Below are 70,249 nucleotides of genomic sequence, written 5' to 3'. Positions count from 1 at the left end.
ATATGCCTTCCTCAGAAACCTGGCAACATTTCCCTCTTTTCCCCCCCACTGTGTTCTCACATGTACTGCTCAGATTTTAGCCACATCACTTCCTAACCAAGAGAAACACACCACAGCCTCAACGTGATTTCCTTTCATTCTAGGGAAAATGAGAATGGGCATTGCAGATCAAGTGCATTTGAATCAGGTCAGAACAGCTTTCTGTTGCTCACAGCCACACGGCCTCAATTATCTTCACACTGCAATTATAACGAGCTAGGCCTGTACTCTTCGCTAGCAATTCATAGCTTTAGGACACCTTGAGCAAAAGTGAAAGGTCACTTCAACACACGCCATCAGCCTTCCACCTTGCTACCGTCAGCCTCTCACACAAACGCGGTTAAGCTGCTGCGCTGTGGTCAGATAGTGCCACTGCTCTCTTCGGTCCCAGCACACCGCAGACAGCTACACACAGACCACGAAATGCCTTCTATAGCCCAAAACGCTGCGAAGCGAGATCGAAGCATCCACCTGTGCAAAAGGGCCCCGCACTGCTCAGCGGTGGCGACAGCTGTGCCCCTGCACGCTCCCGCCAAACCGAATCCCTCACGGAGTCCCCTGTTTTATCCTACTTTTAAAGCCCGCGAAGCGAGCCGCCGCCCCGCTCACGGCTCGCCCGCCAGAGCCACGGCCTCCAGGCTCACAGGGCTGCAGGCGCACTGCGAGGCGGCTCCGCTCCCGGCAGCCAAGCTGCACACACCCCACCACCCCCTTCCCGGAGATCGCCCCGCGGCCCCTCCCCGTGCGGCACGGCCGGGAGAGCTGATAAAGGCCTGAGCGCACGGGCGAGTTATCGGTCCGCCCCCCACGAAAGAAAAAATAAACAAGGCAAAAAAGAGGCAGCCCCCACAGAGCGCTTCCAGGGAATAAGGGAGGTGGTGCGGTGGGATACAGAAAGCAAGAGCTCGCCCTACGGGCTTCGTTCAAGAGACCATCCGCGCAGAGGGGGAGGGGACAACAAAACACACAAAAGAAATTGGTGAGGGGGGAAAAGAAAAAAAGAAAAGGCAGCGAGCAAATGCGCAAATCCCTATGCGAATGCCACCCCGACACCGCTCCGCGACGAGCGCGCTCCCACGGCTCTTCCCTCCCCCCCCCCCGCCCCCAACCCCGCACTCACGCGAAGCCGAAGACACGCAACAACGACAGAGCCCACGAACTGCGGCAGCTTTACCGCGCCGCCCCCTTTATAGCCGCCCCGCTCTCGCGAGGAGACGGGCGCGGGAGCTCGGGACCGGGACCGCCACCGCCCCCCGCCGCCGCCTGCCAGGGCAGCGTGACTCGGCACATCTGCGGCCGGTGCCAGCCGGCCCCTCGATAGCGGGGTGGCACCGCTTATCGCTGCGAGGACACAGTCCGGGCTGTGCAGAGCAACTGAAGACCGTGAGCAGATGGAGATAACTCCCTGGGTTCGGTCCAGGGAGATGCTGTGGAAATATCCATTGTGACGGGAAGGGGATTCGGTTGGCTTGTTGCAAGAAGAAATTACCTTTTTTTTAAATGCCTTGCTATAACCAAATTGTAATTATTAGACGTCATCAAAGAGGCAGAGGATACACAGGGTTCTGAGGGAAAATAAGAGACGACTGGTGTGTCATTAGCAGAGTGGGAGTTGGCCATTGGCTTCAATAAAATCGGACCTGCTAAGAAAGCAATGCCCATGTGCAGTGTTAAACACTTGGGGTCATCTCTCTCACTCTGCAGTAATAACTTCCTCCTCAACCCGACAGTAATTCCTAGCGCTTTCATTGACTCCCTATGATTCTTCTCTGTCAACGGAAGACCAAGTAACACAAGTCAGCCATAAAAATCAAAACTAAATTAAGCTTAACTGTTAAGTTCAGGAGCAGGATGGAAAGTCAGAAGAAACAGTCGCTCACTTGAGGGAGTTTTGCATCATTCCCAGAGTGAAGCTTCTTTGTGTTTGTATCCAAGGCTGAGCTGAAGCAGTGTAATACTTTTTGAGGACTAAACCCAGGATTTAAATATAAAAGCTTTGTAAGATAATAAATCCCAAGTGCCATATTAATGACAAAACCTGCTTGCTTTAGTCAAATGTGATAAAAATGTTTGCCAACTGATTTTTCTCTGTTTTGCAGTTTACACTTCTGTTTCTTATGTCTGTTAAAACTTGATTATAAGTTGTAATTAAGAGAAAACCACATAGGATTAACAAACTTTACATGTTTATAATCCACTTCACTGTGTAGCGTTGCTGGGTGACTATGCCCATATGGTGATTCACCCAAGAGATGTCTGATTTCAGTCCAAATGAAATCACTCCTTAAATAATCATTGCGAAATGACATGTATATATGCACTCAGGAAATAAATCTGTGCTCAGCTTGACACTGCTTCTGTTTCTGTTACAGCATGCTTAATCTTTTACAGAAACAGTTTGTAACTCGCTTAATATCAGTGTTGTGACAATAATTGAGGTCTGTGAATTGACACGTATATGCCTACCTTGCAGGCCAGGAACCTGTGAACAAATTAACCCCTGAAAGATTAGGCAGTCCTAATTAAAGCCTCTAGAACAATGTAGTCTTTCTGCAGCTCTGGTATGTTTACCAATAGACAAAACAGTAATAACTTTCTCATGATTTCAGACTCCTTTAAAGCTTGTTACGCTCATTTCTCACACTTTCAGATGCATAATACACCCATTTTGCGTAGCTGCTGCGAAGGAGTTCATTCCAAGTTCGTGCCTTAAGCATTGCATTTCCATTCATATGTCCATGGCCTCATTATTTTTGATTAGTTTCTGAGGTAGTCTTTCCAAATATCAGTTTCTGCAGTGTGATGTTCTGCTATAACAGCTACCAGACAGGATCAGCTTGTACCGGATTAGCACAGTGTAGACCTCTTTGCACCTATCCATACAGCTGTAACACAGTAAGTAGTTTATGCATTAACAAAGGGGAGCCAGCCCTGTAGTGCCACAGCACTGAAACTATCCAAAGACTTACAAATTGGTAACCATGCCAGATTTTACATGTATCCTCCTGATCACAGGATCTCCCACATACCTTGGTTGGGAATGCATCCCCATTGTGAGAACCCAAACCCCTGCTGAGTGCAAAACCAAAGAAATCAGAACACTTCCACTTTTGATTTTCCACACATGATGTCAGAAGAGAATCTGGGGATTTTACCTAAGTGTATCCAGGACTTCTATGGAATAAGGTGACCTTAGCTGAAACAGCAGTGTGAACTGGGTTTGGGCAATCCTGGGCACACACCTTGAGCATACACACATCAGTTCTGCAGCAGAGAGGATCTGTGCATGCCCTCTAAAGACAGCACTTTAGGACATTATCACATAATCTTCTGCAGAGCTGAACTCTGCGTGTGCAGAAAGCCTTCCAAATCCTGGACTTACTGTACACATATGGTACCATCAGGGGCACAGTAAAAACCTGGCCATGTGGGGACATTTTAATATAATATACATAAAAGTAAACTGGAAAGTCAACAACTGACATGATCCCAAGACGTGGGGCAATTATGCACAAGCAGCTGGTGAACAATAGTGTTCATTAAAGCAATTACATACTGCTAAATATACAATGCACATAACTGCCTCCCTTGTTTTGCTCAAGACTGCAATTCCAGTTAAAATGTCTTGTATTACCTCTTCTCTGCAGGGATGTATTTTTTTAATTAAGAAACTTTATGTTCAGATAATCACTGCCTTTTGATGGCAAACATCTTAGCCATCCTTTTCTCCCTGTTACATATCAGAGGCTGAGGTTTGTTAAAACTGTTCACACAATTCGAGCATCATCTATTTTCAAATGGATTTGCGATTGACAGGGCCACAAAAACAAATCAAACCCAGCAGTGTTTCCTCCCCCTGTATTCCTTCCTCTTCTCAAATTTCTGTTTCCTGTTACTTTTAACTGTCTTGCCCTTGCACTCTTGCCACTTTCCTGTATTTTGTCTAAATGGGTTGCACGCAGGAAAGGCTGATCATGTGAATACGCCCAAGAGATTAATTAACATTTGTGCCTTTGAGCCTCCGGAGTAAGTCAAATCCAAACAGCAAGAATCTCCAACAGAATTATCTTTCTGGAAATTGACAGCCTCTTCAGAGCCCTGTTGGGTATGTATTTTGCCCTCTTTTTGATGCTATCTTACTGCTTTCAAATTCTGAATATTTATAAATTAGGTACAAAAATGGAAGTCAAAACTGGTTGTTTTAAGGTTACACATACAGTCCCATAAGCCTAGGGGAAGTCCCTCAGCTACAGGCCCAAATCTGCTCCTGTTGAAGGTTGTATCTTTGACTACAGTAGCAGGATTATGACTACCCAGGAGGAAGCACTCTACTGAAATCAGTATGCTTTCATCTTGCTTTCAGTCTTGCACAAACAGGGAAATACATTCTTGTGCACCTGCAATAAGAGGAGTCCGAGTCCTCTGCGAAGTGCTATTTCTCTTTGTGCACCTTTTTCCACCAAAAGTGAAGGAAAATGAACACAACTGGCTTTAGACTTTCCCTGCATTCCTATTATTTAAGGATGCAAATAAAACTGGGGAAAATTCCATCATTCTGCCAGTAACAGCCTCAGGAGGCCAAGACAAACATCAGACAGGGAGGCTCTTATGTAAGCGCACACAATTCACGCAGTCCTTATTTGCTAGCTTTGCCATTTCCCTCTCCGTGGCCCAGGCCATCAGATTTATCACTTGGGTACTCGGCGGCAGATGGGCGAGCCCGGGCTGCCTGAGCTTCCGAGAGAAAAGGAAAGCCGAGCAGGACAGAGCCGATGGCTAGCCGGGTGCAAGCCGTGCCGAGGCGCTTCAGCCCCACATGGCCCGGTGGCAGCCCCACGCTGGGGATGCAGAATCTGCAGGAGCCCCACTAGGTCGTGGGTCCCTCCGCAAACCCTCACCGCTAGGTACACTATTGGTTGTTGTTCGGTAGAACCACCCCGCGCTGCTCCGGCTGGGCCACGGACGCCTTGCCTGGCACAGCCGCAGCGGGAGGCAGCGCGGGAGGGCACAGAGCACCACAGACCCACAGCGCGGCGTCGGAGCGGAGCGCTCAGTTCGGTAGCAGTCCTGGCCGGAAGCGGAAGCACCGGTTAGCGGCAGTAGTAGAAGACAGCGGTGGCGTAGGCGGGAGATCTGTACTCGGCGGGCGCGGGTGAGTACAGCAGGGGATGAACGAGGCTGGCGGGCTCCTTATCGCCCCCCGCCGCGGGCGGACTAGCCCTGGGCCGCCCCGATAAGGGGCAGGTAGGCGCGCTGCCGTCTCCGTGGCAGCCAGGAAGAGGAGGTTTAGCTCCAGCTGTGGGGCTGAAGCGGTTCCGTAGAGGCGTTTCTGTGTTTGCAACGTGTTTGCTCTCTGTATATTCATTTCGTGCATATTTATGTCTGGTTTGCTAGCGGAAGTCTCTATGCTTTATATTACAAGTGAATCGTAATCCGTGGGTGGATGCAGAGCTGGAGTTGACATTTCTTGTAACTAAAACATTCTCCTAGCCAGGCCTTTGAGTTACTCTGAGCTTTAATTCTTTTATGTGAACGTGGCAATAGGTAGGTGTTATTAAGCCAAAACCACATCTTACTTGTCCAGCATTAGTTTGCTTCTGTGTTTGTTTTTTCTTTTGCTTGTTTGAAAAGAGGCTTCGAGCTTTTTAATGAACCCAATAATGGTAGCTAGCAGGCACTCTGCTTCTCTTGCATCTCCTTGTTAAGGGAAGCATCTCAGTGGAAAATATTAGTTATTGTATTTTCTTCCAGTGTTTCTAATTCTGGACTGTTTCCAGTCTTCCAGAGGCTGTAGTTCATCTCTCTCTGCAATGTTAATATAAAACAGCATTGCATGCAGCAAGGTGGTTCTTAGAAACTATGCTTATGCTAGTTGTTGATTAAGCGTGTACCTTGTCTTCTGGGTCGAAGTGCTGCCTTTAAGGTGATTGTGTAACACACTTGTGTAAAGCATATGGGTTTATCATGTTTGTGTCATAGGTTAATGGGAATCAAAAAAGCCTTAAGTCTTCAGTTGCAATAGAATAGAATTAACCAGGCTGGAAACAAACCTTCGAGATCATCAAGTCTAATCCGTCACCCAACACAATCTAATCAACTAAACCTTGGCACCAAGTGCCTCATCCACTCTCTTCTTAAACACCTCCAGGGATGGTGTGAGAAGATACCAGTATTTAGGCAACTAAATTCAGGTAAAAGGCATCTACCTGCGTGTAGCTGACTACAAAATTGCTATGCCAACTCCCACTAGAATATTTTTGTCATTGTTTTTCTTCCTTTTCTGCTTCTTGCCCAGAAAAAGAGACATACACCCAGTTTGGTTCACTGGTGATTGCCTTTAGCAGTACCATCTGCACTGAATACATATCCCAGTGCAAATCCAGAAGCATGGGTTTATGTTTAACTGCACTTTTGCAGCAGGAGGTGCTGGTCTGTTACAACCCTGATAAGAAAGGCAAATGCCTCTTGTTATAGCTAATTGTACAAAGGAGGAGGATAGTGTTGATCATCTTAATTCCCTTCTGACCCCTGAGCTGTGCAGCTTTGAACACACCTCCTCCAATTCATATGCAGCATGTTGTGCAGACCCTGCATAGAAGGGATTACCTTCTTTCAGTTGCTTGAGCTGTTAGGGATTCTCCTAGAGAAAAATAACTCTATTCATCATTCCTGCTGTCAGACAAAGGATGCTTCCATGAGAACTTCCTGCTTTTTTAAGATAACGGCTGAGGACACACAGGTGGTGTAATCGTAGGTACTATGTGGGAGCTGCCTGCAGGCCTCCCTTTCACAACCAGCTGCTGAGCTTATCCTGCAGCTGTGGGTTGTGTCCTACAGCAGAGGCCTCAAGGCCACGCTGTTATAACTGAAGTGCAGCACAAGGCAAGCTTTGGACCTGCTTAGATTAACTGTTACATGGATCACTGAGTACTTGGTGTTCAACGGCCTTCGGGTCAGGATCACTCCAACTGCTCTATTATAGCTCCATCAAACAAGTGCAGTCTTTGGTGTCTGCTGTAAATCTACAAAAATAAGGCTTGAGAAGCTAAGCAAGAAACATAATATAAACATCCTGTGTGAACACATCCATCAGCTGAGTCTCAGTTATCTGAGGAAAATGCTAAGAACGTGGAGAAGGCAGAGCTATTTTGGGATAGCATGCTGTGTGAATGCTTTGCTTTGAAAGCATCCATTCTTCCTACACAGCCATTCAACTGACTTTATTTTTTCCCTTAAGGAAGCAAGTAATGTAAATGATTTTGGACACAGCTGAACTGTGGCATTAACTTGCTCTGCTTCTGATGGAATAAGCTATCCAGTTTTGGAGTCCATCCTAAATGTGATTTCTTGTTAATGGTTTGACCAGAAATGCAGAGTGTGAAGACATGCTGTAAAACCTTTCTCTTTTGGTCAAAAGCTTTGCCACTGTGAGCAGATTGGTATTTGCAGCAATAGGTAATAGAAGAACTTGCTGGACCTTTGTTCTGTTGACTTTCACAGGGAAAATGCTTGAATATCACAGTGCTAACTAAACAGGAGAGAGAATCCCATACTCAAGAGTGACCAGTGACTTTGCATAATCTTTTATTATTCTCCCTTTAGTAACTGAACAACACTACTCTTCTGTGAATTTCTGCCAAGTTAGGTGTGTGACACTCTGCATAACAGAGTGCTAGCTCTTATGTTCTGTTTGCACTTGAAGTGCATCTCATGCAAGAGTTGAGCTCTTAATCTTGAATTTTCATCAGAGTCCACATGCAGGTTTTAGCAGTATGGGAACAAGGAATCTTCTAGCTCTTTTAGAAGATAATGTCCCTTTCTGAAAGAGCAGGAAGACAAAGTTATTGTGGGGGGATTCAAAACATATGAGTATGCCAGGACCTAATGCATTTTAATCTCACTTTGCAGACAGCTGGTTCTATGTCAGAAAAATTAAAAGATGTTATATATGCACCAGTTTTATGTTTACTGAAGTGTTATTTCCCAGAGTCTGCCTTTGAAGGTGCTTCCATTTTGTCCTCTCTGCTAACCCTGACTTCACAACAGAAAATGAGTGTTGATTTTGTAATGAAAAAAGTAGTCTCCTCATTTGGCAGCATTTACCTGTTGCAGGTATATAACAACTCCTAAGCAATTATGCTTGCTACAAAGGAAGCCACAGTGTTTCTGGTTTTCTTCACAACACCAGACAGCCTTGATAATGAGTATTTTATCTCTGAGTAGGTGAAAATTTGGATTGAAGGGTGACAAAGCACATACATGGCATAAAAAGATGGGATTGATATGAGCAGTGATGTTCTTCAGAGCATTGATTTTTGGTTAGTTTTTCTGGGCAATGCCTTCATGGCTCGCTCCAAATCAAACCCCTGCCTGTATGAGGTGTCCAAACCTTAACCTGCACTGGCAGTTTCTGTCAGAATTTATCCCTAACTACAGCAATAACTAAAGCTTCATTCCTGAGGCAGCTGGTAGTGAGCTGGTAAAAGAGAGAGTGCTGAAGTCCTGTGGGATTACTGTACACTAAGGGTAGGGGAACATCTCTTGCTCCCTTCTGCCTCATCAAAGCTTACTGATGATTTAAAAAAAACAACCTTTTTTTAAAATCTCAACTTCCCTTTTAATTTTATGTTATTGCAGGATGCTTCTTTTTGTACTTCTCAGCTCTGAGAAATATTAAACCTGTGCATTGTAAAGGAGAAGAGAAAAAGAAGGAAGAGGAGAAAAAAGGCTCCTTTTTTAGTCTCTCCAGGGTAGCTATTCATTTCCTTTGTACCAATAAAAACTGTGAAGAACCTACTTCATCTTTAGCATCATGAGAACCTCTGTGATTTTATGTATTTGCTTTTCTGTTAAGAGGTAAATTGTTGCAAATCCCTGACTTGCTGTGAAACTCAGTTTGCTCCTCTTCTTCTTTAGGGAAAGATGTCTGCAGCATGCAGCTCTCTTGCTCTCCACACTGGGCAGAAGATGCCTCTCATAGGACTGGGAACGTGGAAAAGTGAACCTGGCCAAGTAAGCAGAGAACAATACAGTGTTGTGCTCTCAACTGGTATTTGCATTATGTGCACCTTTCTTGAAGATCCTAGATCTGAGGCCTGGATCTTTTGCTTGAATGGGATTAGTCTTAAGTCCCCTGAAGTCAGTGTAATATATGTATGTATTTGCATGACTAAGACCTTAAGGCATGAAAACAGCAGCGGAAGATCCCTTAAGCCTTGTCAACCCAGGCCTTAGGCAGTGATGCCTTAGGAGATGAATCCAGAAAGAGGTTAATGAGTGGGGTGAGATGGGGAAAAATGCCTGACCCTTCCACTGGTAAATCCTCAGGCCTTCACTTTGACCAAACATTCCTCTGGCTTGGGCTGATGACTCAGCTGAACATATACTTTTGAGAGGCTAGAACTCTAGTTGTTCTTGACATAAGTGCTGTTCCAACAGTCAACCTATGTTTAGTCAAAACCAAAGAACTTACTTTGGTTGTCCTGCTTTTAGGCTAAGAAGACTAATACATCATTAGACATTCATGCTGCTTCTAAAGGCAATGAATTGGCAAACACCACACTTGGAAACAATTCAGTGTGTTACTACAAACACTCTGTGGGAATGTTGGCATGCTGTGTACTGTCCCTTCTATTGTAATACTTCTCCCTCTTTTCTATGGGGTGTGTGTGTTTTTTTCTGTTTCATTTAGTTAAAAGAGAAATTCTTGGGGGAAGAGATTGCACATGCCTACTCTAGTCATGAGGTCTGTGGTGACAGGTTGGACTCGATGATCTTTGAGGTCTCTTCCAACCTTAGTGATACTGAATACTGAATACTGCTTGCTGTAAAAGGCAACATCCACTGCTTGGTGCAATTCATAGCTGGTATTGTTGTTTCTATGTGTCTTGGATTATGTGTACCATTGCATGTCTGCAATAAATATGTTTCTTGCTGCTACTCTTGCATTAGTTTCATGATGTTTTTTTGAGACTGTCAGATGGCATTGTGCTTGTGGCTGAGAGGGAAAGGTATTCTGCCAGCTAGAAAAAGAGTGGGAACCAAGCTATAAAAAGTAGATCTTTTCCAAGTCATTTTATAGTTGGTCTTCCAGTCTGAGCAACTGGCAGGAGAGTGTTAGGAATAGAAGCTTTGCTGACATGGAAGCTGAGTGGGGGTGAGAGCTCAGTCAAGCTCTTAAATGAGGACAAGGGTCAATGTTCAGCTCTGTCACTCAAAACATCAGCTGGCAGCTGAATTAAATGTATTAACATGCAGGAACTTAATAGATGAATTTCTGTGCCCCCAAAGCAGTTAAATGTGCATTGCCTAAAACTAAAGAAAGAGAATACAAATGCATTGTTTATTGTGTGCACTTAACTGTTCTGAGGAAAGTATGGTGTCATAAAAGAACCAAGAAAGCTCCTGCTTGTGTACAATTTAAACCTAATTCAGATAGATTTTGCCATAGGAAATGCTTCTAGCCCTTTTCCTTGCCAAGCTGATCTTAAACAAGCCTTGACCTTGTAGTCAGATCTTAGCAGTGCAATGCAAGGGCATCTGCAGCCTTAGTTTCCTTGCTGCTAACAGCAGATGGGGGAAATAATTGAATCTAAATCCATGTTGGAAGAGCACAGGATTTTGTAGGATTTAGATCCTGTATATCCTTTCATAGAATTTAGATCCTATAAAATAATAGGATATTTTCTGTCTTACATGATCAAAAGCTGAAAGATGAATTTGTTTTCCATGTTACCATAGGAGCAGGATAGAGGGCTATTGACTGGAAGGGAGCAAAGTACAGAAGCTTATGAAATGAGTTCAAAGAGAAGTCCATTCAGACAGGAGCATCAAGAATAACTGAAGCTGCTTTTTTTAATGTTGGACCTTGATTGTCTGTAATCCTTTAGTGCTTTGTTCTCTTCTTTCGAGTGTGCCATGCTTTCAGCCTGGAGGATTGATCCCCACCTGATGATGAGCAGTTTGATCTCCTGAGGCAGAGAGGCTCAGACTGGCGAAGAGAAACACAGGGCTTAGGGAAGTTTTATTTCTGTGTGAAACTTCAAGAAAGCTGAAGAGGATGTGGACTTCAGAAAAGCAGTTGGACTGGGTGTCTTGTGGCAGGATTGCTTCTATGGAGAAGAATAGTTCTTGGAAAAGCTTATCAGGCAATCTAGAGAATCCTGTTTATGTGCACAGAAATGCACTGGTGAAGGTATATATTGAAGGAAGGTCTTCAACATTTGAAGGATAGGAGACAGTTCTTAAGTTGGCATTACTTATGTGGTGGTCTGAGTTCTCTTTCAGCCTGTTTTAGCATTGTGTGTGCAAACTGTGGAAGAGCAACACTTAGGTTCTGGTCATATTGTATTTCAGTATCATGTGGACTGATGACCTGGGGTTCTTTTTTTGTGTTTCCTGTCAGCAAAACATACTTGGACTGCTAAAATGTGACATCTTTGCAGGAAGCAGGGAGGCTGTCAGAGCCCTTGTCTTCCAAGTATTGTTGACTGGAACTGAGAAAAACCTCTTCAAAATGTCTTGAGGCTGTGCAGAAGAGGGTCCCTAGTCACTTGAACTCTGTGTTACTTGGAAATATAAAGATGGCTGAGTAGTTTTTCAGCTGGAAATCTATAATGAATTGGGACTTGCAGATTCTAGTTTTGAGCCTACCACTGCTTGTCATCAACATCATGTTCCTCTATCTTCAAAACCAAAAGAGCAGGGAAGGCCAAGTCTCTTGTTAGGATGTATACATGGGATTGTGATTTCTTAGGACTTTGCTATACAGTGAAGGAGAGTAAGGCTTCAGCTGAAATACTGTGTCTGTTTTGGGTTAAAGCAATTCAAGGAAAAACTTGAGCCAGATGATGAGGCAGCAGCTACAGTGGTGCAAGGTTTGGAAAAAATGAGTTGTGATGAAGGAAGGAGGAGACTGAGAAGCTTGAGAGAAAGTGTGCTGGGGCATTCCAAATGTGCAAAAAGCTCTTACAAAGGAGAAACCATGGATTTCAGGACTGGGGTGTGACATCTGGGCTGTTTTGGTTAGACATCTAAAGGGCTTGAACATAAAGATACCTAAGCATTGGAATAGACTGCCTGTCACTTCAGAGTTTTGACAAAGGTGCTTAGGAGTGGCTTAGATTTAAGTTTGCCTTTCTGTGGGGTGTGGGGATCGAGTAGGCAATGCCTCAAGATCTATTCACAGTATCACAGTAGAACTAAGGTTGGAAGAGACCCCAAGGATCATCAAGTCCAACCTGTCCCAACAGACCTCACGACTAGACCATGGCACCAAGTGCCATGTCCAGTCTCCCCTCGAACACCTCCAGGGATGGCGACTCCACCACCTCCCTGGGCAGCACATTCCAATGACGAATGACTCGCTCAGTGAAGAACTTTTTCCTCACCTCGAGTCTAAACCTCCCCTGGCACAGCTTGAGACCAACTTTCTGTAGTTACATGATGCTGGGTTTGTGAGTCATGCTTAGGCTGTGTGATTCAACTTGCCTAATGCAAAATCAACTTAGCTGCTCCTTCCATAGCAATATCAACAGGCTAAACTGTGTATAATATATGGAGGGCTTGAAGGATCCTTCAGCTATTGTTACTTCACAACACCAAATACCCAGAGGCTCAGGAAATCTCCATCTGCTTCTGTGTTGCTTTTTTTTTTCTCTCTGCCTCTCCAGAAATGAATCCACCTGTCTGAACATAATCTCAAAAGTGCAAAACTTTCTGTTAAAACAAACTGCTCTTCTTAAATTTACAGTAGTTGAGATTTCTTTCCCCTCTAGAAATGTTTTTTTGCAGTTCTTCTCTTGATTGTTTGCTTTTTTTTTTTGGTGGAACAGGAACTCTCAGTTCCCACTGGAATGTCTCAGTAGGCTGACAGTAGTTTACACAAATACAGATTTTTTTTGCTTCAATCCAGACCTTATTTAAATGACCAGCCCCAGTTTTGCAGTGCTAGAAACGTATCAAAGCATGCTGATACAGGAATACAGCTTCCTGTGTTTTGCTTTGCAGAAAATGTGTTTGAAGTGCCTTATCCCTAGTTTTCTGCAAGTGGTGCCTGCTTTCATTTTATGGCAAATTTTGTGCCTGTTTGGATGAAAACCAAATTTATGCTGCTCTGGTAGAGGAAACAGGAGATCAGTACAGAGAAAGCACCTCTGTTTATCCCAGTATCACCAAGGTTGGAAGAGACCTCAAAGATCCTTTCCTTTCTGCTCCAGCTCCACAGCTCTCACCTTTTTCGAGTCTTGAAATTGGATGTTGAGCCTGAAAAGCATTTAAATGTATCTCAAGTGATTTCAGAATTACCACCACATTGACTTGGTGGTGACCTTCCGAGGAATGTCTTTGTCACAGTGAAACGGGTCGTAAATGCCATCCTGCTAGAGAAAGGAAGAGCTTACTTCACTGCTGTAATAGAAGTGCTTTGTCATTCTAGCTAAGGGAAACTGGTCTGCATTCCAGTTTTCCTCTCAAAATGCCAAAGAATGCAATCAGAATATTCCTGTGTCTGCCTTGCCAAGAAGAAAAAATGAAATCCACCAGTAGAAGAGAGATCTTTTTCACACTTGATTTCGCCTTCTTTCTGAGCATCTAAAAGCTGGACTGTACACATCTTTAGTTGCTGTTAATAATGTTGTCAGCTTTAAAATTTAAAGTGCTGGTGCTTTAAGTTGAAAGAAATCAATCTCTCTCTAGTCTGTGTGAACACATTACTAATCTTTGGACGTGAGAGATTTAATCTCTATAAAGACTTTAGGGCCCTATTGCATCAAGCTTTCTATACAGAGTAATTCCCAAGTGGGTGAAAAGCAAGGTATAGAAATCCCTGTACAGTTAAGATGTACTCTTACTGTAGCACTTCAGAGGGGTAGATGTAAAAGAGAAGATACATTTACCATTCACTGGAAGCCTAATGGGAGATCATGATGACGCTGAAATTTGCAGTCATTTTCAGTTCCTGCAAGGGATGTGTTGCTGCTGGCAACACTCTCATTGTCAGCAATGTGAAAAGCAATATGCAAAGTTGAGAGCATCAGGAGATCCCCTGCAGGCCATGGGTTAATACTCAGCAGTGTAGTGACTTCTGTTGTTGTGCAATCAGTGAAAATGAAGACATGGAGGGAAAATGTGCTGTATATAAATAGTATTATCTTAGAAATTGTTAGCAGTTGAACCAAACCCAGACTGTGGCAATTCTGGAATTAGGAACAAGACTCTTCTACCAGGAGAAAGGAGGTATCTTCCAGCCTTGAGTGACATTGATCCATTAATTTATTAATTCCAGAAAGACTGTCTTCCTGAGAGGTAATTTAATTTAAACCTGCTTCTTAAAGCTGATGTTATATTTAAGACAAGTGTGACAGCTACAATTAAGAAAGCATAGGGATTCTATCTGGTGAATTTTGCATGCTTGGCTTGTGTGCACGGTCCATTCTCGTGTTACTTCTGAAGCATCTGCTAACTCCTAAGAGCTGTGCTACAGGGGACTGTATCCTGCCCTGTTTGGATCTCATGACTGTATGCAGGCTGTTGGAGATGTTTCTCACTAAGTTCTAAGGTATTATTTTTTTCCCCCCCAGTGATGTGTCCCTTTTTACTGCTTGCATTGGACAATCTCTTTCTGATTGCAGGTGAAAGCAGCAGTGAAGTACGCCCTTAGTGCAGGTTATCGCCACATCGATTGTGCAGCAGCTTACTGCAATGAAGGGGAGATTGGTGAAGCTCTCCAGGAATGCCTTGGGCCCGACAAGGTAAATGTCCAAGAATCACCATGCTGACTTACCTGACAGTAGTCTGTAAAGTTAGCATTTGTGATTTTCCTCCTCCTCCATCACAGCTGTTTGTTATTGATCAGGAACAGACACGAAAGAGGGCTTCATCTCCTGGCTCTAAGAAGGGGAAAAGATTGTTGGAACAATTGCAAGCAAGCTACAGACAATGCCTTTTAAAAATTGTCTCTGCTTGCCCCTTTCCCCATGGCAAAGAATCCCAATTTGGGTATCAAAAACTGGAGGTTCCCAGAATCAGTAGTTATAATGTAAGATATTTGCCATGATGTAGGTGAAAAGTTCCTCTAGTTTGCCATTCTGGACCAGCAGGCAGCGGTGGATACCCACAGCAAATTCAGTGGCATGGAGTTTTTTCTGGTTATAGATAAAATATGAATGAGTAAATACATACACTTTTGTTTAAGCAGTGATTGCATTTGAGGGTTTGGTTACTGTGCCTCTAAGGCCTGCACCTGAGAGGCCATGACCTAAATCTAATGTGGTGTGACAGGCATTCCTGTGGATGACATGGAGTGGAATCTTAAGTTCATCAGCCCTTGCTCTGTGGCCTGAGGGGCCAGAAGGATTACCTCTAACAGCCTCAGAGCCCATGGAAAGAAAGTTTCTGCTTCCCTGCTGCTCTACCTTGGCTTTAGAGCATTCTCTTTGTTATATAAGTAGCTTGAGAGAAGCTGTCCTCAGCTTGCCCCAAGGATTCCTTCCTATTAAATGTGGTAACAAATACAGGGAAGCATAGGACTCTCTTGTTCAGTTTGTACTAGCTAGCTAACTTAATACTGGAAATACAGCAGCCACAGGTGAAACAGAAATAACTAGATGGTTGGAGAAGAGAAATGAAGGAATTAATAATTCCATCTTCTACAAAGTATTTCACCATGAGAGTGGGGAAGCCCTGGAATGGGTTGTCCAGGGAGGTGGTTAGGGCACCGGCCCTGGAGGTGTTTAAGACCAGGTTGGATGAGGCTCTGGCTAGCTTGATCTAGTGTGGGGTGTCCCTGCCCATGGCAGGGGGGTTGGAACTAGATGATCCTTGTGGTCCCTTCCAACCCTGACTGATAATACTATAGATCTGAGTGAAATTTGGTCACATATGACACAGTGAGAAGTGCCCTCTGATGGTGTTCTGTCCTTCAGCTTTCCAAGTACCATCTCCCTTTAGCATTTAATGCATCCTAGTGACCAAACTTTCTATTTGTTGCATTTCTGGCTATTTCCCTTCTTTTACAAGATGCAGGGCACTCAGTTCTTGGTGTGTTTCTTCCAGAACTTAGAAACTGAAGTGCAGAGGTTTGGGTAAACTTCTCTTTTCCCACGCTCCTTCCATGAGAAGCATTCTTAGTTTATAACATGATGAGTACAGTAAATTAGCTGCTTGTGCCTGGAATATGTGAATTGTTAAATAGAAGTTACAACATTTACATATGAATAAACTGAGTAAGCTGCTTTTTTTTTTTTGGCCACATCACACTTAGTAGAGACTTAAACCCTCGAATTGGAAAGTTTGGAAATTTGTATAGGTGGAGAGGACAGTTTTGGGTTTTAGAACTTCTAATAAATGTCTAAGTATGTGGTGTGTATTTCTGTCACCAATGTGATATTTCTCTCACTGTTCTCCATCCAATATATTTTTGAAAGGTTTAGTTCATGGGTTCTGTGTTACTACATTTTTTTTTCCCACCCCCTTTCCTTTCCATTTCTTTCTTTCTTACAGGCTATTAAAAGAGAGGACCTGTTTGTAACATCAAAGCTCTGGAATACCAAGCACCACCCAGATGATGTAGAGCCAGCATTAAGGAAAACACTTAGTGATTTGAAACTGGATTACCTGGATCTGTACCTCATGCACTGGCCTCAGGCTTTTGAGTAAGTTCTATCTGGAAAGGGCACAGAATGCAGACACTCCAGTTTTTAATAAGTGGCTGTTGTTATGTCCTGAGGGCCTTCTTTCTAAGTTATTAATTTCTTCCTTTGTGTACTGCCTGTAAGATGTTTTCCAGTGTGGCTAATCATGTAGTCCTATACACTACACCATAGACATTGTATGGCCAGTCTTTTCCACCCATCACCTGTACACTTACCCATAGTTGGTCCTTTCATTCACAGAAACAATCCTTCAAATTTCATTTTCCTTTGAATTTCAGGTTGTGGTGGGAATTCTACAGTAGAACTGTAGCATGTCTTTTAAATAAACAGTTGAGGAGACAAAACTTCTGGCTTTGTGTAGAAGCACTGTAAATAGAAAAGGGATAATTGTCCTTAGAATAGAATAGAATAAACCAGGTTGGAAGAGACCTTTGAGATCATCATGTCCAACCTATCATCCAACACCACCCAATCAACTAAACCATGCAACCAAGCATCCTGTCAAGCCTCGCCCTGAACACCCCCAGCGACAGCGACCCCACCACCTCCTCGGGCAGCCCATTCCAGTGGGCAATCACTCTCTCTGTGTAAAACTTCCTCCTAACCTCCAGCCTAAACCTCCCCTGACTATGTAGCAATGCTGAGGGTGGAAAAAAAATGAATGCAAAGTCTTAATTTAAAATCTTTAAGCAATTACTTAGATTTTTGTTTTTAATAGTGAGAACAACTAGGTGCCAAAGACAGGTAACTGGAAGCAGTCCAGCTGGGAAAAAGTAACAAAACTTCATGGCACAGGTTTCTGTACTGAAGCTTACATTCTTACACTGGCTGGAAATGTGTCAAATTTAAAGCATATTTGAATTTTAAAATACTCCAGTGTCTTCATCTAGGCACTGGGGAAGTGTAGCAGCTCTTCGTGGCTCTGCTGTTGACCTGTGTGGCAGCCTTGAGGAAATCCTGCCAGTTCTGTGTGCCTTAGTTTTATGTACCTGTAAAATGAGAATTAAGTGTTTTGTGACAGGGCTTTTTGCTGGCAGTTATTCACTGGACTGGAGTGGCCAAACACATGCAGTGTCGTGGTGCTATCTGTATGAGGAGTACATGGAAATCACTTCTTATGACACTTTGATTCTGTGATGTGAGGAAATACAAGAGCCTTGTGTGCTTGTATGCCATGGTTTAGTTGATTAGATAGTGTTGGATGATAGGTTGGACTTGATGATCTCAAAGGTCTCTTCCAACCTGGTCTACTCTATTCTAAGACAAGGAAGCTCACCAGCTGAGTGGTAAATGCACTTATCCTACAACCCTCTCAGAAGCAAAGTTCCTTGCTTTGATGCTTCCACATCTACAAGCATGTGGCAGAGAGGGAGTAAATCTCTTGACCAAATGTTTGGAGACCACTCAGCAGTGGAAAGCCTCTCACTTTAAAAGGCATCTGGCTGTTCTACAAATTTGAGAACCTTCCCTCCCCAACCCCTTCCAGTCATATGAACTTTTACAAAGCATACAACACTAACAGTAAAAGGAAGTATAGATATATTCCACAGCATAACAGAATGAGGAAGTGTTTTCAGCTAGAGCTGGTTTGGAGGAGGAGCTGTTAAAAAATTCCCCCTATTGTGAAACAGGTTTGTCTTCCAGTTGATTGAAAACAAAATTAAACATTGCTTTGATAGTAACACAGCACAAAGAATTATGCATATGTAGATAATACTAATATTTAAATGGGCTTGATGATGTGGAAACAGCTGGCAGAACTGACACTCTCAAAAAAGAAACTCTTCACTCTGCAGTTTTCCGTTAGCTCTACGTCAGCTGGTTTAATGTGTGGTTACCTGCAGCACCCATTGGTGAGCTGAGGGAGGCTGAGCAAACAAATGTTATTTACACAGAAATTAAAACAGGCTTCCAGGTGAAAATCACAGTGCCTCTAGGACTTAGAAATTAATCTCTTGCTTCATATATTAGTCTTGACATATCATAGAATCACCCAGGTTGGAAAAGACCTCAGAGATCATCAAGTCCAACCTAATACCTGACACCTCATGACTAACTTAACCATGGCACCAAGTGCCACATCCAATCCTTTTTTTGAACACCTCCAGGGATGGTGACTCCATCACCTCGCTGGGCAGCACATTCCAATGGCAAATTACTCTTTCTGGGAAGAACTTTCTCCTCACCTTGAGCCTGAACTTCCCCTGGCACAGCTTGAGACTGTGTCTTCTTGTTCTGGTGCTGGCTGCCTGGGAGAAGAGACCAAACCCCTCCTGACTGCAGCCTCCTTTCTGATAGTTGTAGAGAGCAATAAGGTCTCCCCTGAGCCTCCTCTTCTCCAGGCTAAGCAACCCCAGCTCCCTCAGCCTCTCCTCATAGGGCTTGTGCTCAAGACCTCTCCCCAGCCTCGTTGCCCTTCTCTGGACACGTTCAAGTATCTCAATGTCCTTCTTAAATTGAGGAGCCCAGAGCCAGACACAGTACTCAAGGTGTGGCCTAACCAGTGCTGAGTACAGGAGCAGAATGACTTCCCTGCTCCTGCTGGCCACGCTATTCCTGATGTAGGCCAGGATGCCGCTGGCCTTCTTGACCGCCTGGGCACACTTCTGGCTCAAGCTGAGCCTCCTGTCAACCAGTACCCCCAGGTCCCTTTCTGACTGGCTGCTCTCCAGCCACTCCAACCCCAGCACGTGTGTGCATTTGAGACTGCTTTTCTGAGTTGGGAGCTCATAAAGCTTTCAGAGTTACTCTTGGTTGTAGATTCATCAATGACATCAAGAAGAACCACCCCCAGCTGCTGCCATTTCTCACACTATTCACTGCTTGGCTAAAGCAACATATGACAGTCTCTGAGATCTGAGCTAGCAGTGTCCTGCAGTGGTTATGGAGCAGTGCACTTCCAGTGGGATTGCTTGTACCCCTCCAAGCATGGACTGCTCAGACAGCAGTCATAGGCCTCTGGCATGGTGGTGTCACCTTGCATAACCAGGTTCTTTGTGCATGTTTTGGGGTGGGTTTTATTTTGGTTTATTTTAAACATGGGTTGGTGGAAGCACACCCAGCCCATAAGCAACACATACATGTTAAGATTTCTGTGAGAATCTGCACTTCTGTTGGATGGCAGCACTGCTACAGAATCCAGAGGGAGTGGGAATGCCAGTATACTTTGAATACAGTCTCTCCTAGACAGCCCTTAGCCCAAAATCCCTTGGGTAGCAGATCCAAACAGATTATGTAGAATCAGTCCTCTCTCAAAAAAACCAAATTGAAAACCCAAAGCTGCCCTCCAGGTTGCTGCTCTCTTGCTGCCTTGCTAGGATCAGCATGTGCAAAGAGCTCCTGCTGCATGTACAGTGGCTTATCAGTTCTGTATGGTTACTACTGTACAGGTAAGTGGCTTCAAGTGCCATGTAACAAGTTTACATGGGAGTGACTATATGTGAAATAACTTCTTACAGGCCAAGTCAGCATAATGGAATTTGACAACCAAATCTGCTCAGTTTGTGCTCTACCCTTCCAACTGTATAAGCTTTTTAGAGTCCTTTGAGGAAAGTTTCTTTTAGTGAAGAACTAACATACTATAAATGATGTGGTATGTGTACTTACACTTTACCTTTGATGCTGTAGACGAGGGGACAACATCTTCCCCAAGAATCCTGATAACACGATGCGTTACGATTACACTGACTACAAGGACACCTGGAAGGCTATGGAGAAGCTGGTAGGGAAAGGTCTGGTGAAAGCCATTGGGCTGTCAAACTTCAACAGTCGTCAGATTGATGATGTACTCAGTGTGGCTACTGTGAAACCAGCTGTGCTGCAGGTGAGGTGAATAAAGGAGAGGAGGACTACCTTTGCTGTTTGTCCTTGGGGGGGAAGAATTTGCAAACCAATACTCCATGTTTAGACAGGGGGTGCAGGTGCTTATATAAAGGGAAGAATGCAGCTAGCTCTGCAGGTGTAGGCACAAACACAGATTAATTTGCTGGGGAGGAGGCCTGTATCCATGTTCCACAGCCATTTGTGCTTGTTTAGCTGATCAGATTTTTTTGTAGAGGTCGTCTCTCAGGAGGATCCATTTAGTCTGTAAGAAAGGAAGACTGTGAGGGAGTCACTTGAATGCCTTCTGTGTAGACCTCCTTTGATCATTGTGTGATCTATTTGGTACCTAGGAAAAATCCAGCACTCTCTACTTAGGTGGTCTGTTCTCCTTTTCCTGTAAGCTTTCACTCTCCTGGTAGTGAGGTATAACTGAACCACCCAAGGACTTCCAGAGTCTGGGAAGACCACCTGTGATACATTTGGTTCTGTTGTGCTTTTGCCATCCTGTTTGTTTAGAGTTTTGTGGTGATACCTGTGATCTAGCCACTCACTGTGGATTGTTTCAATAGGTAGAATGCCACCCTTACCTAGCTCAGAATGAGCTGATAGCTCACTGCCAGAAGAGAGGCTTGGTTGTCACTGCCTACAGTCCCCTTGGCTCTCCAGACCGCACGTGGAAACACCCAGATGAGCCTGTGCTTCTAGAAGAGCCTGGCATCAAAAAGCTGGCAGAGAAATACAGCAAGTCACCTGCACAGATCATCCTCAGGTACAGAACGGTTGTGAGAGAGGGTGGCATCTGGGGACACAGCCCTCAGTCAAAAACACACAAGCTGGAAGAAATTAACTTAAATTGCGTATTCTTCCACATCAGTGAGGAGCTAAACTCCTAGGGAGTGCCAAAAGCAAACCCCCTGTGGTGCTTTTTTTACACAGGTGGTAGAGTTGGTTCTGCCTTGGGACAGGCGGATGAAGTGGGTAAGAGGAGTCCATTCAGGGCATGGATCCATGCCTGGGACAGATCCCAACCTTTTAGAATAGAATAGAATTAACCACATTGGAAAAGACCTTTGAGATCAAGTCCAACCCATCACCCAACACCATCTAATCAACTAAACCATGGCACCAAGCACCCCATCCAGTCTCTTCCTAAACACCTCCAGTGATGGTGACTCCACCACCTCCTTGGGCGGCACATTCCAATGGCCAATCTCTCTTTCTGTGAAGAACTTCTTCCTAACATCCAACATAAATCTCCCCTGGGGCTGCTTAAGACTGTGTCCTCTTGTTCTGGTGCTGGTTGCCTGGGAGAAGAGACCAACCCCCACCTGGCTACAACCTCCCTTCAGGTAGTTGTAGAGAGCAATAAGGTCTCCTCTGAGCCTTCTCCTCTCCAGGCTAAGCAACCCCAGCTCCCTCAGCCTCTCCTCACAGGGCTTGTGCTGTGTTGCCCTTCTCTGGACACGTTCCAGCAAGTCAACATCCTTCCTAAACTGAGGGGCCCAGAACTGGACACAGGACTCAAGGTGTGGCCTGACCAGTGATAGCAGTAGGACAATTAAGGCAGCAGTACACCACATTTAAGTGCTGGCTACTGAATTTGCAGATGGTCAGTTGCTTGAATCCTGCATTCAAATGGGCTCCCAGGAAGAGGGGCTGAGGAAGGGACTTTTCCATCTTCACACTGAAGGACCATTTGCTGGGTTTTTTTACATAGCAAAAGCTATCTGCTGGATACTGGGAAATAAGATGATTGATCAGAATATGATCAGCACTTTGTAAAGTAAAATAGGAGATGTGTTGTTTTTTTTACTTGGCTCTTTATCTGTCAATACCACTAGTATAGTCTGGGCCAGCAGCAGTTACCCTGTCAGCTGAAGATTTTGTTCTCAAACTACTAGACAGGCATTTGAGGTTTTGGGGTTTTCTTCTAGTTCCTTGGTGGTTGTCATGTTATGACTCACATAAAATTCTTAAGCATGTGCTTTCTGACTGTTTCTTGGGTTTTTAGTGTAAAGCACCTGAAACTTGCTTGCTTGTTCAAAGGCATGAGCATCTTCCTCTCATTGATTAGTTTAGTGGCTACTGTTTTGCTTAAGCTTGGACACATTAGGTCCTAATACAATACAGTGCTACGTCAGCCCTCTTCTGGGTATTTTTATTTCACATAGAAATGTGGCATCTCTGATGGCACAGATTCAACCAAAACAAATACTGTGGTTCTTGGGCTGCACACCCAGAAAAATCTCTTCCCTTCTCATCTTACAGATGGCAAGTGCAGCGTAAAGTGGTTGCCATTCCCAAGAGCGTCACTCCGGCTCGCATTCAGCAGAATATCCAGGTGAGTTTGAATGAAGGAAAGGAGTTTCAGCAACATATTTTCCTGTGAGCAATACACTGTCCTGCTGCTTGCAGAACCACAAGCTGAAGCACTTGGTTTATACTTGTTCATCAGTGTATTAGAATCATAGAATCAATAAGGTTGGAAAAGACCTCAAGGATCATCAAGTCCAACCTGTCACCCATGCTTAAAAGGGAGGGTAAAGGTTTGGCTTAAAACATACCAAGTTTGTTTTCCAGCTGAGTGTGTGCATATGTGCACATGCACAGTCTTGCCATCAAAAGGTAAAGAATGCACTTTGTAGAAGCTAAATGAAAATTCTTTACTGGAGTGTATCTGACATGTGAACTTATTGAACAAGGGAGTCTCTTAATGGTGTTCTTTATGAGTAACAGTTGCTCTGCCTGACAAGCGAGGGCTGGTGACGTACTTCTGCAGCAAATTGTCACTGATGCTGACAGAATAGAATTAGTGTCATTTGCTTCTCTTCTGAAATAGAAGCAGCTCACTCTAGAAATGATTTCAAAACTCTGACTTCCAGTAATTTTGGAGAGACGTCTCTCAGCTGCGTTCTTCAGCCCTCATACAGATGGGCTGGTTACATGTTTTCAAGTGGGGACTTGTTTCTGGAAGTGTCACTCCCATAAACCCAAGTTCTGCCATGTAGCAGGTACTGGAAATGTCAACAACCCCCAGTAAACTCTGCACTTAATCATGGTTTAGAGCTACATGGGAACAGAGTATTCGATTGAATAGGCAGCACTTACTTGGAGGAACAGTCCTGCTGCCTTTTATCTTTGTGGAGGAATGCTGTGCAGTATCAGTGTAAGCTTGGAGTTGGCAAGTCTATGAGCACCTCAGGCTTTTGAAGCCTTTTGTTTTGGTGTGTCTTATAAAATTTGCTCAATTACTGCTTCATATTTATAAACAGAAGGCAAAACTAGTGCTGTCTAAAGCCAGGATTATTACAGGGACATAAATGCTATTGATCAGAGCTGTATGGAAATTCCCTCTATTTGAGGCTCAGACTTGTCAAAAGTTGCAGCTTTTGAAGATGCTTGAAATACTGCAGGTCCTGTTCTGGTCAGCTTACCTGAGCTTTAACACCAGGACCCTGCAACTCTAATACAGCACATGGTTGGTTTGTTTGAAAGTACAAAAGAAATATTATGTAACTACCACTTCAGAAATTATTCCAGTCTCATATGTGTTTGCCTCAGATGAATTGTGTTGTTGCACAATCAGCTGAAATGAAACACTTGAAATAGCCATTAGTGTCTTAGGTTACTGCTGCTGTTCCATTCTGTCCTGGATTATTGAGAAGTGAATCTTTTAGCCTGTAAGTTGGCTCTATGGCTTGTGGGGATCTGGAGGAGTTCACTGCTCAAGGGGATGGTTGTGACTTACAAAGGAAACAAACCCAAGAGGCAAAACTCAACATCAGTTAAATATGGTGGTTATTGAATGAAGCCTCTTGCTTTTGTCCTCAGGTGTTTGATTTCAGCCTCACAGAAGAGGAGATGAACCACATTGGAAGCCTGAATAAAAACTGGCGTTACATTGTGCCAATGATTACGGTAAACTTCTCATGTTTCTGTTTTCATTATGTGCACCACTCAGGAGTTTTGCAGTTTTCTCTCTTCTACTGTCCCCATCAGAACTACTTGCTCAGAAGAACACTGTATCTTTTTTTACAGTATCTAGAAAGATTTTTTTCAACAGCTGGATAGAAAAGGGTGAACTTCTTTGGCTACTGATGGCTCTCAGGTTGCCATTACTGACAGAGTCTCATCTTACTTCAAGTTGCACCAAAGTCCTGCTGACATTTTTTTCCTTCTTCATACAAGCAGGCTAAGGTCCATGTTCCTCCACAAGTGCTCCTTGTTCCAACTCTCCCCATCTACTTTATACCTGAAGGCTCAGGGTGCTGTTAGTTCTCCACATCCATGGTGGAAGTCACATGATGGAATTTATCCACTCCTCTCCACTGGATGTCTCCCCTTTCAGCACCTGTTGCAATGACTTTCTTCCAGTGCAAGGAATTTGGCTTAGGCTGTTGTGTTTTTCATCCCAACTCTATTAGCCACAGCATCTTTTAGCATCAGTAGTTTATTTTCCCATGAAGCCATGTGCTGTCAAATGCCAGTCTGGTTTTGGAGAAACCAATGCCCTGTAAGTGTTGAAGTCCTCTTGGTCTGCCTTTTCTTGTATTAAAGGATCTAAACTTGTTCCTTTTCCCTCACTGCAACAACAGCAACAAAGTCAGTGCTTTCTTGTCTTCTGTCTTCATAATGCTCTTCATTTCTTATTGTCCTGCTTCTGGCTATACAACAGAGAGCCATTGCCATTCCTTGGTGCATCACTGACCAATTGTGGCAACTGAGCTATAATGAGTCTGAAGTGATTTATCCCTTCTCTATCATACAGTACACTGCATAGATACAGTAGGTCTATCTGCAGATTTGGAAGCCTTCAAGCATGCCCTTCCCTCTCCAATAGTTTGTCTACCTGTAAGTTATTCTTCAGTAGTCAGTGGCTACTGGCTGTAGAAATTCTTTGGGGAGAGCTTTTCTCCAGGGTTTATCACTGGGTTTTTTTAATACTTGGGAGCTGTGAGATGGAAAAGGGATGGTGTGAACATGTGGTGAATGCCTGCCTTCTATCAAGGGGAGATACTTGTTAAAGCTTTCACTGTTTGTCATGCTGGAGCTTATCAGAGCTTCAAGGCCACGCTTTTAACTGCACAGTTGGTTCAGGATGTGTGTGTAAATAAATACCCCCACATCCCTGCAACCAAAATTATCACTGTGTTTATGGATTGGCAGTCTGTACACCAAACTGCAAGCTTAGCTCCTGATCTGTGAATGTGGTAGTGATAAGCACACCTGCTGCTGACAACCTTTCTTTCATGTCTTCTGCTACTTGTGCTGCAAACAAAGTTGTTTTGTTAATGAAAGGACAAAATAGATTCAAATGTAGCCTGGCTTGGATGAGCTGCGGATGATTCATGAGCTTTCGTTACCTGGGAGACCTGATCAGATCACAGTGATTCACAAAAGGGAGATGAAATACAGTTCAAAGTGCTAGCCCATCCAGCTAGAGGAAGGGTGAATGTGATGCAGCTGGGCTTCAAAGATATTGCCATATTGCCAGATAACAGAGGAAGAAGCCAGATGAGAACTAAAACACGACTCTGTAGCTGTGAGATCTCCACTGGAACCTTTTGTCTCCTGCCCATCCCCTCTGGGCTTATTGGAAAGAATTTTCATCAACTGAGAATTAAAATTCCTGACTAACCTTTCATGCCTATTTCCCCTATGACTCTAATTTATAATGTCTAGATTTCAAAGTGCAGTATGGTTGTGATACCAGAGCTCCTACTATTACTGGCAAGACTGTTTTTCCTTGCTTTACTTCATTGAGATAGAAGCACACAAGTTTCTTAGACCTGTGCCACTCTTCTCCACATGGTGCTTTGTTTAAAGCCTAAGGAGAGCCTATTGCATTGCATGCACTCAATTTAAATAGCTTTACACTTCAACCAATCAATATTGGGGTAGAGGTTAGAAATTACCTTGCACCAACCTGAAATCCAAACTTTTGCACACACATAATTGGCCAAGGAACAGACTTAGGTGAAACCTGAACGAGTGGCAAGCCAGGAGGAGGAGTGATGTTACAGTACACATGATAGCTGCCTGGTTTTGATAGCTAGCTGCCATTGACCTGCAGTGTGTTCACTGCTGATCTTACTCCCCTGCCTCCTCTCAGATTCCCAGAGTAGACTGGAATCAGCTATGAGAAACATTGCTTCTGGCAGCTGCTGTCTTGGCATGCTGTGAACAAGAATGCTCGCTTGAAGAGCTGTTCTGTGCAGCAAAATGTGCAGGGGTAAGAAACCGAGGACAAACGAGGAACAGGAGTTCTAGGAACGTGAGGAAGTTGTTTGCTCTCAAGAGAATATCAGGGAACCTGTGGTTCTTTTGTCCACAGTTCTAAGGATTGCCTTCAGTTGACAGCTTCACTTTATTTTAAGCTGAGCATCAGGCAAATGCTGAGCCTTATCATGTAAGTTTTCTGTTCTGTAGTGCCCCCAAGTGACTAATTTTACACTTCAGTAGTCACTGTAAGCAGTTTGTTACAAGGGGTTCCAGTTGTTGCTTTGAAATGCAGGTTTCATACTGAAAGCTAATGGAGGGACTTTGCTAATGGCTATGTGATTTGGAAGTCCCTGTGATTCTCTCTGTCCCTGTAACATTTTGAGTGATTGCTAATACCACATTTGCATGTATGAAAGTCACATTTATATGTATAAAGGTCAATACTTTCTCTAACATAATTAATTACAAGTTTGAGCTGAATGATGCCAGTTAGTCACCCAGGGAAGTGTGTATCTCTTCAGGTGCAGCACTGGCAAACTTCCCCAGGTGCTGCAGATGAGGAGCAAGATTTTACTTCAGTTCCTCAGAAGCTGGAGGTGTTGCAATAGAAATGGTGTTGCAACTAGAAATGCAACTTTTGCATCCAAATGGTTAAAAGGTGGGATGTGGGAATTGAAACTTGCATATGGCCACATCTGCTTTTGGGCTAGCCTGAGCCTCTCCCTATCTGAATATTGGTTTCAGTGTTCCCATTTTGCAGCTGGAGACGCTGGTCTTTGTGGAAATGTTCTCAAACAAAAACTGATATGAAGGCATTCAGTGACAATATTATTGCTTCAGTGTGTGACCCTGAGCAAGTTATTCAATGTGTTTCAGCTTATCCAGCTGTAAAACTGGCAGCCCAGCAAGCCTCTCTCATGGAAACACGGGCTAGAGCTCCAACTCCAATAGCGTGTGGAGGTGTGCGTGTTACAACATTTGCCCTGTAACAGCTACAAGGCAAAAGGCTTTTAACTATTCTTTGTGGAATTCTTCAAGACTCAGATTTTTCTAGCCTAGAGCAAGAGTCTTTCAAGCTGCTATCTCCTTTGTAAAATCTATTTTTTTAACTTCTTCTTTGTTGTTGTTTTTTTTCCTCCCCAAGAAGTGCTGAGGAGACTCAGAGGGAACAGCTCGTGTTTAAGCTTAAAAAAAAAAGAGTGCTCCCAGATGTTTAGGATATGAAGAGTTACAAACCTAAACCATACAGAATTGGAAACTGAGAGCAAGAATGGATTTTTATCTTTCTGACTCGAGTCTGTCTGTTTCACAGGTGAATGGAAAGCTAGTGCCAAGAGATGCTGGACATCCCCATTACCCCTTCAACGATCCTTATTAACAACGGGAAAAATGAAGCGCCAGAGGAACGTGCTCCTCTGCATGCCCCTCCACAAAATAATTGTTGCTAAATTTGCCTAAATGCCTATCCAGAAGAATCCTTCTTTCCTGAGTGTATTTTCTTCCTATACACTGCTCTAATTGACCTCCTCTACAGAGATACTGGAGCTTCCGTGCCACAGTTTGTTGATTTATCACAATGACTGCAGGCTTGCTCCTGGAAGCATCAAATCTTTTGGGGGATTAGAGAGAGTGGGTGAGTCTAAATCAGGTTTTAGTTATTAGCTGGGAGGGGGAGGAGGGGAGAGGTGAAGGCATGAAAGCATTTTTGAGATTAAACTGCTCAGCCTTCAACTTTGATACCTCTAAGCTGCTTTTTGTTTTGGTTTGGGTTTTTTTATATGGAGAATAAAGTGAAGTGTGCTATAGTTGCACTGTGTCCATAAACTATTGATTAAAACCCAAGCAACCAGCCATGCCCAGTGGTTTCTTTCTCCACTTTAGAACACTTGTGGGACTTAGTATCCTTTTTTTTTTATTTTCCTTCTTAATTTGCCTGTAGATTGATGCCCCAGAGCAGACCTTCAGGATGGTCTGCCGTTGCCTGTGGTGGATGAGTTTCAGCTCTGATTGTCCTGTCACAAAAGCATCAACAACTCTTTGTAGAAAACCACTCTGGTTTTCCTGTAAAGTTGTCTAGTGTCTCTTTAACAAAGATGTCCAGTTCTGGAAGGTCACAAAATGAGTTCCTGACTATACAGCAAAGACCTGTCAGGGACCCCCTACCATTTTAATGTCACATTTTTGACTGCTGCCATAGTTGATGCTTGGGAGAGCTAATCCTGTTCTATCACGGACCTGCTGGTAACGCTGGGCAAGTAATTTGTCCTGTGCCTCTAATTCTGCCACTTGCCACATCTTTGTGTCACTCCTTGGCAGGGGACCAATTTACCAAGTGGTAATACACAGCTGAGCAGGACTGGAACGCTATAGCTCTAACGAGGGGTTTACTTTGTTTCAGTCTCTTAATGAATTGCCTACCATCCGAGTACAAAGGGCATGAGGTGTTAGTACCTACCAGTGCTCTGATAGCGATACCTTTTGTGGCCTTTTCTCTACCTGTAAAACAGGATTAATGCTTATTTTCCTTAGTGCAGACAAGGCAGAGCAAGGCAGAATTTCTAAAGGCCTTTGGGATTTAAAACAAAGGAACTCTTTCAGATCTGTTGATGCCAGTCAGAGAGTCAGAGGCATGACTCCTCATTTTCTGGTGGATAAAGAAAGCTTAAGTGACTATAAGTGAAATAAAGAACACGTTTTAAAAGCGATTTTTTTTTCCCCCCCCATTGCAATAACAAATACAGAGTTAGGAAAAAAGTATGCTCTGGGTTCACAGAGTTAAGAAAATTAAACAAATGTCTCCTTTTAGTTCTTGATCATCTCGTTTACTGTAGGTCTATAGTAAAGCTACATACTCATCTCAGGCGTAGTGCCTCCAAGTATTTCCTGCCCTGGGCCTCACAGTGTGCAGCCAAACTGGAACAAACCTGTTTGCCACTTTTTGTAATCCTTCTGTGAAACTTAAAGAACTTGTGTTCCTTAGTGAAGCATTTCCTAATTCCTGTTGAACTCACCTCAGTGGAAGCAGCCAATATAGCTCAATTAGGGTTCCTTACTAGACTGGGTATGTTCTTCTAAGGGAACTGAGATCCCTCCTTTTTCTTTTGTTTTTTGTTATTCTAATCAAACACAGGTGACTTCGAATACAAATCTTCCTGCAAATCAGTGGGGAAGCAGTTTTACTTTGAAGGGGCTATGTAGAATGTTAACAGCAATCATCCTGCCAAGAAAAGTGGCTTTTGTTGCATGTATTTCTACTTGCATGTTTTCATGTCTTAAATAAACACTATACTCAGTGTATGACTTTGGGACTTCTTCCCCCACTGTAATGTCAGAGCCACAGTTAACCTTTTTTCTGGTTATTTTTCTAAATGAGTGAGCACAGAGCTCCCAAGAAAAGCAGATTAATTCTGTATCTCTGTGAAACCCACAGTTCCTACCTTTGTTACTGTGCAGAGCGAAATAGTGCAGCTGAAGCTGGTGAACTTTTATCTTGAAATAACACAGGGGGAAGTGAGCTTCCAGGTCTCCACCAATGGCTTTGCTGCTGCTGTGCAAGTTTTCTGGAGGTCTCTGCTTCCCAGGGCTGCTGCAGCAGCCATGTCTGCCTTGTCTGCTAGCCTGCATGTGCAGGGGGAAGAGCAAAGCCTCTCATGAGCCAGAGCCAACAGACCTTTAAAGGTCTTTTTCAGCCCAAAGCATGCTATGATTCTTGAACAGGCTGAGGCTGAATGTCATGAGATTAGGCCAGAGCAAGAGTATTAGTGTCCAGCAGAGACATGTGAGCTCTTCAAAGAATAGGCTGGTGCTGTAGTCGGATGTGCACCATGTTAATGAATGCCTGTCTTCTGCTGGGGATCACACCGCAGTGTGTCAGCGTGCTGGAGAGGTAGGATCTGCCCGTTCCTCGAGCAGTGCTGAGGAGGGGCCCTGGCCGCGAAGGCAGCGCCAGGCTATCATAGACCCGGGGCCCATGGTCCGGCGCCAAAGGTTTGGGTTCGCCCTTATTGAACCCGGCCCACAGAGCCCGCCCGCCCTTGGGGCTGGTCTTTCTCCCCGCGGTTTCCGCCCCACGACATGTCCACCTTGCCCCGGAGAGAGGCCCGCGGGCCTCGCAGCTGGGGATGGAGCGAGGTGAGGACTACATTTTCCGAGATGCCGCGCGGCAGCGGCCGCTCTGGGGAACTGCGCTTCCCGGGGATCCCTGCGCCTCACCAGGCACTACACTTACCAGCCGGCCGCGCGGCGCTGCCGCTGCCTCTGCCTCCCGGGACTACATTTCCCACTAAGCGGCGCGCGGCACCGCCCCAGTGTTCCGCGGAATGCGAGCGTGGGACATGCCGGGAGCGGTAGTCCCCCCGCGGCGTGTGCGCGCTGCGAGGCGGGCCGGGGCGTGTCCTGAGGGGTATATAGGCAGCCGGAGGGGTAGGGGTCTGCACTCTGCCGCCGCCGCCCCTGTCTCCAGCAGCTTCTATGCAATCTTCGGCCGTCGCCGCTCCCCCTTGTGTTGAGCCCGCGCCGGCCTCACCGAGCAGGTAGGGCCGCGCGCGCTGGCCCCGGTCACGGTGTGTGCGTGTCGGGGAGGTTGTGGGGGGGGGAGCAGCAGAAGAAATGGGGCCGCTTTCGCGCCGCGGGGTGACTAGACTGGGGGGCGGTTGTGTAAGGGGCCGGCGGGACTTCTTTTGGGGAGCGGGCCGGGGGGTGCTGATCGGGCTCGCGCCTCTACCCCCTTTACTCCCCCCCCCCCCCTTAATCCCTCCGCACCCCCTCCCCCTCCCTCCGGTGTTCGTACGTGCCGCCCCGCTCCTCCCGCGCCAGCTGGGCCCGCTCCGCTCGCGCGGGGCCACCACGTGACCTCTGCGCGGCTGCTGCCATCTTTGTTGGGGGCAGCCGACGCCGCGGAGCCGGCCCATAGGGCGGGTGGGGGGAGCGGGGGGAGGTGGTCCTGCGGCACCACGTGACGCCGGGCCCGCAGCCCGTCAGGAGCCGCCGCCGGGGTTTGGCGCCAATGGCGGTGGGCGGGGCTAGGGGAAGGCGGGAAAGGCGCCCATTGTCTCCGAGAGGTGGGGGGGGGGCTGCAGTCGCTGCCCGCTTCGCCCGGCCTTTGTTCCGCCCGGCTAGCTCCACGACGCCGCCCCCGGGCTCCCTCTGCTGCCTGCCTCGGCTGTCAGCCGGTGGCCGGGGCTGCGCGGTGGCTGCCCCACTGCTGCCGAGGACAGGCTGCCCGGCGGGTCGTCCCGAGCTCCCCCCAAACGGGCTTCTCGGGCACATCCTCGGTTCTCTGAGTGAAACGCGGTGTAGGACCGGCGGCTTTGCGGCTTGTTCCGTGCTGCGGGCTTGCGTGGGGGGGATCCACGATGCGGGTGGGTCGGTGGGCTGCAAGCTGGCAGGGGTGGGCGAGACCTGCTGACCAGGTGTAGTCCCGTGTAACTTGAACATGAAAATAAATGGTTTTCTAACAATGTTTCATTCAAACAAAAACCAAAACTGAAATTAAAAACTATCTCCAGAAGATGGCCAGCAGAGTGAGCCACTGTGTGAGCTAGCCGTAGATGGGTGAAAAACCTGAAAGCGAGCGCTGCTCCTGGCTCTGGTTTAGAGTAGAACAGAATAAACCAGGTTGGAAGAGACCTTCAAGATCATCGCGTCCAACCCATCAACCAATCCAAACCACCTAAACAAAACCATGGCACCGAGCACCCCATCAAGTCCCCTCCTGAACACCTCCAATGATGGCGACTCCACCACCTCCCCGGGCAGCCCATTCCAATGGGCAATCACTCTCTCTGTATAGAACTTCTTCCTAACATCCAGCCTAAACCTCCCCTGGCACAGCCTGAGAGTGTGTCCTCTTGTTCTGGTGCTGGCTGCCTGGGAGAAGAGACCAACATCCGCCTGTCTACAACCTCCCTTCAGGCAGTTGTAGAGAGCAATAAGGTCACCCCTGAGCCTTCTCTTCTCCAGGCTAAGCAACCCCAGCTCCCTCAGCCTCTCCTCATAGGGCTTGTGTTCCAAACCCCTCACAACTTTGTTGCCCTTCTCTGGACATGCCTCTGAGAGCTTAGTTCCTGTTGTAAACTGCGTTGTAAGTGCTTATTTAATATTTCGTTTTCAGAATGGAAGAAGAATTGGCAGCTCCTTCCACATCCACAGACAAGACAGACAGGTGAGACTGGACTTGGAGTTGTCAGTTACTAAAGGCTCTGAAATCCAAGGATTACTGAGTGAAACAAAAGGGTGACACGTCAAATAGGTTGTTAGGCTTGGAGTTTAACCGATGCCGGTGCTCTAGATGCTGCAAATTTGTGCTCACCGGCAGTCTGCTCAAATCTACTGCCACAAAACTTTTAAAGACTAATAAATACGTAAATACTAACTTTTCTTTAGGAAGTTCTCAATCAATGAGTTATTGCTGGGGAAGTACAAGCATGTGGCTAGCATGTGGAACTGCTCCTGTGGGCAGTTCCTCTTGTCCCAGGCCAGCATACCGCATTGGAATGGAACTTCGGGACGTGGAACCGTGTGAGATTTGAAACAAAGACTTGACTCCATCATTCTCAAATCCATCATGCCATGTGAATTTATAACTTGGATTTATTCTTGTCTTAGCTGCTATCAGAGTCTGGTGAAACGCTGCAGTGTTCAGTGTTGTATTGCTCTGCAGCTCTTCAAGTACGTACTTTAGCATGCTTTGTCACAGTAGATTGTAATACCTGCTTCTTACAGCAGTTGATTAAAATTAATCTGTCTGCCTGTGGCTGTCAGAACTAAAAGCTTAAGCAAACAAGCCTGTTATCATGTCCTGTTCCCCCCACACTGCCCCGATACTCGCAGTCAGCATAATGTATGCAACTCTTACATAAGGGACTTGGTTTTGAAAGCTGGGTACAAAGTTACTATGGAAACCAGCAGAGTCCTGCATTTGATTGCTTTCCTCTTTTTATTTTGACTTTTAAAATTATCTCTTTTTTTTTTTTCCTTCCCCTCCCTCTCCAGTATGGATGTGGATGGAGAATCAAAGAAACTTTTGGGTTTAGGACAAAAACACTTGGTAATGGGAAATATTCCAGCTGCTGTTAATGCATTCCAGGAAGCTGCAAGCTTACTGTGAGTAGTATAATGTATTTCTCTGTGTTTTTGTAGGGCTTGGCTGGATTGGCATACAAAGGGAAAATTGAGTTGTTGGGTGTTTTTTTACATTGTATGTGCTGCTGTATTTATAACACAGTCAAGGAGAGGATGAGCAACTTAAATTAACTCTGGTCCTAAACAATGTGGTAGCGTGTGATTTAGACAGCTTTTGTGACAGCAATTGCCAGTGCAGCTCCCTAAGGAGGAAAAGGGAGCTTATGTTTTGTAATGTATGGTTCTGATGCCTGTTAATATAAAAAAAGGGGATAGTGAGACTTGCCAGTATCTTCTTTACTGGTCTTGATCAGTCTCTGAGGGTGATACCTCTTTGTGGCTTAGATAAATTTGCTTTGGGTGTTTGAGAACCATGTCTAGCAAAGTGAGAAGAGCTTTCATTACTTGTTTGAACCAATGAGAGATGAGCTAAGAAACCGATTCATCCTGGCCAGGAAGTTTTAAGTCTTCAAGTTCATGTATCAAAACCTAAAGTGTGAACAATTCTTCATTGTTTTTGCAGGGGTAAAAAATATGGTGAGACAGCAGATGAGTGTGCAGAAGCTTTTTTTTATTATGGAAAGTCTCTCCTGGAGTTGGCAAGGTATGCTAACAGCTTCTCACCTGATAAAGAGTCTGCCTGATGTAAGAGAATTTCACCATTGTGTAGACATGGTTATATATGCAGGGCTGCACTGGGTGGGGTAATTGTTACTGTCGCAAGAGCTAAGGAATAACAAACTTTTGTTCCCTTTAGAATGGAAAATGGTGTGCTGGGAAATGCCTTAGAAGGGGTGCAGGTTGAAGAGGAAGGAGAAAAAGTTGAAGACGATTCAGCATTACCAACTGTTGATGGTATGTAAAGCTGTGTCCCATATGGAGGCACCAAACTGTTCTCTTCTCTAAACAGTCCAAGTTCAATCCATTGGTACCTCAGGTAGCCTGAATCATTCCGTTTAAACTCAGCAGCCTGAATGGATGATTTGTTTCTTTGTTTATTCTTCTAAACTTGCTTAAAGCTTGAACAAAGTCTCTGAAACTTGCAAGGACATGGTCACTGAAAGCATGTGTAAAGGGTTGCCAGATGTCTGTGCCCTGACACACTGCCTTCAGCCTTGCTTTCTTAAGCTTCACAGTCGAAATGCCTGGTACCATTGTAAGTAGGATGGTGTGTGTAGTCTCTCTGTAAAGTCCAAGAATGGTCACTTTGTCACTACCTGCATCTGGAGGTAACACAGGAATTCCTGTCAATCCAGATTATTAAGACACTGGCACCTCTTGCTTAGCTGTGACTAAAAACGCTACCGCGCCAAACCGCACACTGCTTGAGCGGCCGCTTGCGATAATGCAGCCTGGGGAAGGGATTTGCTTAGTTCAAGTCACTGTGTTGGTTGTAGCCTAATTCCTTGCACATTGGAAGTGGAGCTTTTAAGATTGTCATCTAACTCGATGACAGAGCAACACACTGGAGGGTCTGAGGGTGGTGTTGTCCATGCCCATTAATGTCTGTATCACTAAACTCGAAGAAATGTTTATGCTTCCTCAATCATGTAGAAGAAGCAAGGGAGGAGTTGAGAGAACAGGTATATAACGCCATGGGGGATAAGGAAGAGGCCAAAAAGGCTGCAGAAGAGTCTCCAGCGCTGTCTGAGAAGGAAATAAAAAAGGAGAGTGTTGAGAATAAAAAGATGACAGAAGAACAACCAACAGAAGCAGCTGCTGACAAGGATGTAAAGCTTGAAGAGGCTGAAGAGAAGATGGATGTTTCTATGGATGAAGAAGTAGCTTCAGAAGAGCAGAAGCCACAAGCAGCTGTGGAAAAGGAGGCTGTAAAAGAGAAGTCAGCTGCGGAAGAGGAGGTAGCAGAAGAGCAGAAGATGATGCCTAAAGACAAGGTAGCAGAGACAGCTGAGGAGAAGGAGAATACAACACAGGTGTTGGACAAGGAGGCAAAGGCAGCTGTGGAAGGGACTGAAGCTGGAGAGGCAGCTGTGGAAGGGACTGAAGCTGGAGAGGCAGCTCTGGAAGCAAAGAGAGAGGCAGGAGAGCAGACAGCAGAAGCCATAGAAAAGGAGCCAGCTGTGGAAAAGGGAGAGGCTGTAGAAGGGCAGGCAGAGGCAGCTGTGGAAGAGAAGGAAGTAGCACAAGTGACAGCAGAAGTGCAGGCAGCAGCTGCTGTGGAGCAGGAAGCTGTGGAAGGGAAAGCAGAAGCAGCTGAAGAGAAAAAGGTGGAGGAAAAACAGGAGCCAGTAGAGACAGCTACAGAAGAGAAACCAGATGAATCTAAAGAGACAGAGTCCTCAAAGGAACCTCTGCCCACAGAGGGTAAAGATCCATCTAACAACACGGAGGAAAAGGCTGAAGTAGCTGCTCAGGTAGAAAAAGAGGAAAAGAGAGATGACCTGATGGAAGAGAGTGAAGGTGCTAAGGTAGAAAAAGAAGAGAAAGATGACCTAATGGAAGAGGGAGAAGGTAACAGTGAGAGGAGAAAAGTACTTGTGGGTGGATGACTTGATGGATTTGGCTAACCATGGGTAAAAAGTGTTCCATTCAGAATTTTCTGTTTGCCTTAGAATAAGGAAAAGGCACAGTAAAGGGGCTCTTGGAGGATTTTACATCCAAGTAAAGTCTCAAGGCATAGTGAACGGTCTCTCCAGACTAACGCTTAACTAACTGCAAAGCAGATCTGGTGTGAAAGCAAACTTAACAGCCCTGTGAAATGTGTAAGTAATGGCTAGGCTGGTGGAGAATACTGAATGGATGTTCACTTGCATGCACCTGGGTTTATTGCACTAACCTTCAAATAACTTGAAGCACAAGTTGCCTCTGGTTACAACTAATACATTTTACAACAGTGGAGCAGAAAACCAGGAACAGCTGAACACATAACGAAATAGTACATTTGCTTTTGGTGGTGAGGGGGAAGGAACTCTCCATTTCTGGTGGCAATTACAAGTGAGGAGTTAGTTGGCAAGTGTCAGCTTAATTTGATCTGGAGCCTGAAGGCTTACTGCTGCTATCTAGTAGTCTTCCAGCTATCTAACTTCTTCTGCCATTCTGCTTCCCCGCTTCGTTACAGCTGTTTTCAGGATTCTGTTAAAGGAATCCACAAAGAACTTGTACGCTTCACTGAAGCATTGCTTGCATAGTGCTAGCTGGCCAGTGCCTCCTGTTACACCAGTGAATTAATGAGCTGATAATTGAAACTGTCAGTAACTCAGCTTCACAGGAAGAACCTTATTTTAGGAGTGGCAAATGTGCAGACTAAATAGTTCTGGACACTGAAGGGATTTGTACTGCTGAGCACAGTGAACACTTGACAGTGGAACAGCTGCCTAACAAGGTGTCTGTCTGGACAGAGTGTGAGTGAACATAAGCTCCTCATCCTCCTGTGAGAGGCTGCTTATGTATACTGCTTTTTCCCCCCCAACTCTGTTAATATGAGGACACTCTTGAGCATCCTGGTCTGGTGCTCCTTAACTTGCCAATATCTATTCTGTTTTACTTGGACTGAGCTGCCCTCAGACTTAGAGGGTTGGCCCTCTCAGGGTGTGTGCTTTTGGGCAGTTGGTGCAGTGAGCTCGCAGGTTCTCTACTCTGCACTCAGCAAAGCTCCTTTTATTCTGGAATTAGTGGCCTCACTGTAAGAATTAAGTGCCAGTTTAGCACTGCACTTCTTCAGCCAGCTCTCTAAAGTTATTGGCCATGCTCCTTCCCTGCATACTTGCCCAAGATGTTTTTACTGGTAGAATAGGTCATGCAGTGCTCCTGTGCAGTATCAGAAGCCAGATCAGTGCTAGGCAATAGCAGGTTTGTTAACAGCATTGTCACTTAAATGTCTGACATGAAGAACACAAATTCAGAAACAGTCCTATTTGCACACAGCTTGGCAGCTATCTTGCTGAAAACACTTGTTATCTGTAGCACCAAGTCCAGCAGCTCACCAGTACCTCCAGGGCTGCTCAGGATCCCCAGGGCTTCACTGGGAACTCACAATATGTTTGTGGGAGCTGGATTCCATGTGAGTTTCTGTTCTAGGCAGTATGAAATTAAACTTGGGATAAGGACTAAAGTAGCTTGGAGCTACTTTACAGTGCCTAACACTTTCAGCAAGATGGCTGCTGCTGCTGAATTTAGTGTAGATCTGTGATCTTAACACATCTAACCCATCACTGGAAGGGTAAGGGCTGGATATAATGTGTTCTGCCTGACTCCATGTGAAGCAAGAGTAAGATCAACAGGTGTTCAGTAAGTGTTCTCATTCATCCACTTGTCTTGTAGAAACTGAAGAATCTGATGAGGAAGATAAAGAAAATGATAAAGCTGATGATGATAAGGAAAATGAATTGACAGTGGAAGACAAGGTGAGGCTGCTGAGCTCTGCTATCCATGCTCATGGAAGAGTGCAGAGTTGATCTGCATATCATGTTGATGCCTTTATAAAAGCTCACAAAGCTTGTTTAAAAAAAGAAAAGTGGAACTCCTGATTAGTTTGTTTAGCTTGTGGTTCATCTAATTAGCACTTTAATGAAAATCTTACTCTTGGGATTATATTGGTGCTTGGTGTCTTTATTTCTTTGGGGGGGGGGGGGGGGGAAGTCAAGGCCTTACCAATTAACAACATAAGCTTTTGTTTGACTTAAAGTATCTTCATTGCAGGCAAAGTCTCAGTTGATGCAGTAACTTCTGCTTGTTGGGGGTGTGGTTTTGTTGTTTTTTGGTGGTGGTGGGTTTTTTCCTCTCCTTGTAGTGTTAACTTGCTTCCTCTTGAAGGAACTTATTCCTTGACAACACTGCTTAGAAACTCAGTGTCGTTGCTTGATGTGATATGTAACCAAGCCACTTAATCTTTAACGTGTTTCTAGTCTTTACAGGAGAGTGAGGAGGATGAAATTGGAAATCTTGAGCTAGCCTGGGACATGCTGGAGTTAGCAAAACTTATCTACAAGAGGTAATGACTTCAGTCCTGATTTGGATGTGTGCTAGAGAAACTCTTTGTAAACTGCAGAGTACAGGCAATTGGTGAATGAGGCATCTCATGATCAGGGATTGAAAACTACCCTTTTTTGGTTTTCTTTATTTAGACAAGAAACAAAAGAAGCTCAGCTCCATGCAGCTCAAGCTCATCTAAAGCTGGGAGAAGTTAGCATTGAATCTGGTAAGCCATATTAATTCTCATGCACAAAGTGTTTGGTTTCATTTTCCATCACTCACACTTTAAAATGAGTGGAGGTGAGTTAGAGCTGTTAAGGTGAAAACAATGTAAACTTTGTCTAACTGTGGCAGTGCAGCTATGTGAGAAGCTTTGGTATTCGTGGTTGAACAAGTTGGTGCCTTAGAGAGGATAATCCATAGTTTTCCAGAACAGTGAAAGCTTAAGAGTGAGCAGCATTCTGTTGGCAGATCAAAACCAGCCTTGAATTCTGCTTCCCAGGCAAGGTTTGGTTAGCTTCAGAAACTTGGGAGATGTGTTCTTACTGGGCTAATGAGGGCAGTAGGTGTCAGGACCATGCCACTTCAGAGCATAAAGACTGCAAATGAAAAATGGTTGACTTTCTTAGACTTTCCAAAATCCCAGGGTATGGTCAGGAAAGAGCTTTTTATGCAGCAGGAAAATGGAGTGGGAAGCAAGCCCCAGGTCTGTGGTTTCTCGTGTGTCTTACCTGCCCTTTGTTTAAAACCACTTTTTAATCCTGTGAAATGCAAGTAGGGTGTAATCCTTATAGCAAGCACTGCAAATAATCTGACAGGTTTCTGGACCAGGGCTACAAAATGAGGGTTGTGTTTTATGTCACTAGACTACCCACAATGGAGGATTTCACAGGAAGGTGGCAGGGGACTGTCCTTAGCTCTAGATTAAGTTCCTGTTGTGCCAGTTACATTCAACTCCTGGTAGCAGGTGAAACACCAGAATTTGCATGCCTGATTTTGGCTTGACTGCTTACTTTACTGTGCTGCTGGAAACAGATAAAGCACCCTTGAGAGAACCAGAAGAACTGGACTGTAAATCTCTGAGGGGGGGGAAGCAGCATTGTCACTTGATAATCTGATAGCAGGCCGCTGCTGAACACGATCGCTGTGTACTCTGGCGGGTCTGTTTTCAGCGTCAGAAAACAGGGAGTCACTGAGTATGGGGTTAGATCTTGCTTCTTTGTGAGTCTGGTTGGTAAGGGCCTCATGGCTCTCTCCTGCAGAAAACTACACTCAGGCTATAGAGGAGTTTCAGGCCTGCCTGGCCCTGCAGCAGAAGTACCTGGAGGCTCACGACCGCCTGCTTGCTGAGAGCCACTACCAGCTGGCCCTGGCCTACCACTATAACAGCCAGTTCGAGGAGGCCGTTGTGCAGTTTGGTAAATCTGTGGAAGTCATAGACAAGAGGATGGGTAAGTGGATTCCTGAAACTCTGCCTAGTGAAAAGGAGAGCTTTCACAAGTCAAAGCAGGCTTTGTCTGCCTTAGAAGTAGTTAGGTGTGGATATTGCCGTGCAGATGTCTGCGGGTCTGAAAGCAGTAGTGGGCTATGCTGACATCAGAGCTGGTGAAATGGGGTGTGTTAATAGATAGCTGCCTCTCTGGGTGTTGATAACTGGACACTTAACTTTGTCTTGAGGCTTTTTCCCATGATAACTGTTTCATCCTAGCAATGCTCACTGAGCGGATAAAGAAGGCAGAGAGCGGGTCCCCTGAAGATGAGAAGGAGATTGAAGAACTGAAGGGACTGCTTCCTGAAATTAAAGAAAAGATAGAAGATTCAAAGGAGTCTCAAAAGAGTGCAAGAGTAGCTGAGCTGGCACTGAAAGCAACTCTGGTTAGTCCTTTGGTTTCCTTCTAACCAAGCATTCCTCCAGTGAAACTTGAAGTAGACTGGTGATAGGAGGAGCACACACTTGGTCATACAGACGGGGGGCTGGTGGTTGACTCATAAATGGCTACAGACTGTGATTGTGAGAAGGAATTGAGGCACTGACATCTGAAGAGAGGAGAGTTAGTAAATGCCCTGATAGGAACTGTTGCAAGCTAAACTGGAATTTAATAGACTTCTATAGCAATTTAATGTGTCAGGGCTGGAAAGGATAGGTCAGCCAAATGGGAGGATGGACTAGGTGTTGCATCTGTCCTATGTCTAAGTGGAATGCAGTGCTGAGCGAAGGAGATGGGGTTTATGTCTTTCTACACTAGCATCTATGGCCTTGCCAGAACTTGTTTACGCTTTCTTCTGCTTTCCTTAAGGTTGGAACTACATCTGGCTTTGCACAAAGTGAAGGCAGTGGTTCTGTTTCCACAGTAAGTTAAATTAAGATGGGGATTGAGAATTCCTGTCAGCTCTAAAGGTTACTGTTTGCTTACTTATTAATGTCTGTCTTGTAATAGATTCCAGTAAGAAAAGCAGGTGATGGTGCATCTCAGTGTGTCACAGACATCTCTCACCTAGTCAGGAAAAAGGTGAGTCCAGAAACAACTGGTTGAGCAAACTGTTTAAAACACCACTGGCTTGCTCTGTATAATTGGAATTTCTTAGCTTGAAGCTTTTTTCTTAACTTAGTTCTATAATGGGGGAAAAAGCCCAACAAATACCAAAGAAAAGCCTGACACTTGAAAAGTAAACCCAGAAATAGTACATGAAGCTCCTTTCCACTGGGAGCAAATCAGTCTGGGAACTATCTGGTCTCCAGGAGACTGTTCTTGATGGTTCAGCACCCTGCCTGACCCACACTGGTTTAACTTCAGAGGTGAGTTGTGTGGCTTCTACAGGCAGTCTCTGAACATGTGCCTTCCTTGGCTGATGACCTGCCCGAAGAGTAGGTGACCTACAGATCTTAAGAGGAGGGCAAGCAAGCAATCTGAGTTGGGTTCCCTTCTTTCCAAGTGGAAATAAGAGAAATGGATTCTAACAGCAAAGCCAGTCTGATGGTAGTGGTGATAAACTGCCTCTTAAAGAGGTATTGAGCCCTAAGCTCCCTTTAAAGGTCTGGGTTTTCTCCAGAGCTGTTTGCTAAGTGAAGCTGTCCCCTGTAGGATCTTGGGTTCATTCTGTGTTGCTGTGGCCTGTATTCCATTTGCCTCTTTCAGAGCAGGTTTGGCTGGAGCAGCTTTGATTGCTTCACACAGGTGTTTGTGTTATAAATGCCCTAAATCAATCTACCCCATTAAGTGTTACATGGTTCCTTGACAAACTATAACTAAGGGTAATTCAACACTACAGATACCAGCACCTACATGATGTCTTACTGGAAATGCTTTGTGGTTGAGACCTTTGTACCAAAGCTTCAGCTTTTGGTTGAACCTTTGTAACACTGAAGTCCATCTGGAACCTGACCAGCAGAGGTTGAATAGATAATGTGCTAGGACATCTAGATGCTAACTCTCTAAAAAATACTGAAACTTTAATTTGTACATAGTGAAGACTATAAACAATTTTATCTTCAGAGGAAACCAGAGGAGGAGACTCCCCAGGGAGACAATGAAGCCAAAAAGTCTAAACCAGAGCCGGCTGTCAATGGTGGTGGTGGTGACGCTGCCCCCAGTGGAAATGACATTGCAGAAAAAATGGAAGAGGAGGTGGGCAGCTGAGGCAGGAGTCTGTGCTGTGCTTATCCTGTTTTCCCCCCCTTCCCTCTTTTCAGGCATGGGTTTGTGCCTGGTAGATGTACTGGTTTTATTACCTGCTGGTCTTCAGGCTTCTCATGGGAGGTGGGAACTGTTCCCTAGCTGGCAAAGATGCATGTTGTACCCTGGTGTCTGACACTGGGGGGGCTGGAAGGATGCCAGCTGTAGAGACCTGGGACCTGTGGGGGTGGGACAGAAACAAATTCTGGGTGTTTGGGGGGGGTGGGGGGTGTGTGTGTCTCTCCCCCAATGTGTATTTTTAAATACTCCTGGGGTTTAATAACTTATCACCTGGGCTGCAGCTGTTAACATCAGTATTTTAGAGTAGGGTTGGGCTCTGAAGACCAGCAAAGCACAAGTAGTTAAAGTCCTTCAAATGACAAAAGCCTTGAACTGCTGCATGAATTGGTGCTGTAAGGCAGTGTCATCTTGTTAAAAACCAAACCCTTTTATTTTCTTTTAGACAGAGAAAAGGCCACAAGCAGAATCAGGGGCTGCAGTTGAAAGCACAGTATGATAGTTCTTTAACCTTGGACACTCCTCTCCTTGCAAGGAAAATGGTTTTGTATATAGTGTATTTTTTCACTTTTTGGCAACTTTTGTATGACTCCAATAAAGATTGTAAGCATATTCCTTGCTCTGAGTCTCTGTTAGGCTGGGGAAGACTGAAGGGCTTGTCTGGCCCCTGCACCCTTCATGCTCCCTGCTGGGGTGTATCATTGCCCCTGCTCTCCCTCTAGTTTACTCCTTTATCATTCCTCTGTTCCTCCTTGGGGAGCCTGGGGAGGGGGAGAGGATGTGGTACAAGACCAGGAAGCAACAGCTTGAAGCCATTTATTAAACATGTAGCACAGAGCCTTCCCCCCACGAGGGGTAGGTGTTGGTGGTTCCCAGGGCTGAGCTAGGACTGTGCTGTCTGATTTCCCCAGGAGAGGGCTCATGAAGGGGAGGTGCTTGATACGGTGATCTGTATGTGAAAAGGGGAAAAAATGTGATTATGCCCCACCCTGCGCTCTGCCAGTCCCCACACCACCCTGGTGAACAGGATCAAACAATTCATCTTCCTCTGGGTGTGGTCCTGGGCCAAGAAGCCCAGGTGGAGACTGCTGGCTTTAGGCTCTTCCTGACCCTGTCCCTTCTTGGTGTGTTCTCACTGCTGCTGTGACATTTAGGCCCTCTCTGGGCTCGGGAGGGAATCCACGTGCCACTCCTCTGCCCCACTGCTACTGCTGCAGTGGGTCCCAAGCCCCCATCACTGCAGCTGGAACAAATTTGATCATTTCCTGCCCTGCCCCCCTCTCCCCTGGTGCCACACCCCCCCCCCCAATCACACTTCTAGTTAATTAGAAGCCAAAACTTCCCACTCCAGCTTTGAGAGAGGCTGGAGAGACAGGACGTGGCTCACCTCTGAGGTCTGTGCTACAGTCGAGGCTCCTGAGGGGGAGGAGGGTCCTCCAGGGCTACAAAGGGGGGCAGTGGGAGGGTGGAGGGGATAGGGGGGCAGCTGAGGGCTGTGGGGCTGCCTGTTCCCAGTGCTGCTGGCCCAGGGGACTCCTGGGAAAGCAGAAAAATGGTATTAATGGGAGGGGACTCCCAGTCCCATTCTCCTGAGAGGCACTGCCAGGAGCTGCCCTGCTACCCTGCATCACATGGTGTTGAGCAGGCAGAGCAAAGCAAGCCTGTGGTTTGGCACCCAAGGGGCAATGACCTCCTATGGTGGTGGCCCTGGCTTCATGAGGCTCCTGTGTTCCCAGCTGCAGCCAAGGGAACAGTTTCCAAATCATCTCCCCAGGCTCATACCTCCACATACATCATCGTACCTGGGGCAGCAGCCCATCCCCATCTCCCCTCCCTGGAGACCCGGAAATCGCGCTGGGGTGAGGCTCTTACTGTCAAAAGCTGTGGTGTGGCCTGGGCCAGCGGGAGTGGGGGGGCCACAGGGGGTGGGAGGATGGCAGGGGGCAGTCGTGGCCTCATCCATTCCGTGTGGCATCGCAGCATCCCTACCTCTGCCTGGAGCTGGGCCAGCTCCTCTGCATGCCACTGGGCTGCCCGTGAGCCTGGGGGACGAGAAGGCCTCACCTTAGGACTTGCACTCCCCCAGCAGCCCTTTCCCCTTGTATGCCACCCTGCTTTGGAGTTGCTGGGTTTCCCACTTGTGCTGCTTGCTGTGACTCTCCCCACCACATTTCCTCCAAAAATCTAAGGGAACATTATCCCCTTCCTCAGTACTGTGTGCAAGACCCCTACAGGTACAGAGACCCCATGCTGGGCTGTGCAGTGGCAGCCCCACCACAGCCTCTTGCACTAATTTCCATGGGCCATTGGCAGCCCAGGGCATCTGACAGCTGCAGCCCCAGAGACAACCAGGAGCAGCGGAGTGCAGGTGGGAGCTGCCCCCCAGCACACACCCTGTAACCCATCACCTACCGGCATCGGCTCTCCTCTCCCTCCTGACCTTCAGTGCCAGGAGTTCATCTTCCAGACGACGGTTTTCCAGCTCCACAGCCAGCAGTGCTGCATCCAGGCCCCGTGCGCCGGTGGCAGGGGGCTCTGCTGTCACAGCCAAGAGTGCCTCAGTTGCCAGCTGTGGAACCAGAGGGTCTGCAGGGGGATGGGGTTGGCACTTACCCATCCTCTTGCCCTGATGCAGCCTTGTGGGTCCATTCTCCAGCTCCATGGCCTCGAGCTGGAGTTGGAGGAGCTGGTCCAGGATGTCCGGGTCATGCCCTCCGGCGCGCAGGTAGGAGAGCCGCAGTGCCCTGCCACAGCCCCAGAATCTGCTGTTGCTGGAGCTCGGCAGGACGCTCAGCTCAGCTCTGCTGCCACCCCACAAACCCTTACCTAGCCTCAGTGGCAAGCGGGCCGGTGACTGGTAGGACATTGTCGAGGTGAAGGGCAGCCCTGGGGAGGAAACAGGCAACCAGGAGGAGGTGGTGGGTGTTGAGGGGCCCCTTGATTGAGAGTACCCCACTCCTTGGGTGTTGCCCTGAAGGGGTGCAGAGCCCTGTCTCCCTGCTGGGCTCACCCTCCATGCAGTATCTGTCTGACACGACCCTGCAGCACCTCAGGCGCTCGTCTCAGCTCCAGTTCCCCCTTCCTGGGGTGGGTGTTCACAGCTGCTCTGCTCTCCAGTGCTGCCAGCCGCTGGCACAGCCCTGCGGGACAGCGAGGAGCCGAGGGGAGCTCAGCACGGCCCGGGGGTTACTGTATCCCACAGGAGTCTCCCTGTCAAGTCAACCCCCCTGCCAGCACCCACCCTCTCGCTGCTGCTCCAGCTCCTGGGTCCTGGCCCGGATTTCGGCCACACTGCGCTGATGGGCTTCCAGCAGCTCCTGTAGCGGCTGCCCACAGCCCCGTGGTGGGGCTGGCGGCTGGCCGGGCTCTCCCTGCTGCACAGGGGGATGCAGTGGGCAGGAGGGGCTGGACCACCGTCAGCCTTGGGCTGTGGGGAGCTGGTCGGGGTGCCGATGCCCACCCCTGGGAGTGCGAGGTTGGCCGTACCTCCGCTGTCAGCCTCCGGGGTGCGGGATCGGCTGCGCGGAGCAGGGCCCTCTCCTGGCTGGTGAGCACAGCCCCCAGAGGACCCTCCCGGGCGCTCCCCGGTCCCCGCTGCCGCCGCCCGGCCGGCCGGAGCCCGGGAAGCACGAGCAGACGCGTCTCGGCACGGTCCCCATGCTGGGACACCCCGACCTCGCAGAGGAAAACGGGAAGAAAGCGGGGGGAAAGGAGATTCGTGAGATGAACTTCCCGGGCTTTGGCAAAACAAGCACCGAGGGCTGCCAGCGCGGGAGGACGGGAGTCCCTCTGGCTCAGGACAGGCCAAGGGCTGCCAGCGCGGGAGGACGGGAGTCCCTCTGGCTCAGGACAGGCCGGGGGGCTGTGCCCCCCATTTCGTCACTGCGGAACGCCTCCCGCCCTCGCACCCTCCCCTGCCCCATCTCTGCGCGCCCTGTGCCCGACCCGGCTCCACACTACCGAGGCGTCCCGCGGCCTCCCCGCAGCGCCTAGAACCCCCTCCGCCGGCGGCTGGTCCTCCCCAGACAGCCAGGTACTGCTGGGCACCGGGGTCCCGAGGCACAGCTTCTCCTCGTGTACACGCAGCAGCGGCCAGGAGCTGAAAGCCAGGCGGCAGCGGGGGCAGGCGAAGCCCCCCATGTGTGTCCGGCGCCCTGGAAGGCACAGAGGGGCGGGGGTGCCACCCTGCCAGGGCAGAGGGTCCTCCCGCCGAGGGCCCCGGGCCGGGCTGGGGTGCGGGCACAGACCTGCTCCTTGGAGGCGGCTGCTGTGTTTGACGCCACTGTTGCTACGCTGGGACGGCCGCGCCCCTGCGCCCAGCCCTTCCCATTGTCTGCCACAGGCACGGGGAAGGCGGGAAAAATACCACCTGGCCTGGCCCCCCGAGCAGGCCGCAGAAAACAAGATGGAGGACGTCCCCCTCAGCGCTCCCTCTCATGACGAAGTTCAGTCGCTGTTTTGTGTCCAGCTCCCGACGGACACTTTCCTCCTCCTGACAGCACCTCACTGTTGTGCACAGCAGTCTTGAAGCTGAGTGAGCAAAGCCCCCACCAAGGTGGAAGGGCCTCTGCTGCTCGCTGCTCCCTTTCACACACTCGTTTGCAAAACCGAGCTCTCCTTCTTCGATCCTTGTCCCCAACTCTGCTTGCTGAACATCCACAGGCTCTTTCTCAGGGTGTTTAAGGCCACCGTCTCACTTCACCGCTTCTAACAACTGTCATCATTGGTGCTCTGCTCAGGAAAAAGCTGTTTGAGTAGCCCTTGAGAGGTTTCATCCAACTTAAACCATGCCCATGCCCTCAGAGGGTGGGGACACAGAACCTGAAGGAAGCTTGGCATGAAAAAGCTCTAAGCACACATCCATCACTCTGCTGTCCCCCCATCATGCAGCTTCCTTACATTAGACAGGAATCACTGAGGAATCAAGTTTGCCCACTGATACAAAGGAGTTTTTAAACTCAGCCTACTTCTAAACAGTAATGCAAATACAATTACAATGACATAAGGAAAAAAAAAAACAAAACAAAGGAAAAAAAAAAAAAGAAAAAGGAAAGTTAAATGTTTCCAGACAAAGCCCATGTTTGATGGGACCAAAGTGGCAAGACCTTCAAAGGGCACTAGGAAATCTGTGAAATGTCTTAGAGGAGGTCAAACGCTTCCCCAGGCATTCTCAGCCCAACCCAGCAACTGGAGCTTGGTTTCCAGACAGCAGCAGTGAAGAAACACCCCTCAGCCCTTCCTACCCAAGGGCCTAACTGCAGCGCCCAGCTCCCACTGTCCATGGGAACTAAAGAGAAAAGGAGTTAATGCCTGGTGTTGCTGAGAGCCTTCCCTTGATTCCAGATACAAATATCTGTGGCTGAACATTACACTTTTATTACATGTTGGTCCTCCCTGCCTGGTCAGGAGTGGATTACAAAAAAAAAACCCCACCACCCAAACGAGACCTCAGGTGACATCCCCCTGAGAGCAGGGTTTCATCCTCCACGTGCAATTCCATCCACCCCACTTGCAAGCAGTGCACAACCATGCAAGTATGCTCCAATCCAAAACATTTGCGTACCAGCTGAACTTAAAAAGAGACACTGAAATAGCTTAGGCCACAACCGAGTTGTTTGTAAAATCCTTTTTAATCTAATAGAAATGTTTTCATGAATTTTTAAAAAAGATTTCAATGAAAACAGCTTTGGATTCAGACATTCCCTTGCCACATTGTGAACATAAACAGCAGCATTGCACTAGGAACAAGTGACACCGATCAGTCGAGCTTCACGATTTCGTATGAAGCAGAAAGAAGGAAAAAAAAACCCAAAAAACCAAAGGAAAAAAAGGAAAAAAAAAAAAAAAAAAAGAAAAAAAGCCAACTGCTTTAGTGGAAGATAACTGGAGTTATTGTCTTTCATTTCTTTCCCCCTTCCCTCCCCCCTCCCACACCCCCCCCCCAAAAAAAACCACCCCCCCAACCAAACCACAACAAAAGAAAAGATGGGCTATCATCTCACCATTGTTCTCCCTCTCCCTTCCTTAAAGGAAGAGTTCAGCTCCTGCAGTCTGAGCGCTACAGCAATGTTTGCCAAGTGGAAAAGAAAAAAAACCCCAAAACCCAACAACAACAACAACAAAAAAATTACAGCGGGAGAAGAAACAACTTTTTTTTTTATCCCCAGTGCTATGAGGCCCCCGAAGTTGCAGGTCCCTTTAGAGGAAAAGCATTTTTTTTTTTAACTCCTTACGTAAGAAAGACAATTAGAAGAATTGGCAAACTGATGCAAAATATTTATTCCAAGTTAGTTATTTTTTTTTTTTTGATGCAGTAGTTTTTTTTTTTTTTCCCCCTCATACAGACTCCATGTGATAGTCACTTTTCTCTCTCTCTCTCTTTTTTTTTCTTCTTTTTTTTTTTTTTTTAAATCTGTAAATAATGTTATCAAAATAATCTTAATCTTTGAAATCTCACAAAAAAATTTTTTTTTTTTCTTTTTTATATTTTACAATCCACCCTGAATATCAAGGCTGCGAGAAGAAGAAGAAGAAGAAGAAGAACACAAACAATTCCTATATCCAAATATTTTACAGCTGTACCCAAACAAACAAAAAAGGGAAAAAAAAAAAAAGGAGGAAAAAAAAAAACCAACCAAACCACAAAACGCCTGGTTAAGTGATGAAGCTCCCCCAAGCCGCCAGAAAAAAAACACCATGAAATAAAAGTAAAAAAAAAAACAATAATAATAATAAAGAAAAAAAAATCCACGTTATTAGCATTAATTTAACATAATTAGAACTTCAATAGCCGTTTTTTTTGTCATTGACAACGATTGTTTTAGCACACTCGTTACCCGCAGGGCATTGTGCAATGCCGGCGGCGCTGTTAGAAGCTTGTTGTTGCAAAGATCAGTCAGCCACTTGTGTCCCCGCTTACAAGACTGAACTTGTGCACTGCCCCCACAAGGGATTTGTGTCAAAATTTGCTAGCTGCACAAACTTCTATTAAGCATTAGGGCAAAACCAAAAGAAAAAGCTAAAGAAGCCAATTTCTCTCTTCTTTGGGATACAATTATTTCCCTTGTGCATGAAGTATCAACAACAAAAGAAAAAAAACTGAACAGACTGGAGACAGAATAAACTCTGTTTAGTTTATACAACCCCGAACACATGTTGAACTATGAACTGAGTTTATTGGGTTGGTTTTATTTATTTTAAATTTTCTTGTGCCCACTCTCAGGCATCGTCATCTGACGTTTCGCTGCTACTAGTTTCTGTGTCTGAGTCCTCAATCTTTGTCTTAAAAGTGCTTCTCCAGTGGAACAACAGGCTGGAGCCGCGGCCCTGAAGAAATCCATTCTTCCCATATCCGTTTCTTCTTCGCTGTAGGAATGAAAGCAAGTCTTAAAGCAAGGAAGAGCGCAGAGAGTAACTGTCACTAACCACCTCTGGACACACATTTACCTTTACACTCTGCATGGCTAATGCAGAGTCACCAATCACACTTATAATCTCACTTCAACTCTTTAGCTTCTCAAAGATCCTTAAGAATTCTGCCATAGAAGACTCGTGTGCGAGAAGGGGAGGGAGAAGAGCAATGCCACAAGTGGCAAGAGCTGTACACGTACCTGCTCTGACTTAATTTGGAACTCTTTGAGCTCATCCTCTGTGAGGGGAAGGTAGTTCTCATCATTTTCAGGATATTCCTGCCATCCCATTTCTTTCAGTAACCTGATTTGTGGAGAAAATAAGAAGGGGCATGGGAATTAAAGTGAAGGAACAATGGCAAAGGAGAGAGTATTTTCTACATGAAGTGTGACTTTTATTGTATCAAAATCCTCCCAATTCACCAGGGAATCTTCTCTATCAGAGATCACTTCCACAATGCTTTGTGTTTACCCAGCCTTTTCCACACTTGATGCCTTTTACAAATATTTAACCATTAGCAGTCCTGTACAGTGTGTAAATAATGAGCCTGGCAGAAAGAATGCAAGGCAGAAGCTTGAAGTTCTACCCAAGGACATGAAGCAATTAAACCAGTATCACAGATCAGGATTCTCCTAAAACTCACTATCTGCTCACACCAGACGTGTACACATTGCTTGCTCAGTGAAGCAAGATGCAAGCTAAGACACTAGGTAAACATTTTCTCAACTCACAGCACTTAAAGCAGCACAGGAGTATTGTAAGTGCAGGCAAAAAGCAGTGTGTGTATGTGAGGGTGTACCTTCAGACCGTTCCATTTAGGACACCTGCTTGTAAAGCAACCAGAATCTCATGAAGCTTACGCTCAACTCCTGGTGTGGGCACGTAAACATAGGCAGCATTAACACAGGGATAGGGCACTACAGAGGCACTGGAATTTAATTACAGACCTTGGCAAAGTCTTGCCTCAACTGTCATCAGTGTCTTACTTTACTTTCAATAGGACTCCACCCAGTCCAGCACTAGTCAAGAAGCCCACACACCTCTAGCTCACAACACACAAAGCTACTGCTGCTTCCCAGAGAAAGGTCTTTGAAATAGTTTCCTCCTCCCCCTCCTCACAACCCAAGGACTCACCCTCCTTTATTCCAGACACTATTTTGCTATTTACCTACCTGTGTTCTGCTTCCAATGAATGGGAGAGGTTTTCCCCCTCCTCCGGCAAAGGGAGAGAAAGGCCATTCTGATGGCAGTTCTCTTCCCAGTTTTCCTTTGGTTCTGGTGTGCTGTTGCTCTCCATCTAAAGGAAAATAAAAGCATCAAAGTGTGCTTGCACAGACTGCCTAATAGCACATTTCCAAGGTCAAGCTGCTGCTCATGAAAGTAAAGTACAGCATAGCCTTTTCCATCTCGAGTCTGTTTTTTACAGAGCCAGAAGCTGAGAGCAACTTCCACCTGGCTGTTACAAGACAATGCAGTTACGAACAACATTTGGCAGACAGCACTTCTGTGTCAGGAGAGTAAGTGGTGGCATTATAAAGCCATCACTGGAGGCCTTGGAGTGAGAGCAAGAAAACTAAGAATGAAATACTCCTCAGGAGGGACTTCACATATGCATTAAGTCACAGACTTAGGCATTTAGAGGTCCAGTCTCTGAGGCTTGAGCCACCACCCTGCACCTTTCACAAGCACTGAATTCAATTTTCCTGTGGATGTAGTCTGACAAAGAAGTTTGAAAGCAAATTAAGATGTTGAAACCCAGCATTGTTCCACTCCTTCGAGAATTCTTGCAGAAATCTAGATTACCATCACCATCTGGGACCTCCCTTCAAGTCTCCTTTATTACTTATCCATTTGCATTTCATCATGTTACAGGTCTCCCTCCATCACAGTGCTGTGCACTACTTCTGCCAGCTGTCAGACTGATAGAAGTTGTTCCTTACTCGCTCTGGAGCCTGAATCACACACATTGCTCTCTTCTTTTTTCAGTACCTAACTCCTTACATACATAATGACCATATTACAGTAAGGACAGTGGTCTCACATCATCCAGCTTGTCGCATTCTCTGTTCTCTGTTATCTCCCCATTCCTATCATCTTTCAGTGCCTTCAGGAATTCGCTCTTCTTATCAGTGGTACGGCGCATCAGCTTTGTCAGGCGTGAAGAGCAGATCTCAATGGGAGGGGTGGTGCTGGAAGGACTCTAGACAAGGAAAGAAAAAGACAAAAGCTTTCAAACTGTATGGCTGAGAAGACAGGGCCCTCTGTGTGGGTCTGTGCTTACACATTTCAAACACCAAACCGGTTCCTTGGCTGGCTCTTAACCCTCAAAAAAGAAAATGAAATGTCAAATTCCCTTCTTCCATTACCAGCACACTGCTCTCCCCCTTAGCACTAGCCACTCAATTTCTGCCCAAAGGAGTCAGTTCACATGGCCATGACCATGTTTATTTTGTTCCTTGGGAATGTAACACTCTTAAGCAATAGTGGAGCCTACAACAGAATATGAAGACAGAGAACTTCATACAGGACTCTTGCCCCACAAAAATTAAAGAGACCTGGCTCTGTTTGATTTTTCACCTTAACCCATTCAGACTGTACCCTGACATTAAGCTATGGGGTGGAAATCTCATTCCAGGGAGTGGTCACATCCTTAGCTAACCACAGCTCGATATGAAATAGGTAGCCACAGCCTTGGTAACCTCCCCTAACAGCACGCTGCCGATTCCTGGCCATGTACACTCACAGCCCAGATGGGTCAGTGTGGAGCCAGACACAGACAACCTTGGAGCCTGTGGGAAATCTGCTCAGCTCAGTTTCATGAGCCCAAGGGAACCTCCCATGCTCTACCACAGCATTTAGGCTTTCTTAATCACCTCAAATGTATGAGCCAGGCATAAGGCACAACAATTTGCACACTGGCAGTAGCTCAGCAAGTACAGTAAGTAATCCCAGTAATCCCAGACAATACAATAAAAACACTGCTAGCCAAGGTGAGCTTTCAACCCAATCTGTTCCATCACTTTGACTGGACACACAAAAGAAATCTAAGAGCATGTTCCTGACACCTTAACCTTCTGGCTCATAGATGGAGTTTGTGCCTGGCTGCTCCAAGAATATAAGGAATTTAGGCATTAGTATGACTTTGTGACACTAGAATCTTGCATGCATACCTATTCCTTTTCTTCACTTAGTGCGATTTTTCCCTCTCAATATTAAAACAGTTTTATTAAAGCACGTAATGTTCCCCCACTTTACTTTTTTTTTCCCCCCTCTCCTTTAAGCTAGGTGAGGAAGGCTGCAAATTCAGGCTCTTCAAAATGAATTTCCTTTGCAAAGTATTTTTGTCACACTCCCCAGTCCTCTAAGAAAAATCAAGGGAACTGAAATATTTGGTAAAACAAAACAAGGCAGCAATTGCTGCTTGTATTTCTAATGCCTGTTGCACATGAAACATTGGTGTGAAATAATGCCTTTCAGAGAGGGGCATGCTGAAAGGAATACCTTACAGTAAACATTTTTCAGGTGGCTCTTTCAGAGTTTTGCCTAATTCAATACATTAAGGAGCAAGAGCAATTTCAACAAAGTGACTGTGAATACTGGGATAAAAAGCTATCAGAGTACTAAAATTTAGCTCTCAATATGGTAGCTAGTTTGACTTCAGTGACAGAAGGCACAATAAATAAATGGAGGTTAAAATTTACATGAGTTCTGTTAACTTGGAATACTCTACTTGAGCTCTTTGCTTCGTGGCTATTTTAATGTTTAATAGAATTGCTGAGGCGCTAAAACTTAACTTCTATACACTAGGGCATGACAGCTGCAGCCAAAGCTCAGAGACAGATTTCTGACAAGGAATTTAATTTCACCTCAATTCTGGCTTTACACATACTTTCTGCAGAAGGATTTTTATATATCATCATCTTCTAAAGGGCAACAACTAGACATTTTGGGCATCTTTTCCAAAGGTAACTTTAGCCCTTAGACTGAAACGTCAAGGCATCCCTCAGGGATTTTTGTTGTTGTTTGTTTTTAACTAAGAATCCTATGCATCATCTCAGATTTGGTCAGATGTCAGACCATGTAACAGGGACAGCTACTCTTAATGAAGAGCCATCCCAAATTATTTTAAGAATTCAGACTGTGTCTTAATTTGGTTACCATAGACTGACTTGTGGGGACATGGTGTCAGTACTAGTTGGTACCCTTTTAGCCTTCAACACAGCACGGTCTGCTACGAATAAAGGTGCCCTCCTGCAGGAGGGGCACTATCCTCATTTCAGAAACAAAAACTTGTAGTAGGCCTGTGGAGTTGGGATTAGAGTAGTATTTGGTGGCCAAGGTCTTGTGTTTCAATACTGTAACTCTCCAGCAGATTCAAAGAAAAGTGTATTACAAGTGCTCAGTTTTACTTGGAATTGTTAAGCCCTTTTTATTTAGTCGATTGACAGTGGTAAGACAAAAGTAAGTCAAGGAAGTGCTGCTTGTGCTGGGGAAAACCCAGCTGCCTACTCCCACTGTCAGATTAATACCTGACATCTTTGCTGACTAAACTTTCGCAGAAGACCCTCTTGGGCCGTTAAGGGGCGGGTGGAGGAGATGACTTGTTACTACTGTATGTTACAAAGTGAGGGTCCTTTTCTGGCTCTGCCTGGAGGGGAAAGCACATTTAAGTTAACATATTTATGCAAAGGTGTCCAGTATGGACATTATAGAAAAATGAAGGCTGTTAGTAGCACAAAAGACTTGGTCTAAGGACAGACAAAAGCAAGGTAAGGGAAAGGAATGGGGTATAGAAGTCTATTTATTGAAGTGACAAGCACATGCTTGTTAACCATTGCCTTTCATGTCTGCCTTTAGACGCAGCAGAAGCTAAAGCGAAGTACAGCCTGCAAAGGAGGAATTCATAAATATGACAAGTTCTTATTTTAGAAGTCAGGTCTGTAAAGAAGGAAGACATTTGCAGCACCAGAACACCACCCCTCTGTTATACTTCAAACACAAACTAACCCGTTTCAAATTCTGCAAGTACATCATTTATCGCAGCCAGGTTTATTTTTGCTCTGTTTACATATCACCACAAACCTGCTGCATTTGGAGTCCCAGCAGCAGAAGAGAATAGTTATTCAGTGTTATTTTCCTGTTAAGCTTCGTGGAATTTCAAGGTCCAAACTTGCACTTTGTATACAAGCCATGACTGAAGGAGAGAAATGCTGGCCAAAACATGTCATGGCACAGTTACTACTGAAGGGTTGTATTTTTTATGTGTAGACAGACACACACACATATATATGTATGTATGTTATGTTCCAAGGTTCTCTCCATGTTTCAGACAAAAACCAGAGGTAAGTCAGCTTCCACCTCACCAGACTACCTCCTTCCAACACCAAAACCATAAGCAGACACTACAGCTGAAGACACATCTACACTTAAAACTCCCTCTACCCCTTCAGAGCTCATTGCTTGTGCTGTTCTCCCCCTAGAGAAAACAAATGAGGCGTATCACTCATTCCCCTTCTTTTCCCATACTAAGGAACAGCATGGGACTCACTTTACACCTGTATGTTCTCACTGGCTCCTGGTGTCTGCACTCCAATAACACCAAGTCTAGGCACGTCCGGTTATACAACACTATTTAAAGCATTCATTTTTTTTCCTTTTTCCTCTTAATGTTGGAGAGAATTTCTAACACATTGACAAAACCACCAATGACTTTCCATTCTTTCCATCCAGGTAAACCACATTTTAGTTTCTGCTGGTGTACAAGAATTGTGACAGAACGTGCAAGTGAGTCATTCTTCAAGGGTACAAAGGTTGGTACCACATGCAGAACGGACCTTATCATGCCTAAGCTGATACTAACAAGTCCCCACCCTCTCACAAAATCCAACCCCTTACCTCTTTGGGAGAGGTGAGGACTGAGCCACTCGCCAGTACCGCTGGTTTGGTTACAGACACTGGACTGGTAAAGGCAGAGTCACGGCTGGAGGAAAGCGAGCCTGGTTTATGTTCACTTCTGTTGGCTTTCCATGGACTTGGCTGTATTGAAGAGAACACAAAGCATGGGACAGTAAATGCTAAGGCACAAAAAAGGGCTATTTGCATGTATTAAAACAAATAAACATTGTGTTGATATTTTTTTCCCTCCCTCTCCAAGGAAAGTCTCAAGTTTACCTCAACACCCATTTTTCCCCCCAGTCATCTTCTGTTTTCCCCAAACCAAACACAAATCTGGTTCTTTCCAGTAAAACATCATTAGAGCTCAAAGAAATCCAGCATCGCTCCTCATTAATGGGAATCACCATTCAGTAACGCAAGGCATCTTACGGCTACCCACAGACAGGCAGCAAAACCTCCCAATTAACTTCACATTTCATACAGGAGCACTGCATGCCACAAAGAAAGGGTCTGCACCACTTCACAGCAACTTCCCCTGTGCAAGGAACAAGCACATCAAGGAATATTTCTGTCCAGGTTGAGAATGCAAATTATTTATTTCCTAGGGCTCTGAAAATGTCCATCATGGCACTGATTTAGCAACAGGAACAGAAAGAAAGAAAGAAGCAACAGCCAGTTCATTACAGTGCATGAGCACTTGCTGTTTTGATCTGGATACTCTGCTGTAATCCTGCAAACAGACTGGCAGTTTGGCTGACACACTAAAACTACAAGATAAGGTTTTGTTACTTGGAATGTTATCCTTGAGCCTCCCTTATCAACCAAGGACAAATCTGCTAAGCGAAAGTCTTCGCAAAAAGGATCCTAAGAAAACTGCATCAAGCAGCACCAGAAATACAGCTGTTGAAGCATTAAAACATACTGGTTCCCTTTGACCCATTCGATTTCTGAAGCCAACTTCAAGCCATTAGCAAAATAACACGAGTACAAGTGGGATTCAGTTAAATCTGAGATGCTACAGATCATGCAGCCTGCAGGCAGTGAGAGAAGAAGCCGTTGTTTCAATATGTTCTCACTCTCCACTGGGTTATTTTATTAATTCTGAAATAGATCAATTGGTAGGGGAGGCCATCAGCATGACTTAGCACTCACTTAAGAACAAAAGCAGGCCAGATTATTGAATGGATTATGTGGCATTCACAGCACACATTCCAACATTTCCTTCAAACCCAGAACGTACCCCGATCTGCACAACATTGCCTGGCACCAAAATCAGGGGGCAGAATCACTGTGACACAGAGTTTCTCCCTGCAGACCCAGAGACTGCACTGTTTACATAACCAGCTTTCAGCTGCTGACCGTTGTTCTCCCGGCTTCCACAAAGGGGCAGCTTAGACAAATGCACAGACCCCTACTGCTTTCTTAGCGAGGCCACTAGATTGGAGCATGACGACTATAGATCATTCGAGGATTTTGACCTTCGTGGCTTGCTTGAGTGTGAACAATTAGCCCTCTCAATTAGCCAAGAAAGAATGCACTTGCTTCACTGCCACCCCTTCTCCTTTCAACACTACTCATCACAACAAAAACATTTTTCATTGTGTTTGCCCGTGACAGCTTTCCAATATTACTGACTTTGTCAAAAGGAATTGTCCTGGTTTGAGCTAGAAGAGACCTAATTCTCTTCAGTGATTTCACTTTTCAGCTCAGTCTCTAAGTGACTGCACTTCCTCAAGTTAATGACATGGTTTTGCAGAGTGTCTCCCTCTAACAATGGTAACACTTGATGCTGACAGGTAGCACCAAGGTCACTGCTAAATCCTGTGCATCATAGTGGGGGTGCAGTAAGAAAGCAAGCAGTGGCACCTGCAGGGAAAACCAGACAGGACAGGTGATCCTAAACTGATCACTAAGGTATTCCATTCCATATGCATCATAATCAGTATAAAGCTGAGGCACCTCAAGAATTAAGCCCTCTTCTTCAGTGGCCAGCAGCTGATGAGGACTGTCTATTCTGCCTCTCATCCCAATCCACAACTTCCAGAATCCAGTTCCCATCTGACACTGAGTCCCAGTCTGGGACTGCCTTAGTGCCTGCCCACACTATCAGTGGTGTTGGCTTGGTAATTGTTATCTGGGTCCTTGGGTTCCTTCCTGGGCTTGTATCTTTCATTTTATTGATATTATTTTCAAAGCTGCTTTGGCTTTGTTTTTAAGTCTAAGTCTCTCTTCCTCATTCCTTTTCTCTTCCCCTTTGAGAAGGGAGTGGGGTTAATAGAGAGCATTTATCACTCCTTTAGAGGCTGGGCCAGCCCTAAGTCTGGACAGGAATGTTCTGTCCCCTGTGTTATCACATTATGCGCTGCAATTTCTATACAACTTTCTAGAAGCCTTCAGAATAATGCATTCTACCACAGCTGCTTTATGTATGCACCTTTGTGAAAGTCATCAATGCACACAATTTTCTGGCTAAGGATATGCTGATATCCCATCTTTTATCTTTGCTAGTGGTTATCATTCACTGACAAACCCACTGTTGATGACACCAGCAGACAATTCTTCCCTGTTGCAATCCCCACGCTTAGGAGCACCACACTTCCCCAACAACCACAGCACCATGTAAGTGCACACACACTTAAAAATGAGTGTCTGAATCACTAAGTGCATATTTATATCCTGCTCAACATAAGTGATCTCTTGGGCTACATATTAAAAGTCAATACTTCTCCACTAGCCAAATAGGATTTCATACGTTATCAATGCTGTAATACTTCAGGTATGAACCAGGTGTAACCAAGGCCTGGTTCAGCACAGTAAATACTTCATTACAAGGCATGTAGGCAGCTACCATTGCATGTTACCATAATACCAGATTTAAATATAGATACACAACCTGGAATGCAAATAAAAGTTGCATAATGCACAGAACAAGCTAACATAAAACCCTACCTTATTTTTGATATAAGTAAGCAAGACTAACTCAGAAAAAGAGTTAGCTATAAAAATTAAACGGTTCATTCCTACTGTAAGCACTGGCTGATGTATTTCTTGTTTCATCTGAAGAGTCAAAACTTCCTCTAATTTCAGAACACACTAAAGGTTCAGGAGCAGCTCTTCCAGATGGAATTACAAATTTTGACCATGGGTTTTAGAAGTAGTCAGAACAAATGCAATGGTGACTATACAGCAAGGAACAAACATGTTTTTGAGTCCAAATTCTACAGTTACAAGCAGCAAGTATACCACCACCAGCAGCAACAGACATTTACTTAACTTTCAGAAGTGCATTTCAATCTCTCAATCTCTACAGCTGGTACAGAACTAACTTGCAGACCTCACACGTTATCTTTGCACACAACAGCAGCTAAAACAGAAAAGTTGTATGCATTCCTGTTCACTAAAAGAGGTTAATTTGAAGCAAAGATACAGTTTAACCACAACAAAGATAATTTGTCTCCAGACTGGGTTTTTTTTTTCCCCCCCTTGAAAAATCCCTCAGACCAGACTAAAACCAGGTAAGACTATATACACACACATATATCAATTAAGCTGTACAACTGCAAATGAAAGGCATGGGAGGCTCCCTTTCCATCAGAAGCTCGATCTTGTTTAACTATGGCAAACAAGTACATATAGGAACTTCGAGCTGTATATGGACTGTGAAAGCCTTCCATCAACCACCTCTATAATAGGCTAATTTATCCCATCTCACAGAGAAGATCAGTTGTCAAATTAAGTGTTTATACAAGGTTATTTGATATTTTCAAGCACAGGATTTTTTCTTGTAGCTGGAAGAATTTAGCCTGAATTAAGAGAAACTTATGAAAGGGGGGGAAAAAAGCTCCAAGTTTGCTTTCTTAGAAAAAAGTTTCCTATTTTGCATTTATCTTAGAAATGTGTGAGGGAAGGTCACTCTAATCATAGGGTAGATTTTGTTGGAATGTCACAGCCAGCATTACTAATTAAATTTTGGAGTTTAAAGTATTTGGACACTGTTTTACAGGACAACTTAGCTAATCATTTTCTTTAATTGAAAAGGTTAGTTTTAAAAGGTTCTTCAATATTTCCACTATCAAACCTATGAAGATTTTAGGGCATCTCTACATGTAGATTCTCTGGAAAAAGAAAGGGCAAGATACAGCCTAGAACTAAGAAAGCAAAATCTACTTGTTTGTTAACACTCTTGTATTTCTTTCAGTAAAAGAAAGCACAAACCCCATCACTTCTCCAGGTTGTCTTTAAGGCTCAACTAAATTACAGCTCAATTGCAGGATGTTACAATCTAATCTGATCTTAGCCTCAATTGTGTTTTAAACACATCAGAGTACTGTAACCCAATAAAGATTTTTCAAGGTAATCACGTGAACGTCACAGCACACATTCTACTTCTCCAGCACTGCTTGTTTTGTCTAATTAAGATAGGGATTTGTCTGATGCACAAGAACACACCCATTGAGGCAGACATTAGTATAGTGAGAAGAGAAGTTAGTTCTGTGAATGAACAAGACCAAATGACAATTTTAGCAGTAAACAATGTCTACTGTAAAGACCCCACAAACCACTAGATTCCAGGTCTCACTATTTGCTAGGGGTTTGATACTCTTGTCAAGGGAGAGAGCTCTCCCTTGATCTCAGTTCACTGATTTCACTGGAAAACCCTCTACCTTGGAAGGAGGAGCTGCAGGTTTAGGAACCAGATTTTTGTAGACACTTGGGACAATGGTGGTGGCTTTGTTGCCATTTGCCAGGTGAGAAACAGGTGATGTAAATGCAGCTGAGAAGGCAGCAGCAGGATCCTCTTTTGAAACCTTTTTGATGACCAGCATCTTGGTAGGTTGCTTGGCACTAGGGGGGTTTTCTGTAAAAATAAACCAAGAAAGATTCTGAAATACAAACATTCAGTTCCATAACTGATTCACTTCACCACTCCAGTTTCTCAGTTCTTTATCTTAGATGCCACACATTTGATTCTGAGACTGCCATCAGCTGTTCTTTTGCTCCAGCCTCGAGTAAAGATACAGGATAAGAATGTAAAAGTCCAATCTTTACATGTAACCACGACAGCTCCTTTGACAGAGAAAAATGTACAGTGACATCAGCTAGCAGCCTTTCATCATAGTATAGCAATAAAGATATTTTTTTTGGAGCAGCCATGGATTAGCTTTGTTAATTCACTAACACAGCAAAAATACTTTGCATAACATACCTGAGAAGTGACAATGCTTTTACAAACAAGCACAATTAGTATTTCCTAGGCTAAATCAACACACTGGCAGGAGCTGAACAATTTAACAACAGTAACAGTACAAACAGCTAAAAGATCTACAAATGGTAATTGTCATTATTTCTTGAGCAGAACCTGACAAACATGCCAAGAGAACACAATACAGTACTATAGCAAGAAGGGGGGGTTGATTTTTTTTGTTGTAGTTGTATTGTTTACAATTAATCTGGCCACAATTTAACTAGAGATTAACAAATCTGTATTTAGTTGCTAGAACTGGTACTTTGTTTCACTTTTTTTTTTAAAGGCAAAGATTCATATATCACATCAGACTCAAAAGCAACTCTGAGTTAAAAAACAAAACAAATAAAATTATAAAAACCCCTCAAACTCAAACCACAGAATTATGACAGTTGAGTTGTATTTCTGATACAAAGATCACCAGTCAGAAACTACTGTCTAGTTCATTCAAACTTGCTCTGCCCTTCAAGTGATGCCTGTATCAAATTGTAACAGCAGTCAGACAAACAGCAAATGCAGAACAGTGACATTACTGCCGCCAGCAGTTTTTTTTATGACAAGCTTTTCAAGTAGACAGAAAAAAGATAGTGAAGATTGTGTGAGGAAAACAGCAAAGGAGAGAAAGCTGCAAACTCTCTGCTTCACTTAAGGTTGTAAAACTTCTTTCAGCATCAGCATTCTGTACAGTCATGTAACTACTTTTACCTACCCCATACTCCAGAAGGTGTCCCTAACGGTTTGTTCTGGTTGTTGTGTCTTCCAGCTTCTGGATTCAAAGATGGCTGTAAAAACACAACACAAGTAAATACACCATTATATCACACAGTAAAAAAAGAATCCCAGTACATAACATTGTGCTTCTAGGAACCCAGAGTACTCCTGAACAGCACTTGAATTAGAAGAGAGTGCTTTGACACAAGACATCGAAACACAAAGTCCACATTCTCTTTGGGTTCTGTTTTACTTCCAACAGAATTATCAGAGGGCTCAGGATAGGCCCCTTGAGTTTTCTACTATAACTCACACACAAGATGTATAACAAAAGGTACTTAAACCAACAGCTCAAAACACAAACCAGAGTGCACATCATCAGTATCTGAAGTATGTGGTCTAATCTCCTATTTATACAATGTTATGCATTAACCAATTAAAAAAAAAAGAGGGCAAATAAAGAAACAAAAATAAACAAAAAATTCACCACAAAAGAACCTAGCAAAAGCAATGCTGAGCTCCTAACAGAATGGAATAATGAATATACACACTTTTATAAAGAAAGCTTTAGGGTCCATTTTTCAGGACAATGCTGCCTGCAGATTCAGTGCTTTCTGACCAAGTACAGTTGCCTTTGATTCAGTTATCAGAACTCAGCTTAGTGGAACAATTAAGGACATGTCCACGCTTCGAGTGGAGTACAGAAAATCCAAGCATTCAGTGACAAGTGTTCCTGATTAGCTGTTCCTCTTCCCCATCCCAAATAACTTCTGTTCAAAATAAAGCCATCTTTTTCCTCTTTTTAATGAATTCTTCGTATGCTAGTTACTATGGTGACAGCATAAGGCTCTAATAAAGGGCTTCTGAAATAGTAGTCATTCCTGCTCTATAAGAGTTAGGAAAGAATGTCACACCATAGCATGAATTTCTGCCTCAGACCCTAGAAATTCCTGTTTCAGCGCCTCATTTTTCAGTTATAGGCCAATTTTACAGCACAGATGCTCACACCACAGGAGAACTTATATTAACACCCCATTCCACAGACCTTTCAGGAAAAGTGTTGCCATTGTCAGCCACACGGGCCTAACAGCTACAGTATACATTAGTCTCACCACTACGGCAAAGACAATACAGGAGTTATTTAGCAAAGCTTGCTACTTACTAGGCAGTGTGTGGTATTACCATCTTAAAGGAAAAAGAAGTGGAAGTAATTACAGAAGAAACACCTTTGTAGCTGGAAACAGGCACTCAGCAAGGCCACTAAAGAGAAGGAAGTACATGGGAGACCATGGTAGACTACAGCGGTATGGTTACTGCAGCTTCCTACATTTCAACAGGTTTTTGAAAGCCTAAAGAACAAGCTTCACGAATACTGAATTACAGTACTTCTGAGAAATGAGATCAACAGAAATCTACACACAAGTTTTATCATTGCTGTTAACTCCCTTGTGATGCAGACTGCTGCTCACAGCAGCAGGGGTTGAACAGAAGCATGCAATCGCTCCCAAGCACTTCATTGAAAAACAACTCAGCAGCTTAAATCAAACAGGCTCCTATGGCAATTTAAGTGCAGACTAGATTGACCTGAAGCAGCTGTGGGCATTCATATAATTCACTCCATCTCCTAACTTCCTGAACAGAAGCAATGCCAAACTGTCACAACAATTTCAGCTGTGAACAGCCTTCCAGAGAATAAAGCTAAGAGCAAAAATCTCAAGATTATGATTCACACAAGAGTATCTGGTGCACACTATCACTGGGAACTCTCATTAATGGAGACAATAATGGCTTTAACATTGAAGATGAAGTCAAGAGGACTGCATTAGGTGAAGGTGCTGAGTTACCAGAACCTTACAGGCAAATGGACCTCATTACAGTGGTCAAGAAGAGCAACAGGAGGGGAAGAAAGCAGGAAAGATAAAGATGCATACATCTCAAAACATTGGCATTGAGGAATGTGCACAGTAAGGATGAAACCCAGAAGTACTACTTGGTAAAGTTTGGGAAACTAAAGATAATCCAGAAAAAAGCAGCAAGAGACTATTGCAAAGATAATCCCACATGAATCCATATTTAGATAAGAAGCTGATGAACTGGAGATATTGATAGAAGAAATGGTTCAAGAAAGCCTGATCTCTAGATTCCAGAAGATTCAAGACAGATAGTTGCAAAGGCCTGAGCCCACCACGACCAAGCTTCGGAAGGTAATCACAAACATCACCATGTACCAGAAGGCAACAGAAAACAGCACACAGCTTGAAAATAGACCAAATAGGTGTACTTAGGAGCAAAAAAAGGCTTTGTAAGCAAAGTCACAAAGTTTCCCTGTGGCAGATCAAAGCATCACCTTATGGGTTTTACTGAAGATCTGGCTTGTGTGTTACAATTCTGCCTTCAGTTCACAGTAAACATTTGGCAAAACACAGTAATGTGCCAAACCCCATAATCAAACAGGCTGTCAAATGCTAAGGACTCTGGGTACCAGTTAGCATCCTGTTGGCACTGGAGTAATTTGCTTAAATCTGTTGTGATCTCCAACACGGAATGCAACTATCCACCTATGAACACAAATCAAAATGAGATCTGAAAAGCCACTTCTCACGGTTTCCAATTCTTGTGAGAAGTTACACACTTACAAAGTCTTCTTCTTCAAACTGCAGCTGCTCTTTATCTTCCTTCTTCTCTTCCCTGGACTCAACAGGCAGCTTTTCTTGAAAGGCGGAACTTTTCCGAGAATGGAAGTTGCCATTCCAGTGGCGATGAGCTCCGGTTCCTCCTCCACCACGCTGGTTCACACCATCATGGCCCCGTGAGGGACCATGCCAGCCAGGCTGACTGCCAGAAAGCCCAACATGAGCTCCTTTAGAAACACCAGAATCTACAGAATCATGGCGGAGAAGGGACGGCTGATGCCAGCAGTCTAAACAAAAGGAGATAACGATGCAAATAAAAGTCAACACAACATGCAGGATACTGGAAGTATCAGGCTGTTTTTCTTGTTGGGAAGTCAGTGTTCACTAACTACTAGGTCAAACTTATTGAGCTACTGTGTGATTATACCAGAGAACCAGCCAAGTTACACAATGCACCAGCAGCTATCACAGAAACTCCTTAAGGCCTGAGCATGTGGCATGGGAGAAGAGAATAGCACAAATTTCTTACAGGATGTTTCTAAGAAGGCACCATTCTGGAAAACATTATTTATATCCTGCAGAATTCTTCATTCTGTAGAACATTCAAGACTGCCTGCTCACAGGCTGCATTCTAGTTCCTACTCACCTCCAGCAGCTCGGAGGGGCCCATTATTGAAAAATCCATCAGAAGAGTTGTGTCTCCTACGGCTCACCCCAAAGCGGCCCTCTCCCCTTGGAAGATGCTCTCCATGTTTCTCAAAGGTGGCTGCAGGGGACTGCAAACAGTAAAAAGGGATGGAGTGAAGCATTCATTAGGGCACTCCAGGAGCCTGAGAGTTCAACAGTGATAACTTTGTTAACACAAAAAACCAACACACCACAAAACCCAACCCAACCAACAAACCCTGTATTCTCGCACTGCTTTTCAATACAGCATCCACGTAGCTGCACTGCTTGGCCAATGCCGTCAATCACTTGAACCAGCTCCGAATGGCACACAAATCTGTGTACCTTACATCAGAGAGAACCCAATACACTAATATTGCCAGCAGTCTCTCCAAGCACATACTTTCTGCAAAATTAATTTAAGAAATTCCATCCTACACAGGTGCTCATTCACTCATTCCCTTTGAAGTCAAAAGAGCAGACAGCAATGGAAGGTCCAACCAGTCTGACTAAAATTCAGACATGCTCAACTAAGGTGAAGTACTTTTGGGCTGAAACAACTGCAATGCTGTGGAAAACATCAATGCACTGAAGAATCTTTTATTTTTCCTTGTTTATACAAAAATTACTTCTGTCTCCTCATATTTAATCAGGAAACAGAAAGCTATATTCTTCCTTGTTCATCAGTGTTGTCCATCATGATCCAGTTTGCTATTAAAAGGTTTTTCTCCACTGCTGTGCATGAGCAACACAAATCATTAAAATCCTAAAGTAGATTTCCTGGGTCAAAAGAAGCGTCTTCTGGAACCAGTTTTAGAAAGAAGGTGACAAGCAAACTGACCTCATTCTAAGGTTGCAAAAAACTAATGAGTATTTCTGAGTGTGGAGTTAGAGCCCAAGGGTGTATTACCAACCTTTTACTTGACAACGGTCAATTATTTTCACACCAAATCCAACTTCTATTCTGAATTGTAAATAAGTGGCAGCTCAAGTCTTGACTCCCACAGGTTTAGGGGCACTTCTTTAATTATTTTGTTATTATTTGCTATACTGTTGTTATTTGTTGTTACTGTCATAGCTGTAAAGAAAGTATCTGTATTAGTGTTACCTTGGTTGACTGTGGCGTTGAGAAGTTAAGCCAGGCAGGAACAAAGTCATGCTGCGCCATTTAGGTCCAGTGTCTCCCTTCAATAAAATGAGGCATCAAACCTCATGGCCAGGATCTGCAAATGGGAAGAACATTCCCTGACTACCTTCTTTTCAGAACTGAAATAACAATACAATTTATTTCCCAAAAGCTTGGCCTATATAGAAATGCGAGGGGGAAAGTGGTCAAGTTCTTCATTTAACAGTCAAGCATTCTTTTCCTGCTGACTTCATTCCTCTGACCAAAACAGGTACGAACTTCAACCTTCCCAGTTACTTCCTGTTTACAATTAACACACCCATGAAACTCAGGATGGCCATGAAGGTGGGAAAAAACCGGAACTAACAGCACATAAAAGCCATACAAGGCACAGCTGTGTGAAACAAAGACCTGGCAAAATTTGGGTTACATTCCTCCATTGCTCACTGTCTCAGAGTCTCTCTGTTTTGTTCCAGAGGCTGTAAACCAATTATGACCAAATTGGTCATCTTAGAGGTCTTTTCCAGCTTTCATGATTCTACGATGTTAGAGACACTGACAGCAGAATGGAGACCTGAGACAATCACATGGCAGCTTCCGCACCTCTAACTTAAAACTCTATCTGGATCCACCAACTTCAATACAGCAGCAAACATCCCATGCTGAAACTGCTTTCACAGGTATGAAACCAAATGGTTAGGAACAAAACACAAGCCTGTTGAAGGATCTTGATGGAAGTTCAACTGAAGACCAGCTGAGGCAATTCACTGTGGAATCTGAAACTGAACTGTTCTTTCCAACAGGCCATAGCAATGTCCACTGCTCCACATAGTGAAAATTCCGCTATAACTGAATGTCTTTTTGGCAGAAAGTTCTCCAACTTACCATTTTGCTTTGTTTTTCTACTATATCTGCAAACAAATCAACACTATATAAGCAAAGGCAAAAAAGTACGCGTGATCACTTACCCTGATTTTGGCCTCTGTAGTCTAATGTCCCTAGTTTCTGTGCTTCACTAACTTTTGGGTTCCTTCCTTCTGCAGTATGCTGTAAGGCCAGCCTTGAGGCAACAGTGCGTCTTGAAGCTGAGCACGAGAGGCCGCACTTCGTGCCAACTGTGCCCTTCTTCCCCTCAGCTGCTCATTTTAACCTCTCCTTGCACTCTCACAAAGAAGAAAAAACCCCTATGGTAATTTATATTTAAAAAAAAAAAAGCTATGACCACGTTCACCTCATTAATTTCCTCTGGTCGTGGTAGTATAGAAGTCTGCCTTTACATTACAAAAAGGTTTGTCAAGTCTGCATGACAACGTTCAGAGCAACACCATGGTTAATACTGAACAGATACACTCAAGTCCACTGGATAATTCATGATCTGCAGCGGATCAGCCTGAACACTCTGGAAAAAGAACGTGGTTACGTGAAAATGTTTGCCCCCAGCTGCCGAGATCTAAACAAAAAGCATCTGCCCAAGTGCTCTTAAAATATAAATTTCATTTTTATCACATACATCTGCTAAAAAAAAAAAAAACAAAAACAAAACAGAAAAAGAAAGATAGTATTTAAAAAAAATGAATGTTAGGATATACTCTGGTCTTCACTTAACGTGGTTAATGCTCCACAGAGCTAAGCACTACTTAATATAAAGCTCAAAAGCAGGCACAAATGTTTCTCTCCCTGTTTTTCACCATTTACATGCTGAAACATAGGTTGCATCAACAACAACAACAACAAAAAAAGCCAGGCCCAAAAATAGTCTCTTCTACTCTATCTTTCGTAGACTAGGTGCTGCTTTTAAAGGGACACAAATTATTCCACAAGAGCTTCTTGTTCTACAGTGGAGAATTCACTTCTGGGTCATAGTCCTCTTCCATCAAAGAGGGGAGACAGGAACTGTAGTCACTATGAAAAAACAAACCACAAACAAAATCCCATCAATACAAGCAACGTAAAGATGACCGAGTATGACTAGAGAGAAGGAGAAATTGAGCAACTACAGTTCAAATGCCAAAAGCTATTTGATCTCTGATCAAAACAAAACCTGAAATAATCTAATTTTTTTTTTAAAGATCCCTGAAATGAGTAATTTTGCCTTTAAATGATCACTTCCCAGATTTAGTTTAAAACAGTGCAACACAAACAAGCTGAATCAGAATAAAGGGAAGAGTGGAGAAACTGCGTGCAGCTGACAAGAGAGATTCCACACTTCACAGCAGTTTTAAAACTTGAGGCTAAAATAATGATACTCCAGGCTGCAGCTAGGCTTGGCCATTCCACGTGCCTCATCTCCTCTATGTGCCCACATCACTGCTCACCTGCTCCAACACAGCCACGCTTCCCCCTCAAGAGACTCATGACAGTAACAGACCCAGAATTCCATTAACTCCTTCGCAGAAAATATCACCACCAACAACAAAAGAGTTTTTCTACTATGGCCTCTTTTAACTTGAACCTTCTTTCCTAAACAGAAGCAAACAGATAGGTTTATTGCTCCTGAAACAGCTGAGAAGTTTTATGACTGTTTTCGTGCCATCAGCTATTTTTCAGGATCCCTTTAGGCATGTCTTATTCCACCTTTATATTTGACTTAGTAGAGTTTGTTTTCCGTGTTTGGATAGGGTTCCATTCTTTGACCCATTTTGGTTTTCATTTCAGTTATGTCATTTTTTTTTTCCCTACTAAGCATGTGGAATTAAATTTGTTTTTTCTTATTTTTTAAGATGGTTTTGATAGAGGCTCAAAATAAGCACACAGAGGCAATAACAAAAGAATCACCAACTTTTTGTCCTCTGGGTCATTCACTTTAAAAAAATCCCTAATTTTCATACATTTCTTATTTCTGGAGCTAGGGGAGTTTAGGAAGAGGGAAATATTTTTGTACCTAAGCTGTAAGCCATGATCACATTTCAGGAGGTAGAGTAACAGCAAAGAGCCTCACAACCCCTACAAACTACCAGCCAAGATACGGCAAAACCAGAGCGGACATGGCCATGCAGGCTACCAACCCACGAACTTTCTGAGCACCCCGCCCTGTCATACACTGTAAGTAACAAAAACCCTAACCTATCAAAACCAGAACAAGCCAGCACCAGAACAAGAGGACACAGTCTCAAGAAGTGCCAGGGGAGGTTTAGGCTAGATGTTAGGAAGAAGTTCTTCATAGAAAGAGCGATTGGCCATTGGAATGGGCTGCCCAGGGAGGTGGTGGAGTCACCATCACTGGAGGTGTTTAGGAAGAGACTGGATGGGGTGCTTGGTGCCATGGTTTAGTTGATTAGATGGTGTTGGGTGATAGGTTGGACTCGATCTCAAAAGTCTTTTCCAACCTGGTTAATTCTGTCCTATTCTATATTAAAGGGTGATTTTTCAGTGTATGGGGGCATACTGAAACATCTGCTGCAGTCAGAAAAGTCTTCCCATCACACTGAACTCAGCACAGACCTCAGAACTCCTTTAGATGTAACCTTCTGAGGCTACTATCAAAGATTTGATTAGTACCTTCAAGATAAAACAGGGACAAAGTCAATATAGTTGGCTACATTTAGACAAGATTCATTACCTTCTGAATAAATATGCTTTTCAGTACAAACTGTATAGCAATTAAGCCATGTCAAACTATTGAAAAAAGTCATGTAATTTAAGAAGTTGATTGAATGAACATTAAGTACAATTCACAGCAATGTGAAAAATGGAGTTAAAACAACCCCCCCACATAAATGTTCTCTGGCTTTAAGGGTATCTAAATAAATTAACACCTCAGGTTCTCAAGTAAGAACTAGGTCCCTGCACTAAACAAAAATAAAACCACCATGGAAGTACTAAACCCAGTTTCCATCTAAAAAAAACCCAACACCCTGGTTCCCTGTACCCTTGGAAATGGAAAAGGAAAATATATCAACAGTCTTACAGCAACACAAGTTTTGCAGCCATCTTTCTCTGTTTTAACACAATCAAAACCAAGGTGTAACTCCTTGCACAAGTCCAGCTACCAATTTAGAAGACCTTGCAGAAGAATATTCAAGTCTCCTAACCTGCTACTTGATACTATTAGTATCGGTGGCCAGGGCAATTCGTTACTAAGC

General features: G+C 44.7%; 3 protein-coding genes across 4 annotated transcripts; 2 read left to right on the top strand and 1 right to left on the bottom strand.

The window, feature by feature from the left end:
- Window positions 1-5,085: 5,085 nt before the first annotated feature.
- AKR1A1 (aldo-keto reductase family 1 member A1) lies at window positions 5,086-28,727 on the top strand. The gene is made up of 9 exons (XM_054165253.1): window positions 5,086-5,191; window positions 8,956-9,051; window positions 14,670-14,789; window positions 16,540-16,691; window positions 20,319-20,514; window positions 21,083-21,282; window positions 22,782-22,854; window positions 24,345-24,431; window positions 28,048-28,727. Exons 2-9 carry the CDS (start codon window positions 8,962-8,964, stop codon window positions 28,111-28,113), a joined length of 984 nt encoding a protein of 327 aa, XP_054021228.1. The 5' UTR covers window positions 5,086-5,191; window positions 8,956-8,961; the 3' UTR covers window positions 28,114-28,727.
- Window positions 28,728-31,087: 2,360 nt separating this feature from the next.
- Window positions 31,088-43,085, top strand: NASP (nuclear autoantigenic sperm protein). 2 transcript variants are annotated; one of them, XM_054165228.1, is made up of 15 exons: window positions 31,088-31,267; window positions 32,848-32,898; window positions 33,729-33,839; window positions 34,381-34,461; window positions 34,615-34,712; window positions 35,412-36,329; window positions 38,139-38,221; window positions 38,723-38,808; window positions 38,942-39,015; window positions 40,052-40,240; window positions 40,498-40,664; window positions 41,087-41,140; window positions 41,228-41,299; window positions 42,284-42,415; window positions 42,927-43,085. In XM_054165228.1, exons 1-15 carry the CDS (start codon window positions 31,206-31,208, stop codon window positions 42,978-42,980), a joined length of 2,232 nt encoding a protein of 743 aa, XP_054021203.1. In that variant the 5' UTR covers window positions 31,088-31,205; the 3' UTR covers window positions 42,981-43,085. The 2 variants fall into 2 exon arrangements, with proteins under 2 accessions (XP_054021203.1, XP_054021204.1); XM_054165229.1 differs by lacking the exon at window positions 35,412-36,329 and having other exon boundaries at window positions 31,097-31,267.
- Window positions 43,086-49,282: 6,197 nt separating this feature from the next.
- GPBP1L1 (GC-rich promoter binding protein 1 like 1) lies at window positions 49,283-67,696 on the bottom strand. The gene is made up of 11 exons (XM_009901974.2): window positions 67,136-67,696; window positions 66,150-66,264; window positions 65,022-65,151; window positions 64,379-64,662; window positions 61,741-61,813; window positions 60,451-60,644; window positions 55,787-55,927; window positions 51,933-52,091; window positions 51,064-51,188; window positions 50,092-50,194; window positions 49,283-49,846 (listed from the first exon to the last, which is right to left on the bottom strand). Exons 2-11 carry the CDS (start codon window positions 66,207-66,209, stop codon window positions 49,700-49,702), a joined length of 1,416 nt encoding a protein of 471 aa, XP_009900276.1. The 5' UTR covers window positions 66,210-66,264; window positions 67,136-67,696; the 3' UTR covers window positions 49,283-49,699.
- Between the last annotated feature and the right edge of the window lie 2,553 nt (window positions 67,697-70,249).

This window comes from Dryobates pubescens, chromosome 11 (assembly GCF_014839835.1).
Source record: "Dryobates pubescens isolate bDryPub1 chromosome 11, bDryPub1.pri, whole genome shotgun sequence".
Classification (NCBI taxonomy): Eukaryota; Metazoa; Chordata; class Aves; order Piciformes; family Picidae; genus Dryobates; species Dryobates pubescens.
The sequence above is the reverse complement of the archived record's forward strand: the minus strand, read 5'-3'. Positions and strand labels throughout refer to the sequence as shown.

Coding starts and splice junctions, on each gene's coding strand:
- AKR1A1 (XM_054165253.1), top strand. CDS start 8,962: ATGTCTGCAGCATGCAGCTCTCTTGCTCTCCACACTGGGCAGAAGATG. Junction 21,283..22,781: donor CCTGCACAGATCATCCTCAG/GTACAGAACGGT, acceptor CTCATCTTACAG/ATGGCAAGTGCAGCGTAAAG. Junction 24,432..28,047: donor ACATTGTGCCAATGATTACG/GTAAACTTCTCA, acceptor TCTGTTTCACAG/GTGAATGGAAAGCTAGTGCC.
- NASP (XM_054165228.1), top strand. CDS start 31,206: ATGCAATCTTCGGCCGTCGCCGCTCCCCCTTGTGTTGAGCCCGCGCCG. Junction 40,665..41,086: donor TGGCACTGAAAGCAACTCTG/GTTAGTCCTTTG, acceptor GCTTTCCTTAAG/GTTGGAACTACATCTGGCTT. Junction 41,300..42,283: donor CTCACCTAGTCAGGAAAAAG/GTGAGTCCAGAA, acceptor TTTTATCTTCAG/AGGAAACCAGAGGAGGAGAC.
- GPBP1L1 (XM_009901974.2), bottom strand. CDS start 66,209: ATGGCGCAGCATGACTTTGTTCCTGCCTGGCTTAACTTCTCAACGCCA. Junction 65,152..66,149: donor CAACGCCACAGTCAACCAAG/GTAACACTAATA, acceptor TACTGTTTGCAG/TCCCCTGCAGCCACCTTTGA. Junction 60,645..61,740: donor GACACCTTCTGGAGTATGGG/GTAGGTAAAAGT, acceptor TTATTTTTACAG/AAAACCCCCCTAGTGCCAAG.